Source organism: Pocillopora verrucosa, chromosome 4 (genome assembly GCF_036669915.1).
Source record: "Pocillopora verrucosa isolate sample1 chromosome 4, ASM3666991v2, whole genome shotgun sequence".
Lineage (NCBI taxonomy): Eukaryota > Metazoa > Cnidaria > Anthozoa > Scleractinia > Pocilloporidae > Pocillopora > Pocillopora verrucosa.
Window position 1 is genome coordinate 29,641,073 of NC_089315.1, and position 69,767 is coordinate 29,710,839.

At 37.1% G+C, this 69,767-nt stretch overlaps 5 protein-coding genes and 1 long non-coding RNA gene across 11 annotated transcripts in view; 4 read left to right on the forward strand and 2 right to left on the reverse strand.

Moving 5' to 3' along the window:
• Positions 1–4,521: 4,521 nt before the first annotated feature.
• On the forward strand, positions 4,522–7,284 carry LOC131779775 (repulsive guidance molecule B-like). The gene is made up of 3 exons (XM_059096372.2): positions 4,522–4,958; positions 5,096–5,649; positions 6,112–7,284. The coding sequence occupies exons 1-3, from the start codon at positions 4,883–4,885 to the stop codon at positions 6,808–6,810; spliced, it is 1,329 nt and encodes a 442-aa protein (XP_058952355.2). The 5' UTR covers positions 4,522–4,882; the 3' UTR covers positions 6,811–7,284.
• An 8,850-nt stretch (positions 7,285–16,134) lies between these two features.
• On the reverse strand, positions 16,135–26,138 carry LOC131779744 (protein disulfide-isomerase A3-like). Its single transcript, XM_059096336.2, has 12 exons — positions 25,916–26,138; positions 25,747–25,834; positions 24,667–24,787; positions 23,951–23,998; positions 23,404–23,466; positions 22,323–22,446; positions 20,851–21,065; positions 19,687–19,882; positions 18,675–18,777; positions 17,612–17,740; positions 17,437–17,516; positions 16,135–16,602 (listed from the first exon to the last, which is right to left on the reverse strand). Exons 1-12 carry the CDS (start codon positions 26,050–26,052, stop codon positions 16,425–16,427), a joined length of 1,482 nt encoding a protein of 493 aa, XP_058952319.2. The 5' UTR covers positions 26,053–26,138; the 3' UTR covers positions 16,135–16,424.
• A 1,441-nt stretch (positions 26,139–27,579) lies between these two features.
• Positions 27,580–39,530, forward strand: LOC131779747 (protein cycle-like). The gene is made up of 17 exons (XM_059096339.2): positions 27,580–27,974; positions 28,111–28,186; positions 28,323–28,373; positions 28,782–28,817; positions 29,869–30,032; positions 30,397–30,470; positions 30,622–30,714; positions 31,179–31,296; positions 32,191–32,220; positions 32,334–32,488; positions 33,202–33,392; positions 33,681–33,787; positions 33,902–34,055; positions 35,343–35,566; positions 35,693–35,733; positions 36,218–36,377; positions 37,215–39,530. Exons 1-17 carry the CDS (start codon positions 27,953–27,955, stop codon positions 37,814–37,816), a joined length of 2,298 nt encoding a protein of 765 aa, XP_058952322.1. The 5' UTR covers positions 27,580–27,952; the 3' UTR covers positions 37,817–39,530.
• Positions 39,531–39,907: 377 nt separating this feature from the next.
• On the reverse strand, positions 39,908–42,329 carry LOC131779768 (uncharacterized). The gene is made up of 3 exons (XR_009339807.2): positions 42,226–42,329; positions 41,982–42,081; positions 39,908–41,589 (listed from the first exon to the last, which is right to left on the reverse strand). It is a non-coding gene; the product is annotated as an uncharacterized lncRNA (long non-coding RNA).
• A 169-nt stretch (positions 42,330–42,498) lies between these two features.
• LOC131779758 (ubiquitin carboxyl-terminal hydrolase 3-like) lies at positions 42,499–51,011 on the forward strand. The gene is made up of 16 exons (XM_059096354.2): positions 42,499–42,710; positions 42,831–42,891; positions 43,054–43,137; positions 43,255–43,341; positions 44,346–44,406; positions 45,117–45,205; positions 45,513–45,626; positions 47,719–47,832; positions 48,093–48,234; positions 48,342–48,393; positions 48,689–48,766; positions 49,000–49,118; positions 49,432–49,551; positions 49,829–49,890; positions 49,982–50,022; positions 50,502–51,011. Exons 1-16 carry the CDS (start codon positions 42,617–42,619, stop codon positions 50,633–50,635), a joined length of 1,452 nt encoding a protein of 483 aa, XP_058952337.1. The 5' UTR covers positions 42,499–42,616; the 3' UTR covers positions 50,636–51,011.
• A 2,362-nt stretch (positions 51,012–53,373) lies between these two features.
• The window catches only part of LOC131779740 (sodium/potassium/calcium exchanger 2), a 16,625-nt gene continuing 231 nt past the window's right edge, over positions 53,374–69,767 (forward strand). Inside the window, exons 1-9 of one of the 6 annotated variants that reach the window (XM_059096330.2) lie at positions 53,374–53,483; positions 60,935–62,220; positions 64,563–64,671; positions 65,100–65,608; positions 65,927–66,052; positions 66,646–66,765; positions 67,359–67,495; positions 67,719–67,967; positions 68,948–69,767. The exon at positions 68,948–69,767 is cut by the window's right edge and continues 231 nt beyond it. In XM_059096330.2, the coding sequence (XP_058952313.2) occupies positions 61,396–62,220; positions 64,563–64,671; positions 65,100–65,608; positions 65,927–66,052; positions 66,646–66,765; positions 67,359–67,495; positions 67,719–67,965 (2,073 nt within the window). In that variant the 5' untranslated portion in view covers positions 53,374–53,483; positions 60,935–61,395 and the 3' untranslated portion in view covers positions 67,966–67,967; positions 68,948–69,767. Of the gene's footprint in view, positions 53,484–57,844; positions 57,887–58,498; positions 58,669–60,934; positions 62,221–64,562; positions 64,672–65,099; positions 65,609–65,926; positions 66,053–66,645; positions 66,766–67,358; positions 67,496–67,718; positions 67,968–68,947 lie in introns of those variants that run through there. The other 5 variants (XM_059096332.2, XM_059096331.2, XM_066164744.1 and 2 more) reach the window with 5 other exon arrangements.

Genomic DNA, 69,767 nt, shown 5'->3' on the forward strand with positions numbered 1-69,767 from the left:
GTCCTTTCGTCTCGTTGGTCACTGCACCGAAAACCCTATGTAGAAGCAAACTGGTAAAATCGAGCAGTTTTGAATTATACATCATGTATAATTTGCTTTATCGCTGGAATAATCAAACTTAGACTGGATATTGGATATGATCTTCCACCTAAAAACACCTTAAACCTGTTTGATAACTGCCATAAAGACAATTGGTTTTAAATTAATTTCTTCAGAGAACTTCACGGAAGGACAAAGGTTTGTTTTGTCTTGTTTTGCGTCTGTTTGCTTCGTTTGTATTACTAAGAGAAGTTCGATATTGAAACGAAAGAAGGTTGTGTTGATGATTAAAGACTTTGGAAGATTAATTTCCCAGAGCAATTAGTCATTTTTCTAAATGATTATCGTAATGAGTTCTTTGCTAAGTTGTTTTTTCGAGACAAGAAACATTATTCAATATAATAACCGTCTTTAAACTAGACAGGTGGAGGAGAATGATCTCAATTTGTGGAAAAGAGTTTGAGAAAACATAACAGTGAGGCAAAGGAAATAATAGCGAGATGATTCTAGATCAACAGCTTAGCAGAAAAAAGGTTTTAGCCGACATCAACCAGGGCAATTATGCAAAGGAAATAAGAACGGGTAACTCATTAGATGCAAAGACTGTTGTTGACACGTCGCTAAAAAGTTCATGTCTTTCGAATGGTGGGAAAGTTTATCATAATTTAAAAAGAGTAAAAAATAGCTTTTTTCCTAATAAGAAGATTAAAACCTGTTAGGAGAGTTCATTCTTAGAAGATCTTGATTTCACGGTGCAAGCATTTACATCAACAAAACTAAGTTTTATTAACACCGAATCGTTCCTCTCTTCTTTTTTTAAAGAGCTGAATAACAGCTACAAAAGTGCTTAAGTCATCGATATTTAGGCTGATATTCATGCAAGTTATTCATCGATATTTGTGCCGAATAAATGCCAGTTTTAATATTTGAGCCAGACACGATTTGTATTGCATAACAGCTTTCACTGAGATCCCATTCATGTGACTTTATCATCTGCCCTCTTCCGATGAACATGGACTCTTGTCATCAATCACTCCCCAAATATTTTTACGTTTAGTTGTGTTTATGTATCTATGATATTTTTAGTGTGTGTGAGAGTGCTCATCGAGCTTGCTGTCTGAGTTTTTATCTCAAGTCCTTGGAAAAGTTCCTGGATTTCCTATCGTACTCAAAACAATATAAAAGTTATACTGAAACACACGAAAATGAACTTCGAGTTAAATCTACCTCAAAAATTTTATAATTAAGTGTAAAGTGAACTTGATTAGAAAACTTCTGACCAAGTACGGTTTTCTGTTGTTACTGATATTGAATTCAGTTTTGAGCACAAAGTCGTGGTCTACATTTGTGTGAGCGAGCTTCTGGTCCAATCTTGCGTTTTAAGATGACTCTTAACAGAACTTAACACCTTTCCCGTCAATATTTCAGGTCGCTAAAGGCGTTTATTGATAAGACAGCTTAAAGTGGCAATCCGCACAGTCTGAAATTATCTCTTTTGTGATGCAGGCCGCAACAGAAGACTTGTTACACGTGGCTGAAAAAAATAACGAACCTTTGCTCTTGAGGGCAGAATTCTATGTAGTTTTGTATTCTAGTGGCATGTGTTTAAATCAGTTCTTAAACAGTCACCTTCAGTTGAAGCGTGCTTTAACAACCTTATTTTATATTCAAATACTATTTCCTCCATTTTGAATTTTTCAGTTACAACTAGAAGCCAAATTCATTTTAACTTATCTTAAGTTGATATAAATATAAGGAATGCGTGGTAAAGTTTACACCAAATTTCTTCGCTGTGCGACATCAAAATAAAGTTTGTGTTAAAGGAATCGGTGTCAAGACGAAACGAGGTGGCGTGGGTTTGGTGTGAAAACCGTAAAAAATTCAAAGTGTGTCTATATACAAACCACTAATTCAAAACTAATTGCTCGTAAAATCAAGCTAACAGAATGCAGATCAACCACGACACTAAATCTACCGTGTCCTGAATAAATTTCGGACCGCCCTATTCATTATTTAGTGTGGTTTCCGATTGTTTCGCTTGAAAAAAGTGACCACAACAATTCTGCCTTGTGACTGTCTTAATAAACCCTCTCTAAATTGATATGTCGCACACATCTCAAAGACACAATTTTCAGTTGAATCAATTTTTTTTTTTAATCTTAAGCCTCGCCGCTTTTTTAAAGGTGAGGGGCCGGATTAGTTGTAGTGAAGAACTAATTAATGGTTATACAAGGACCCCTACCGACCTCGAGGGGCTAATTTAACTGATTGTAAATGTGGCGAAGAGAACTATCAATATTAAGTTCGATTTTGCCGGACGATAAACGCTATAAACTGAAACAGTTCAAACCTCGCTTAAGAACAACATAGCATAAGGTATTTTACCGGCGGTTAGACTGAGAAGAATTTGATATTCCACTGATTCAAAGGAAATATTTCTTTTACGTTGCTGATATCTTTTCGTCGAACAAATCTTTCCTGGCGTGAATAACTTTTGTCTCACTTGAAAACTTGATAGTTCTGTCTGACAGCTTCTTAAGATCCCAACAACAGGTCAATGAATGAAACTCTTGATCAAATCCAAACGATATCTTCAAATCATCTTTGTGCATTTAGCACAGAAAGAACTTCATTGGAATTCAGTTCACGTCGCTTCACAGCAGTACTTCATGGGTTCCACAAATAGCCCTTGTTTCTCAGATCGCGGTGACTCGTCTTAATCCGACGATTCAAAAAGAAACTGTTGGTTTTCAACTGCTTGTAAACAAGACATTGTTACATCGTGCCGTGAATTCTGAGTTGGTCGAGAAAACTAATTTGTCCGTAATCAGCTCAGACCCAGTTGGAAATTGAAATGTGTTCATTTTTTGGACAAAAATGACCCACTGTGTCGGGGCCACCTTATCTGCATAACCTCTGTCTCCCACAGATTTTAATTTTCCTTTCTGGATTCCAAACAAACATCGCTGCTTGTCGTATGTTATTACAAACTTTCCTCCATGCCAGGGCTTAAATTGCGCCGGATAATTCCATTCTGTAACAACAGCGGGGCACGACCTTCAATTGAAGGATTGAAAACTCCTTTGAACAATCGTTGAATGTTGTTTAAGTTACCGCAATAACTTTGAGCTAACTGACGAAATTTACCTTAAAGCATCACAAGAAATTGCACAGTATACTTTTAGAGATTCACTTTTTGATAAACTGGTTAATTTTAATTTAAAGAGCTCAAACGTCAGGGGACGTCTTACAATTTTACCAAACAGCCTTTTAAGCTAAAAAGAGATGCAAGAAATGTTTAGCCACAGATAGCTGAAGTTAAGTTGAAGTAGTTAAAATTTAATAGACAATTTGTTGAGCAGTTAGAACTCGTTGCAAACTTGTTTTATTCAAACTCGTAAAACAACAGGAAATTGACTCAAAGAAAGGCTCAGTGGCTCGACTGCTGATTATCGAAAGACTGAAAATTACTTCTCTTTCCCTCGAAGCTTCTCGCTGTGTACCCAGAGATTCTAAACCATTGTGATTCAATTTCACACGCTGTGCGCTTGCTTATGAAATATGCGTTCTTGAGGGGCTCGGAAAACCTTTAATGACACCACCGGAAAAAGATTTTTGTGTCTTCGCGACGTGAAAGAAGACCAATATTCATTAGACGTGGGCGTCACAGCATATCATTGGGATAAGGACCTGGCAGCTTCGCAGCACGCTGTTCGCATTTCAAGACCGCTTCTTCACTCCTCGAATAACTTATTTATACCATGCTCTCAAGGTGGAAAAAAACCGCGTTTCGAAAGCATGTTGAATATATCCGAAAACGAAGAAAACAACAATTTACAGCCTTATTGTAGAGTTATAATTCTGTTATTTTGTTTTTTGAAAAGCTTTTTATGTTATCTTTGTCTCGAACCCTTCCCAAATATGACATTTGTAATTTTTGAAGTGTCGAACTACAAAAGTATAATTAAGCTAAATCAACAGAAGTGTGTCATTAATAGCTTGCGCGGTTTGGTCGGGCTATAGAAGGATTTAGGAAGCTTAAATACTGTCACATGCTGTCACCTGGGAAAGGATTTCTGCTTGGTTTCACCGCGAAGATTTTATTTGTAGCCGTATGTGGCAGTAAGCTCTAGCAAGCTTTTGTTATTTGAGGTTAGAAGCATAAGTCGGAATCCCCCGGTGGTACTGTCAACACTCCTTCCCCCTTTGTAATTTTTAACAAGTCTCCGCCAATAAGCGAGCGAGGGAACAAAAGGAAAAATGATGAATGACAACCCGCTCAATTATGTACGAGTTCCGAGCTGGATACGGACGGCCGATTGGTCTGTTATGCAAGGGTACTTTGAATAGCCGCGGGCGATAATTCTACCCAGCGCCAACCAATGACAACAAAGAAAAGAACTTGTTGTTAATTACAATGACAGCTGCTTCGGTGGTTCTACTGTGACGGGAAACCACACTAGGGGGCTACTCAAAAAACGACAGCCCCCTATAAGAACTCGGCTTCTTTACCCAAGCCCTTTATTTGAACGTGACTTGGCCAAAGTGAACGTTTGCTGTTAGAAATTTGCGACGGAATCGCGATCGTAACTTGTGAAAAGTTTTCAATCGCCTGTAAGGGTCACTTGGGGCGGCGACGGCCTTGTTAATCAGTATCTTTGTATTGGAGCTGTCAACTCTCTGATTGATAAGTGAATTGAGTCATTTGGTTTTCATTCCCATCAAGCAAATTGGCCTGGACTGGATCGAGCGATCGACTCGCGAGGAAGGACAGAATTGTGACAGTGTTACATGGTCTACATGCAGTTATGTGCGACAGTTCAGACGGCAGCCTAACAGGGACATGAGTTTTCGATTGAAACGACGAAAAACTGTCTTGTGCCGCGTGTTGCTCACGACTTGTTTATTTCCGCTTCTACGTGAGTAGACTCTTCAATCGAACGCTCGGATCGCGCGTTCGTTACTATTCGATACGATTCACCGAGTAATCCTTATGTTGTGATGGCTTTAAATGTAAATATACTCACATTACTCGTTCTCTCATTTGTGCTCGTAGTGCTGGTTGTCACAGCAGAGACACAAAAGTGTACGCAAATTATCAGCGACCGCTGCACTATGCCGTACATTATGACTAGAAAAGCGGTCGGTGAGAACAACCAAGAAATCTGCACCGCTTTGGCTGTTTATTTACGCTGCATAGAGGACGTAAAAAAGACAGTCAAAAGTTGTCGCTCAGATCTTCAATTTCTTACAATATCGACTTTGATACCGATGAAAATGAAAGCCCGAAATTGTGGGAATATTTCACTTCCTACAAACGAAACAGCTCTGATCGGTACAAAGTCTCCCACTAAGCCAACCACGAAACGACCTGGTTGTTTGAACTTTACATCTGAGGACCTCAAACCTTCTAAAGAACAAATTAGGCTAAACCCACACCATTTTCGATTGTGTGCATTATTCGGGGACCCACATTTAAAAACATTTACGGAGGAACGTCAAACTTGCGTCGTTCAGGGAGCGTGGCCGCTTATTGACAATAATTATTTCTCTGTGCAAGTTACCAACGTGCCGCTGGTAGCGGGTTCAAGCGCTACAGCCACGAACACCGTAAGTACTGGTAAATTATTTTGAATTTGCGCACTTCTCTACACGGAACGTGTCCAAACAACACAGGCTTTTGAATTATGCATACACGTCCTACAGCTTACGGCTTCCTTACACTATTCAAATATGGTCTCCAACTGCTTGACAGAAACACGGCATGTCTTCAGCGCTGTGCCGCTTGTCAATTTCACAAGCTTGTGTGTTTCCCAATGGGTTTGCTAAACGGCTGCGGTGTCAGTTTAGTGCCCAACCGCTGCATTCATTAACCGTTTACTGTTCTAATCGTTCGTTGCACTGACCGATCTCGTTCGCTTTTGTGATGAAACTAATCACATATCATCATGCAATTTGTTTCTGAAATAAAGCAATCCATCATCACAGCTCGCACAAGAGGCTGCCAAAATTGATGGATCGCGATTTGGTGACTGTGTATGTTAATCGCTGCACTCATATTTTCTCTTTTAGATCACAGTGCTGATAAAAGCGAATGGAAAGGGCTGCGTAGATCAGAAAATTTATCGAGCCGAAGCGAGTTCGCTTCCCGCTGAGTTCCATGATGGAACACAACGGACTGGACCTGCAGACTGCCCCGCTGAAATCTTCCAGAGGAAAAAAGGACGTCGATTTCATATCGAGATAAAAATCTGTTACATCAGCACCACGATCATTATCCGACAGGTCGGAGATTTTCTGACATTTCACGTTAAAATTCCCGAGCAGCTTCTGTCTTCTGTCCCGTCTACGGGACTCTGTGTAACGGGATGTCCTTCTCGCCAAAGAATTGACTACCGAGAGCTATTATCATTTACGGACAATCAACTCGCGAAAATGCGTCCACGGAGGAGCAAAATGTCTCGCGCAGAGGCCTATGCTAACTGCACTGAAACGAAAATCACGGGCTTCTATCTGGATTCATGTTTATTTGATCTTTTGACAACGGGAAACGTGAATTTTACAGCCGCTGCGTGGCACGCTTTAGACGATTCATTCCTGCTGGATGAAATTGGAACATTGAGAGACCTACAGTCGTACAATACGACGGAACCACGGACAGACAAGCCAACATGGCCAGTTAAAATACCAGTTTCAAGTTCACAGACACTGTCTCATTCATTCGCCATTCTCACGGTTCTACAGTTTTCCTTGTTCATTTTGGCAAGATAACTAGAGCCGAAATGCGCATAATGGCAGTTTCAAAGTACAGTAATTTATGATCTGTATCAGCGATTCTTATCTGTGGCCTGTCAAGAAATTCCAGTTGAAGTGAGATTATTTTCAATCTTTCAAAATCTACTTGTAGTTTTTAAAAGTGCGACGCATTTTTGAGACAGCGGGTCGAAACTGAATCGGTGCAGATATCCCGCGAAAATGAAAGATTGTTTATGAAATTGTCAGAAATGTACATACCGTTTGTAAGAAAAAAAATTCGTCACTTGAGTATTAGAGACATACATTTTTATATCTTTATGCCAATATTTTTCGTCGGGCACCGGATCAGAGGGCAAGTGCATAGAAATTTATTTGTTTTATACATTCTCAATTAATTTATGAAATCCACAGTACAAGCATTTTGACAATGCACACAAGAAACACACACACACACGCTGAAATGTTCGAATAAATCTGATCATCAATTGAGATCTGTGTTTTTGTGTTGCTAAAAGGTTCCTGTGTGATGTTTTTCATTTTCCGCGGCGTCCCATATCGATCTCGTATTCCATTTCCTTTCATGTATTTGTCCATGTTTGGTCTTTCATCAAGCTCCTCCTTGTTTCCTACCCCAGATTTTTCAGAATTATCGCGTTCTTATTGTCGCCATCGACGGTTTTCCACAAAAAAAAATTCATCTTACTGATGCGAGATCTTACACGATGACTCGAAACGGAAAATGCGGCTTGCTGATGTTATCTACGGCTAAATGTTTAAGATCGAGTGTTATTTAATTTCCTTATCTAATGACGATGGTAATTCGTGGAAATGTTAAAAACATACCTCAATCGAAGCATATATATTTATCTATAGAATAGTTTCTAATTGAATTAAATTTCGTTACAGTTCTAAAAATCCAAATTTAAAGAAGGAACAGGTCAAATTTTTCATTCGCCACTATCTAGTGTGTTTTCCGCCGCGTTTGTTTTTCTGTCATTGAAGCGTCAACTCGCTGGGGGGCAGTTGCAAAATTCCCAAGAAATTATACAGAGGTGATTTTGTCTGGTTACTAAAAGGAAATTATCTAGATAAAGGACAGCTAAGAAACGATAATTGCATGGCTTATGATAATTTCTGTAGAAAAAAAAAGAAAGAAAGAAAAAAAGGAACTAACAACATTTTTACAGAACGGCCTCTGTAAGAACGTTATAATCCAGCAACAAATATTTACTCCATTTCGAAGTCGTGCTTTTAATTATCGAGTCCTGTTTTATCGCATAGGAAGGATTCGCGTCGAGGCATTGTCACAGACGGGTTTATTGCACACTTCTAAACCTGTTCACGAAATTTAGGCGTTAACATTTCCAAGTCTCTGCTTTTTACACTTGATTCTATTTGATCCAAAACGACTACAAAACGAGAATTATTCCTGGTCGATGAAATTAAACCAGCGATCACTTGGGTCGACAAATTGCGGTGTTTACGTTTTGTGAGATAAAAGCAATTAGATAAGTGTTACAGCCTTCTTCGGTATCCATTCTTATGCTTATTAAAGCGAGCTTTGCAAAGCTTACACAATCTCCGAAATCTTGTATTATTTCCATAACCTTCACCTCTCTACCAGAGTTGATCCAAACGACGAAGCTGTGAAGATACTTTTTTAACTTTTCTTGTTGCCTCGCTTTACTCTTAGAAATGACCATATGGCGAAAAGATGGCCTGCGCTTTTGGTGGTTTATCATGTCTATAGGCGGTGTTTTATGTCCATAGAAAGCGTAAACATTGTTCTTAAAGAAGCATTGACTTCACTTGTCATTCATCAAAGTCTCTCTTGCCTAATTATGTCAATTTTCTTTGTTTCGCAGTTGTATCCTGAACTTACCTGTCGCGTGGTACAACGCCACCGCTTAATAAACGGACTGCAATTTTTCATCGTCAAACATCCAAAAATCTTTTATGCTTTAATGTCGTTAACTGCATGCTTCGTACTCAAAATGATTTTTACGTATGCTTGTAAATTAAAGTGCTCCAATTTAACTGCAATCCATCTTAATTTTTGGGGTGGAGTCTTTAAAGCTCAAAATCGACCCCACCGGAAGATAGATTAATTATGGCGCACTACTGATTTGTACTGTACAAAACAGCTCCAAATTGGATCTTGTCTCCAAATAAACTCAAACAGACTGTTATCCAGAAGGCTGGCTTTATCTGCCACGTTTCATTAGCCATCCCCCTATGCTGCTATTGTCGCCAGTGACATTCAATGACCCCGCGAGATCTCTTCAAAGACACACAATTATGAAGTTTATTGGAAAATTAGTACGAGAGTAAACACTTCGCTTAACATATGAAAGGCTCGTGACTACGTAAACAGAATCCGTCCCGCGGCTCTTAAAAGAAGCAAAATTTAGCGAAAATATTCAAATTGAAGTTATGAACTGCAAACTAACACTAGCGTATGAAAAGGCGTGCGGCAAAATAAACTAATATTTCTTTGCTTGGACCCCCTAGAGTCGTGTTGTAGTGCCTATTGAATTGTTTTGTGTCGATAAACAAAAGAAAGCTCCCTAAATGCTTTCAGTTCGCGGTACGATTTGCAATTCATTTTCACACGATATTATTTTCAGTTTCGAAACAAAAAAGAACCTCTATGAGCTTGAACTTAAGCACAAAAAATATGTGTTGTGGATTGCACAACGGGCAGGCACGCAAGAGGAAAAAGTGCTTTCACAAAAAGAAAAACATATGTTTTATAATTGGAGCATTTGTATCAGCCATGCTGGAAGACCATCTTGATTTCGGCAGCTGCAAAAACAGTGTTGTTACGATGGTACATGAAAAAAGAAAGCGCAGTTTAGAACCCCTTGCTCAACAGATGGGTATAATTTTCTTGTACTATTGGGTGGGAAGATTACGATGAAAGACAACAAGCTTTTGGACGTAAACAAAATTTTTCCTTTCGTTTTAGGGTAAACCTCGATAATGGTCCTATTCATGAGAAATAACAAGAACAATAGAAGTTAACCCCGCTTAATTCGACCACACGTGTTTTCAAAATGTTCAGAATTTTCCCGCTCAACTTCACTATGGTAGTTAGTTGGGCCCACAAAATTTCCGTCTGGTTTCCTAGACAATCTTTTCCACCCGTGGTGACAAGCATTCAACTTGAAAAGTTTCATGCAAATATTAATCGATAACGTACAGCTTTAAAATGGAATATGGTTTAAGCCAGTTTCAAATGCGCGCATCCTTGAGAAATAGAGTTAGACTGGCAGTGTTTGTCGGTAACTGACTGAAGCTTGTTGCATTCGGTAATGATCTCGAATTTGTGACCACTATCTCCATTTTATTTGAACGAGTGCTTACTTAGGGTAGTTTTTGGCTTGCTGGATCAACCACGGCAAAGAAGAAAAACTAAAAACAGAAGCTGTTGAGAAAAAAATCACGAAATAATTGCAGTATCGCTCACTTTTCTGTGTCCGCGGAGCGAACGCGTTAATACGGTGATTGTTCACGACCTCAAAAGCACTTTCGTCTTGCAGACGAGTTTCCTCAGATTAAATACAACTTATCATCTTACGAATTCCTATAAAACGGATACTAAGGCATGAATATTTTTTTGGATCAAAAATAACTTCACGGATCGAAACTTGACGATCCTAAGACAGGCTACCAGTGACGTGATCACGTTAAAATTTTGAAAATATTGTGATCACGGCTGGGAAAGTTGAAATTATCCACTGGAAACTGTATGACTCTAATACAATCAAGTTCAGTCACGTATATAGATATTGTATTTATTTTCGTTGTAAACAGAGCGCTTCTGTGTCAAAACAGAAAAAAAAATGAGTAATGAAAAAACTTTTAACACGATCGCTTGTGCGAGTTTATACCGGATAACTAACCACAAGGAAATACTTATTTCTTGATCAGTTGCCAAAAAAAAAAGGATCTCCAGAGATAGAATCGTAATAAAGAAACATACGATATCGCCACGATCCGAATTATCCTACCATTAATTTTAATTCTGTCAGGAATGATAACCATTTCACATGGGAAAAGCAACTTTTAAACTTGAATTTCCCACAACTGAACGCATGTCGTACCGAGTACATGTAGACTTTCATTTAGAGTTTCCTATATGTAAAATAGCATATTAAGATGAAAAACTGGTCTTTAAAGTCAAATATATACAACTGAAAAATAACTTCTTTAGTTTTTTTTTTCCTAAAGAAAACTGAGCAGCTCTTGACTTTGCTGACCTGCTAAATCAAATGAAAACACCCACCGACTAAAATCCCTCTTTGAAACTAAATGCACGGCAAACATTTGGTAAAAAACCCGTTTCGTTTTCTGTTCTCACGTTTGCAAAGATTTTGAATTCCTTGAGCAAAATCGGAGGCAAAGAGGAATTGGGCTCTGTTTAAGCCCGCTTTACATGCATCCCAGTAATTGGAATTCCTGGAGCAATTTAATTTCAAGCTTATTTAGGAGTAAAATAAACAAAAGGAGAAAAAAAATTGCGGTTTATAGTTAGCCCGATATCAAGCCTGCAAGTGTGAATAATCGTCCTTCCGGGTGTGTGCGATACCCGCTGGCCCGGAGGCTGTGATTATTGGTCAAGATGTTGAAAAGTGCTATTTCCCAATTGCTTAGCAATTGGCATCCTTAAGCTTTCGCTTTTAGCCACCTCGGCATTAAACCTCGGTCTTAGAGAGGCGGGACTGGTTGTAAAGGAGCTCTGTTCACTGCACTTTTTAATCTCTCAAGTGAAAGTTTTAACTCACGTTCATAGAAAGTAGAGGCTTTTCGATGGAATGCAGGCCTCCTTGAAAGAACAATTCAAAAGAATTTCAAGATTTCAAGTCAATAATTTTTCAGCCCAAAACGGTTTCAGATTTAGAACAAGAAGTACATTGTTTTTCAGCAGTGTGAAATAAAAAAAAGCCAAAGAATAATCTTAAGTAAGATAATAAGTCTTTTCAACGCGTATTAAGTTTATTGTTTGGGGCATGAACCCCGCCCAGAAGGTTAATCGTCAAAAATGTTGAACGCAATGTCCTCCAAGTTTTAAGCGGTTTAAAATCAGACTTCAAAATTTTGTTGACAGCGAGCGAGATTTAATGGTGTTAATTCTTGTTAAGTTGTTTACAAGTTTCTGCGGCACATTTTATCAGGATTAAAAAAAAATCTTTTAACGTTTCCGGATTAAACGTAGCACTGAAATCAATGAGCCTTAAGCTCTCCATACATCATCCAATTTTCACTTTGGCCACAGTTTTGGCAACTATTTGAATTCGTGACAGAAGAGCTTAGGGTTACTGTGGACATTCAAAAAAGTTTTGCACGGATTCTCAGTTTTTTCCTTCACAGTAGCCTTAGATTAGCAAATGTCTGAGCGTAAAATATGCGTATGTACGGGTGTGCTTGGTAAATTTTAATCTGCCGAAGGAATTGGTTCACTTGGCGCTTATTGACAATCGGATCCGTAGACATCGCGTGATGTTTATAAGTCGAATCACATTCGTTCAGTTACTGCTACAAGGGAAAAGCAAAAATTACTAAATGTGCCAGTAAAGATTTTGCCACTGTAAAAAAGAAATCACAAAAGAGATGAAATAAAATAAAAAACAAACAAAAACAATCATTTTTTTTTGGTTCGAAAACTCTCCCGAGTAACAAATACACAACATCTGACAGAAAGTCTTTTTTCCACAACGCGACCTTTAAAGACAAGAGGATTATAAAATCACGATTAAAAAGTATTTGCTGTTCTTTCAAGCTAAAACAGTTTATATTTTGTGGCTTCTGACACACGGGTACCTTATAAACCGCCATTGGAAGTGCTTCAGAGAAATGTGTTTGTAAGTGTTATTTTCAAACCCTGGCTATTCCACACGAAATTACAGGGTTATAAGCTATTTACCACTGCCGCATATTTCATGAAGTGTATTTCATAGCCAAAAAATTATCCTCGTATTTTTCATATTTTGGAAACTTTTTCCTCTTTCACCAAGCTGGGGGCCAACTCAAACACTTTAATCTGCATCTTGAGAGAAGGAAAAACTGAAATGTTTATTTTGACTTCCTCTGTAATGCAAAGCAATAAAAGTGCGACTCTTTGTTACAAGAAGGATCACGTACATTCCTTTTTAAAACGGGATTATACTATAGCCAAAAACAATCTTAAAATTCTAAAGATTAGCGTAACTATAACTGTAACTTTTGTCTTTCCTTGAACATTTATCCATTATCCGCATTTTAACCTTTAGAGGGCTGACTTGGCTAGCACGCTAATACGCTGAAATGCGTCATCGTTTTCTAAAGCCGGATTTACATCACAAAGATGTCTTATTAAAAACATTTTTACCTCTTCCTCTCTCTCAATATTGAGGGTGGCAAGGTCATGGTTTACAGATGAATATTGTTGACAGTTTCCTAAAGTTTAGATCACCTAAATATTTCATCTTTTCACAGAATATTCGAAAACTGAGTTTGATTCGGTTGAAAAAAAAGAGATTGGATAACCAAGAAATTCAGTTGCAAGAGAAAATCGAACAACTATTATTAAGATGTCAGTTTCATGTAGTCTTGTACGATTTTAAATAGGCCGCCTCCTCGATACTCCGTAAGATTGAATCACTCAAATCACTTCACTCTTTTACCTTAAATGAATGGTTTTTCTTGCACCTGGATTTCTTTGTGAATGAAGATTTCTCTATTCAACGAACGTTAATTATAAATACCCCGTAAATAGCTGAACTAAATAACATTCTTAATAAATCTAGAACATGTGTCTTTTGGGTTGGAGGTGTGCTCAATTTATTTATTTTCCGGTCGACTCCCGCGTGGCGTGAGTCAGAATTGGTAGTGGGCGGTAAAACACGCCACAACAGCACAATTTCTCAAAATAATGACCGGATGATAACTTAGAATATTTTGTGAGAGATTTTGGCTTTAGTGGGGGATTTTTTGATGGCAGTACAGAAGACGGGGAAGGGTTTCATTTCCCCCGGAACCCTACGGTGATTTGAACTTCGAGCTACTACGCGCGAAAACAAACTCGTTGGTGACAGTTCAAGCAATCGGTAATCACTCAAGTCTCTCATTAAAGCCAGTTAGCCAAAGAAACGAAAACAAGCTGACAAAACGACGACAAAAATCAGTAGTAACAACGACAACGACAACAACAACGAAAAAAGACAGGGAAATCTCTCGTCATGAACTAAGTTACACAATAGCGTTCAGCTAGTCTTTGAGAGGCAAGGGCTCCAATCCCGTCGAACATTGAATTTTTCAGGTCTATTTTCTGTAATTACCACAACTGCAGCACATAAGCAAGATGATATCCTCATGTGTTGTTAGGTAAGACTGAATAGTGGTGGAAGAGTTATTTTCACACATAATTACTGAGGTTAGATCACGTCACAACGTCATTTAATCACAATTAGGCTTCACACCCTGAGGGAAAGCTTGCTCAGAGGCTGCCCAATGCTTGTTGAACAAGACGCCTAATGGTGTTACCTTGGGATACGTTAACTACTGAGCTGTTACAGAAATCTACCATGATCAGTCAAATAGATCAGCCGAAGAAATCACTGTAGAAAATATTGGTGTTGAAGAAACCGTGACTGTTTTTGAAGCTGAAGCGAAGAGTGGCAGCTAAAAAAACCTTTGAATTTTTCTGAAAAAAAAAAACTGTAACACCACCTACTGGTCTCCACGTCTCGTCGCCTGTTTCATCCCCCCTAGGAGCAACAGCTCGGTAAAAACAATTTCCATCTCCGCTGTTGTTTATCAAAAACGTAAGTAAGTACGAAAACAGGCTGTATACACTTTAATACAAGTAAAAGACTTTACTGAGTTATTTCCTTGTGATTTGTGGTTAATTTTGTGATTTTTCTTACGTAAGGTGAGAAGTTAATCGGTAGATTTTATTACATATTTCATAGTTGATCATACAAAAACGTACGCTTCCCTCGAAAAAACAAACCTCAATCAATGAATATGGAATAAGGCATAACAACACACACAAAAAGAAATCGATTAAAGCACCACAACATGTCAAATAAATTCAGCTATCTCCTTTATCTAATAAGAGAATACCTATGGCCAACTCGAGCATAAAGTACAAATTCTGCAGGTGAAACATGGTTATGAACTTGTAATTGTTGGTCTTGCCGCAATGCAACGTTGCTCTTATTTCAAAAGCCAAGGTTCCGGAAAATCACGGAGAGATCCACAATTAAGGTGAACATCCAACTCCGCAGAATAATTTACGTATAAATAGAATACAAAAACCGCACAAAATAGTGTCCCGCGTTTATCGAATTTCCGTTTGCAAAATTCGTCAAATTTGGCCGCTGGAATTCAAATCTTACTTCGCCTGCACAAGCCAAATTTTCTCTTTTCGCCTCACAGTGGCTCAATATATATTTGCATTGTGACGCAATGATCTTTGTTTACACAGTTTTCTCCAGCTTTTATCTGATAAGTTTTCTGCCTCGGAACGAAAATACCTCACAACGCACTTAATGTGACCGCTGTTATTTCCATATGGAAGAGGGACTGCCTTACACGTGTAAATTTACACACTCGCTATTGTGCGATTGTAGCACGAGTCTCGACTGCTTCTCGGGCCTCTCAGGCTCAGTCGTTGTACAGTACTTGGTCTGTTGGCTTCCTAGACAGTTCGAGCACGCCATTAATACAGTGGTAATTCAGTGCGACTGCGGTTTCTCCGGTACGAATGATGAAATGACAAAGAGAACTACATGAACGCGGTCAAATTGCGTTCTTTTGTAGTTCCATTTTTTAGTCACATAGAACGCGGCTTTGAAACGCAAAAGTCACTGGTACTTTTCTCTTAGGTGTACTTCGACTGACGACGAGGATAGGGCTGAATTGAACGTGTGAGAACATTTGTAACTGTTTTTCGGGTTGGGAAGTAATTCAAAGAAGTGAGTAAGCAGTTTTTGATATACAATAGCCCCATGGAAACTTTTCGAACTGTTTCAAATTGACATTCCTTGTCTTAACCAAGTTAAAGCAACAGCTCTTCTCAGACTTCTGAAGAAAATCGTCGCTTACAGAGAGTTTTCATTTAACGTAAGCCTTGACACAACTTCCTTGAAGAATCGTTTTGAAGGAGCACTCAGATTTACGAGGGACATTTCTTCGCTACCGAAACCTGGTTTTAATTCAGGAAAACCGCAGACCTTATGAAGTTGCAGTTTCGCGACCATCGCGAGCTTTTCCAACGAACCTCAAGAATCATGAAATCGTAAACGTACCTGAGAGTCCAATTGTTAAAGAAAGATTCACCGAAAAAGGCACATCTCCAAAACAAACCATTTAATGTCACAGCCAAAATATACCCTCAATCCACATAAATCTTTTACAGAAGCAGGACATTTCAATAGTTCACGCATCAGCAATATTAGTAAATGAGATTTCAACGTTCAAACACTTTACCCCACAAGACATTGTTACAGAGACGTAGAAGAAGGAGTAAGACTGGGGGAATCAGGTACCAGGCCCCACGCCTTCGATTAAAAAAGGGTTCCAAAGTTAGTTTAGGCCTAAATTTGTTAAATCTAGTTTTACAAAATGTTCGAAGGAACCACAGTTCAAAGTTCATCTTTCTGTTTCTTGTCCTTCTTCTTCTTCTTTTTCTTCTCGGGAACTTTAAATGGTTTCGTGGCTTCTCGTTTTAAATAATCAATGAAAGAATCAACATCTCGGCCACCGTTGTATTTTTTGGGCGTTTTCTTACCGTACATTGGTGAAAAATAGATTGTTGGAAAACTGCAAGGAAAAGGCGAAAGGAAACATTTAACGTTGCTGAAATGTTTTGAACTTGTGCAAAGTGAGGCAAGTCTATTACGTTATACCAACTTTGATGATACATTTTGGCATAAAGTAGCTCTCCACCATAACAACAGCCTTTATAACAGAAATTACGATAGACTGCTGAGGGCTTCGGGAGGGGGAGGGCACACTTGTCCAAAACTTGCTAAGAAATACCCCCCCCCCCCTCATTTCTCCTATGGACCTATGGTTTAGTGGCTTCTCCTTTTAGTTAATTAATCAATGAAAGAATCAACATCTCTCCTATGGACCAAAACGTGTGTGCACTGTGCCGGGGACACTAAATCCAACAAGCGTTGGGACGTGTAACACGGTCAATTTAGCTTAACTATTTCAATTTTCCCCTTTTTTTCCGTTTATGTAACGCGGTGTCATGTTTGATGAAAGCCAATGTAATAGATCGGAATTTACCGACAGAGGCAACAGAATAACCCTCATACCGAGAAAACGAACGAGCGAGCGAACGAACGAAAGAACGAACAAAATGCGAGCCACCGAATGAGCAAACGAGAAGCGTGCGAGTCACTGAGTGAGCAAACGAGAGGCGAGCGAACAAGCGAATGAGCTAACAAGCAAACAGGCATACGAACGAACGAGTCACTTCCGTAACGAAGGAACGAACTAACGAACGAGCGACTGACAAAAGAAACGTAAAGACAAACCAACGGATCAAAAAGGATGCAAGAGACCAAAGCAAAAAAGAGACAAGAACGTAGACACTATTAAGTGTCAAATCGGTAAAATGGCATGTTGTCCCCGCGTTCGACTTACCCGCTAACTTCGTACGGTGAAGGAGCATCATTTGCCGTGGCATCCATCTTGGCTATAACTATGTCTTTCACGTCAGCCAGCTACAAAAGAAATTTAACGTCTTATTTTTTTTAACATTTTACTTTCCTAACAAAAAGAAAAATTGAAATTGAAAATTCCATGCCATGTAGCCGACCTTCTCTCCTAGTTCTTTGTAGACTGGTTCCAAACTCTTGCAATGGCCGCACCACGGAGCATAGAACTCGATCAACACATCTTTTGTTTCATCGTTCACAATCTCATTGAAAGTCTTGCCAACAACAACCTGCAGGAAAAATAAATTAACTAATAAGTATACAAAATAAATAACAACATAAACAAACATATATGCTTTATTACATGAAGGTTTGACGACGAATCAAAAGACAGAATTTAACGATTTTGCAGGCATTTCAGTAACCCTTTCTTTCTCCTTACTGTCTGCCATACAATTCTTGTGATTTTAGTTTGGAGAATTTGGTATTGGATCAACTAATAATCACACCTAACTGATATTTATCTAACCGCTAGTCTGCTGTGTTGTTAGGAGAGATTCTGTCTTGGTCAATTGTAGTGTATTGCGTTACCTAAGCGTTACTATAGTCACGCTATATCCTGTAAGACACGATCGGTACATGATTGTAAAAGTACATTCCTATGTAAAAGTAGTATTACTGATTCCTAGTATTGTATTGTGAATATAGCTTGTTGATTCTTTAATAAAATTCAGTTGAGCAATAGCAATGAAAGGAGTAACTTGACTGAGTCTAGACGACACAACATCAATCATGGGACGATAAATTTAGCGACTGTCGACTTTGGTGCATTTTAATGAACTATGAATGGGGTCATTACTTTTAATAACTTTGATAAAGAGAGACCCTATGTTTTTGAAGTTAGAGAAATATAAGGAACATTTCTAGCAGTGGTAATTAGCGCATCAGTAAAAAAAGCGCATAGCGGTGAAAGCAAGCTCTGATTGGCTACTCAAACTCGCACGGTTTGCGCCCGAAAATATTGTAATCGTAGCAGGAATAAATGAGTTAAAATCCTCTTTTTATGCTATATTATCTCACTGTTTTGGTGTTATCTAATACAAATATACACCTCGGTGTCGAGGACAAGCAGTGGATATCTACCAACACTAGTCATTTCCACTTCGGTGAATGGTTGTTAATTATCTGACAAGGGAATTGATATCAACAGTAACCACACCCTACCGTCACAGGGCCATCATTAGTCTCTGGTACTTCTTCAGATTTGATAAAAGGCTCAACGTTTCCCTCGAAGTAGTTTTTGAGGAAATCTCTGAAGGTGTCCACACTAAAAAGTAAACAGCGAAGCATTATGTCAGGCCAGAGAGAATGGCGGTGGAGTGAAACTTGATCATTCACCCTTAACACCCAAACATCAGTGTTCATATTCTCCATACTCTTTGTTATAAATTTCCCTTAGTACTGACAAGGAGAAATCGTTGAACAATCAGAGCTTCTTGCGTTAGCGATAATTTCTGATATTCTTATTATCTTAACGAATGGTTCAGTAGTATCACTGTCAGGAGAAGTTACATGCTGGTCTGGAAATTTGTGCATGTCGCTAAAAATATCACGACACAATCTACCCTCTTCTTTCCTCTCTCTCCCCACCGTCCGAGAAAAAAAATAACAGAATAGAACAGAATAGAACAGTGGATCAAGGAAGATGGCCAATGTGAAAAAATTCAGGATAACTTTTTAAAGATGCGATGCCCAAAGTGGTGACCTTGTCCCTTTGACCTGTTTCCTGGGTGTGGTGGGGGGGGGGGGGAAGAGGAGGTGCCATAGCTATCATTGGCACGTGGCATGCAGAGGATGAGGAGGAGGGAAGGCAAGGTTATGAAATCATTTTAAAGAATTAAAAGCATGTGTTCATCAACAAATTTTCAGGATCTTAATATTATATCCATTTCAACCATTGTGAGAAGCTATGGTTTGTACATTGCCGTTTCAAATAATGGTCAAGGACAAAGCTAATAAGGGAGCCCTGGGACTAATGTTACTTGTTATTGACTGATGTCTCTTTAGAGAATGAAGTCACAGCAGGGCACAGCACAGCACAAAACAAGCACAGTTAACAGCACTACATAGCACATAGCACGTAACACAGAAGTGTGGAGTAGAGTGTAGAGCAGGAGAGCAAGGTACTTTATTGAGGAACATAGCAGAGGACAACACAGCACAAAAATACACATACCTGAATTTTTCTTTCATGGGATATTTCATTCCATCATCACTTACTATAGCTACTACAACCTCATCATTATCAGAGGATAGACCAAATGTATCAAGTTTTCTGGAGAAGTCTTTCTTGGATGCAAAAGCAAAGGTCATCACTTTGTTCTTGAACTCAGTAGCAACTTTCAGAATTCGATTACGCCAATATCGCGTACCTAGTGATGGCAAGATTGCAAGTTGAATGTAAATATGTATGTAGCAAATCTAATGCATCATGGATACCCTCAAGCATCAATTTTACCTTAAAAGTCAATCTGATGTTATTATTTACTGGTAAATCTCAACCACTTGTTTACATTCATCACACATTGGCAAATAACAACTGGTTTCTCCAATACAAAACAAAGTGGGTAGAAGAACTGAGATAGGAGACAGACACATGTTCCCACAAGAAAATTAAAAATTTGTGTCTGCATTTTCTGCATTCTGGAGCAAGAAATTGGTTATTCTAATAGAATATAAAATTGTACAACTTTTGCACAGCCACTTTTTTGCCTATCTTCTCTAACTGAGAACCTATATCAGGCTATCAAAAGCCACTTCCATATCTGCATTGTTGGAAAGATGCTTATGCCAGGTCTTGGAAATCAAGGTGATCAAGAGAGGGAACTTAAAATTAAGACTGAAAAACAATAGCAGCTACCAAACTTTGATGCAAGGTTTAAGGAGGGTGCTAAAGGGTTTATATGCAATGCGTTAATGAGCACAAAATTAATGCATGATGCATGAATTTTACAGAAGGGCAAGGTATGATGAGATTCGTAGATTTCCCTTTTAATCGGTGACATGTGAAATATAGTCTCCTTTGCAGCCATTGCTTGGGGTGTCATGCAATGCTCTCCCAAAAGAAACTCAAGGGGAGAGTGTTGCATGACATCCCACAGAACAACTGCAAAGGAAACCATGTGAAATACAGATTAAAGTAAATGCAATGCATGAACATTTCTAAAGTTTGAGCAAGAAACAGAATTAGGATCCCACTTTCCTACCCTCTTTTAAAGAAACTCATCAGAGAGATGTTTGCTTAGTAAACATCTTATCATCTCATCCTTCAACTATCTAACTTTTCCCAATTGACTCAGCACAGATGGTTGCATTTTAGACAAGTTAAAGTGAACTGTACCTTTTGCATTACGTTCAAAATCAACATTGAAATAAACGGTACAAAGAGGTTTCTTAAATTGATCTTCGTTATCCTGAGTCAAGTGGCCAACAAGTCCATGAACTGAAGCTTTGAGAAACTTCTTGATATAAAAAGGGTCTGCCATTCCAGTAAAGACTTCTTTGTTTGGTTCAAGTTTTGAATGAAGATGGCTGGGACGGAAAATAACCACTTGACTGAAGGAAAAAAAAAGGCATGTATTCAGTAAAGAAAGAAATGTAATCCTAATAAAAGGTCCAATATTCCAGAATTAATGAGGTATTGCCAATGGCAATGTTAAGGGCCAGTCAATTTGAAGATTCAACATACCCCTCCCCCTCCCGTGAGCAACCCATGGGTGTTTGACTGTTGTCCCTGCCTATAGGTGGGGAATTTAAACCCTAACTGGGTGAGGTGGGAAATTAGAACCAGAACTGTCAAGTCTTTCTGGTGGAATAAATGTCTTTCATCTTTTAATATGGAGGTGTTTAAAGGTAAAAAGTTCACTTTCACAAGCAGAAGAAAAGGCCAACAAGAAAGTCATGGTGGTTTAACTTCCCTTTTACAAAAAATGATGATCTCATGCTGCATTTGGGTGCGGCATTTGAACACAAGCTAGAATTTGAGAGAACTAATCTTCAAAAGTTCATATTGATTGACAAATTAAGGAAAGCATTTTGATCAAAACTTCTCAATGTCTCTTGGTAAGCTTTGATGCGTTTCTTTCATGGATTTCTTTCTCTCTTTCTCTTTCTTCTTTCTTTCTTTATCATTTTTCCCCAATTCTTTTATAAGGAAGGGGCCTTATACTTTACATCATATGCAATAACCCATGACATATTTCTGCTTGTGCATGATTGTTCTGTGGGTGTCACATGATCAAATACACCCCAGCTAAAACTGAGGAGTGTCCAATGATTTACCCCAATTTTCAAACCTTACCTTCAATTTAATGAAAGTCTATATTTACATTGAATTCAAGATGAGAGAGCATTTTGATATATTTAGGGAAGAAGAGAAATATTTTTCTGTTTCATACATTCATACCAAAGAACACCTCAAAGTGAACATCCCATGCAGTAAACAGCAAGCTGTTGGCAAACATTTTGTACCGTGTGTTGCAGAAAACATTTGATGGGAGTAAACATAGTAACCTCCATTTGGGCAAAAATATACATAAAATTTGTCAGGAAACACTACCTGTTTCAAGAAGCAACAGTTTTCCAAGAGCTAAGCTTGATGAAAATGGTGAGCTTTGTCTATATATCATTCATAGGATTTCTTAACACTTCAGAACAGGGTTCTCCCAAACTACCCCCCTCTGCCAACAGTCCATGATTCAAGAACAGTCCTTCTACAGTTATAGATAATTGCAGACAGAGAAATAAATGCCCCAGGCTTCAGTGATCTCATGACCAAGCAAGAGGTAATCAGAACTAAAATGCCAAACTTACTCTTTATGGCCCAAATCTGCCAAAATCTGTTCACTTGTCGTGTGTGCAAAATAGTAATCATCCCTCATTTCATTAGCTGTCTTCATGAATTCAGTTTTAAGTTCATCATCCTTCTCAAAGAAACCTACAAAATTGGATATAAAAGCGAGTTACATGACAACGTTTGGTGCTACCATTATTGATAAACATGTAAAGTAAACCCCTAATTTTTTTGGGTTATTTTACAAGTTAAAAAAATCAACTTCATCTGGACAAACCAATTAGTATAGGTAATCACATGAGGCCAAGTACTATTAAGGATTAATTGCACAAGAGTTTTCAAAATTTTCCAAAATTGCCCGAGTCGCGAAGCCACGAGGGCAATTTGGAAAATTTTGAAAACTCAAGTGCAATTAATCCTTAATAGTACGAGGTCTCATGGGATTACTTGTTTATCAATAAAGGGCAAAATTTATACGAAGGAAAATCACGCGCGCAGTCTATTTTTATCTGGGAAGCAACGGATTAGCAATGCAACGGATTAGCCAATCATTAACAGGTAATCATGCCCTCTCTTGATTACTAAAAATGCCCTCGATTAAGAAAAAAATGCCCTCTCTCTCAACCAATCAGCGCTCAGTAATTTTGCCCTTTATTGATAAATGTTAATAGCATCAAGTTAAGATAGCCCAGCCTATGTGTTTCTACTGGCAAACAGAGGTTTTTAGAATGTTGCACCATCTATTGAAAATTCCAAAGTGAATGTCAACAGCTAAAGATGGTACCACATTTCTGGAAAATCTCATGAATTAGCAAACTCTTTTTTATCATGAAGCTTTTAGAGATTATTTGAATAGCAAAATGCAGCAGTGCAGACAGGTTTACATGTTAAACAGAAGAAAGCACACTTCAAAGTTAGCCCTTAAGCACACTTAATTTTTGCTGGTAGTGTTTTAAATTAGATACCTGTTAAAACATCAAATGTGACTGTTTGGGCAAACTTTCATTTTTAGCATATCATAAAATGCAAAAATTGGCCAGTTTTGGTAGCTTGACAATAGTGGATAGTTTACCTATAAGCAAGCTATCATTTAGCACTTACCAACAACAAGAGCAGATTCCATTGTATCAAGTTTCTTCTTCATCTTTTCCAGATCATTGATTTCTGCAAAAAGCATAAGCTAATAGTATCCACATTTCAAGGAAAAAGAAAAAAAAAACCCAAAAAACATTTTGTGAGAAAATCAAAGAATGGCATCTAGCACCTTAACCTTTTCACTTCCAATATCTCATCAATTTTCTTTATGATCTGACATACAATTCTTATGATTTTAGTTTGAAGAATTTGTTATTGGATCAACAAAAAAAAAAAATCCCCTAATTAATATTTTTCTACATTTACATCACTTGGGGCTAATATACTGATATTGTGAGGAGAGGCAACATCCCTTTGCATTCTGTTTCAACCCTTACACCCTAACATCAGTATGCATATTCCCCATACTTGTCTCTATTTACATTTCTTAAGATACTGGTGAGGAGAATTTGTTTAACAATCAAAAGCTTTTTTCAGTTGGTGATCACTTCCTTCCTTGTAGGGAGAAATTAGATGCTAATCACTCTTCATGACCAAAGGGTTAAATACTAACCTTGGGAGGAGGGTGCAGACTGTTTCTTCATGTATTGAATGATACCCGCTGCAAAAAAGAAATTGCGGCTTTGTAAACATGACTGCAATTTGGGGTAATAACTAGACAAAAACAAATTGAGGAAATGACTCGTGTTTTTACAAAATGTTGATTGAGTTGCAATGTTGTGGGAAAAATTAGGCATCTTCTTAAAGCAAACAGGTGGTAGTCAGATTTTTAAGAAACAGGAATCCCTAATCTATAAATTCTAAATCATTTTAGTCCGGAAGGTGTCTTTTAACCAACACCATGTGCTCTTGGATAATAATTAATAACAATTCAATATAATTTTAAGATCAAGCACAATTCGCTATTTGTAATTTCTCAACTATTGCAGCTAAAATTATGGATAAGGACTCAAAGCATTATCAGTTTTTAAGTGTTACTGACTTCACATGGGTTTACTTTTCATGAAGCAACCAATTTAAACAACTTTCTCAGGATTCCACTTGTGATTTCTTTTTATTCCTTTTCAAAAGCTTTTTTCCAAAATATGAGTTGCCAAACTGGTGATGAAGCTTTTCTGCTGGTATTTCTAGTACTCTTTACTACGGAGGGCCAAATAGTTTCTTATAAATCACTCTTATTTAAAATATAATTGTTGAAAAATGATTACTACTTCCAAAGTCAAAAATAAATCATATCAATAATTCATTTTTATGGTCACCAAATCTCACCAGCATTACGAGGGCCATCATAATCCTTTGACAATTCTCCATTGCGAAAAATCTTGAGTGTTGGATAACCACTAACACCATATTTACCACAAGACTCTTTCCCTGCTTCAGTGCAGTCAACCTAAAACAGGTTTAAATTAAAAAGAAAGTTGTAATAATATTCTGAGGAAAATTGCAGCATTCATCTGAAAAACACTGTCAAAAAATTTGAACTCTTGTTACGCAGAAATTTTTTTTTTTTTTTTTTTTGCTCCTTGACTACTTGACAAGAATAGTTACTGTTGAACATTGCCACAAGTGGCCTTTGGTAATTTATAGGTCACATGACACTAACATGCACTCTCCCACAACTAGAGGAGTGTGTTGCCAGACAATTCCAAGAATGACTGGGAGGGAAAGTAGTATCATGACAGTTGCTCTATGATTTTATTATCATGAATCTCTAGTCAACCATCATGATGCACTCTGGTTGGTCAATGCTGATGCAATTTGATTGGTTGATGATTGTCAAATATTTTCCTATCATCAACCTGCACAATTTAGTTACATTACCAAGCTTAAATTCTTAATAGAAAACGCAGCTCTTCTGACAATCGAATGAGAATTGTTTAAGAATCATGATATTCTAACCATTCTCAAAGAATTTGGATGAATAATCGATCCAGGTTCATCTTTATTGTCATGCGATTATATTTACTTAACCGTATTTGCAATGCAATTACACTTCAGAATTTACAACTCCTGTTCGTTTTTTTTTTTCTTTTTTCTTTTTTTTTTTTTTTTGCGGGTGGAAAATGGTATTTCAAGGTCATAATTATATTTCCTGTCTTTCCACACTCAACGACATCAACAATTCTCAGCTGTTTTGGTCTCGATCTCCAGGTATTCTGGTGATTAAAACGATATTCACTAACATGGAACAAACAAACCATGTACAAACAAAGCAAACAATAATTATATTACCCGCAAGTATAAAATTTATTCAATAAAATCAATGAGTGAGGTTGATTTGGATACAAAGGGAGAAGGAAAGGAAGTAATGCATGGAAAGATGGAAATTAAGTAACAATGAAGACGTACCTTAGCAAGTGGTATTGGTGGGTCTTCCTTAATAAGCTTTGAGGCCGCAGTCTCGTACTCGGGAGCAAGTTTTTTGCAGTGTCCACACCTATTTGTGGGAGAAAAATTGAAATGTTCACAAGCTGTGCGTATCAGCTGAATAATGATCAACAACTGTACAAATTCTTACCACGGGGCGAAGAATTCTACAAGCATAATTTCCTTGTCTTTCACACCAGATGCAAAAGTGCTATCGGTGAGCTCAATGACATCTGAACAGACAGCCACCGATGCAAAGAGAGCAATCAAAATTGTGGAAATAATCATCGTGGCAAAGAATTACCAACAAGGTACACTCATAACATGGAAGAAATGTACAGTTGGTTCACGAGACACGTTGAATTTGACAACCCTCAATGGACCGCGTTGGCGGGCTATGATTGGTTTTCAGCGTGCACGTGTTTCATGGTTCCTCAAGTTTTGTCGAATTGTGATTGGTGCATGATTTCTCTTAGAAACGGGACAATCACGTTAAAGCATTTCTGCCCGCAAAATACGAAATAAATTCCCTACGCGAAGAAGAAAAATAGGGTGCCGAAGCCTGCTTAAGTTCATGTAATAATCCTAGTTCTTCCGAGGCTAGATCTGCTAAAAAAACATCCGAAACAGGGTGTTGTCTGATGTGGCTTAGAATGGAAACAGTTTTGTTTTTGTGTTTTCTAGCGTGAATTTTTCCCGGCTACCTCCCGCACCTCGTGAGTAGAGGAGAGGAGGGAGTATCGGGGTAGAGACGGATTACAAAAAGTTCTGTGAGTAAGGGACTGGTGAGAAGAGATCTCGTGAAGCGGTAAGGCTCAGGAGAAGGCTTAATTTGGCCAAGATACACTGGTACTGACATTAGTGATTTGAAGTTTTTCGGATCACGTACATTTCTAGACACATTTTGCTCTCTCAAACGAGTTACGTTAGGTGTAGAGGCTATCGACCTTTTCACTTGATCAATTTGGCAATAAGATCAAACCCTTCCTTCTCCTTAAGCCAGCACGAGATTTTATAACCTGTGGTGATAAGAAAAAGAGAGGTGTTAAACAAGGTGATCTTTTATCCTTTGTATTGTGATCGTATTGTTGTAAATCAGCCACCGTAAGGAGTTTCCAAAGCTTATGTGACGTTCCGAGCGTTAGCCCTTCCGCCGTCTACCATTCTGCTTTCTGAATTCAAAGACTTAATATCAACTCGTTCCAAATCTAATGTGCCAATATGCAGAACACTGAGGGCATAACGTGTGAAATTTATTCGAGAAAATATGTTCCGCTAGCTCCTTCTGTTGGCTAGCTGTGACGCAGTTTCCCGCAATTACCGTGTTAGGAATCACGTCTTCTCAGAACCCAGTCTCCTACGTTGGCCACGTAGGCGTGACCCTTGAACGGATAGTACTGTCACATTATAAATATAGATCTTTACTGAGCCGTTCTTGCAGCATATTAAGCTATTTTTTAATCATTATCAATATGCAAAGTTCTCTTTTTTTTCAACTATCTCGCTTGACTCTTCTTTTCCGCTCCAAACACAGGAAGTCGAATCTGTGTTGTTTACGCTTGATCGAGCAAACAAAATAACCGTTGAAAAACTACAGTGTCTATAATTTTTTTTTTTAAATAAGAGCTGCTGATGTTAGCTAGTTGACGAAATAATCATCAAGGTCTTGTTATTATCATTTTTCCAACGGCTTTGTGTTGTTGTGTTCTTATCTCACCGGTGTGTAAATTCTAACACGTCTTGCCATTGGTTATTTAAGGCAAGTAGGTGTCAGAGCGAACAAAACACATTTAAAATATTTTGTGATTGGCTATCGAGAGAGCCGCGCTGGAGTCTGGCTTAGTACCGAATCGATTGTCTGGTCGTTGCTGCGTTGCATAGAGAATTTTCAACCTGGAATTGTGTTCTTTTACCGACAGACTTCTGTCACAGGGTATCATTTCGCTCCAGCTGTTACTTTAGTGGAATTTTTACAGGTTTGTGTCGCATCTGGAGGTAATTTGGTCAGGCTGTTATCCAAAGGAGGCTTGCAGGAACTATTTGCTGGGATGCCGCCATGATACTAAGCTAGACTCTTTTCATGGTTCTCTGCTGATTCACTCGCTTGGAACACCAACTTATTGCTAATGTGTAAGTGCGACTAACAGCATCCAAACTGGATCCACTTGACGATTTCGACCCGTCCAAAATGGACGATTATAACGACGATGGTGAGTAAATCTGATAGCGATTATTCTGCAAATGTAAACTGGGCTAACAAACTTGTTGTGAAACCTGCACACACAAGCAGGCGTATGGCGTTGATTCTTATGCAGAATGCAATCAATATGTGTGTTTGTTGCTTAGATGACGGCATACAGGACAAGTCTTCCCATGGTAGACTTCGAAAAAGAAAGGCAAATCAGACCTTCATGATCAAAGAGTGAGTTTTTCTTGAAGGCTTTTACCGAAACGTGTTTTGAGTTGCGAGGTATTTTATGTCTGGCCAGCGTTGGTTATGATGTGGTGTGCGTTATTTCAATGCCTTCTCAAACTTTCCTACTTTTTCTGCTGTATAGGGAAGACTCGGATGATGATGATATCGAAAAGGGTGACCAAAAAATGCCCAGGTAAAGGAAAACTGACCATTTTCTCCGCAGGACGTGTCTGAACTTTGTTGTGTAGTGAAATAGTTATAATAATTAGATTGTAAGTTCGGTAGGAGGGACATTGAAAACAAAGGACCCAACTACCGAATGCTTGTTTTGACATTGAATTATCCAAGCTTATTTATTTCCTGTAGTTGTTTGCTTTTCGATCGAGACTTGCACTTTCGGTTAATTTAGTTTGTGATATTCTGACCAAAGTCGGGCAGGGTCGTGATTTCAACGTTACAGAACATGTCGTTTGTTTGATAGCAAATGTCTTGTTTGTAGCGAAAGTTATGCCCGATCCGTGGGCAAAGATATTTCTCAAGCTTCAAGTGCAAAATGCTTAATAGTATTTTACTTTAACAAGCTCTCTTTTAATGTTTACAGAACGTCGGACGAGTCTAATAAAGAGAAGTTTGCAAGGTATTCTGTGTCTGTTTTCAGTCACGTACATGGTTTTGCTAGCTACTATCTACATGGTTTTTTATTTCAGCAAACATTTTCGAAGCTATCAAAACCATTTTTATTGTAAACGACTCGTTACTCTCTCTATTTACATCATTTATGTTATGGCAATCGAACACACGTTCACCATTAACGTTTGCATTGTCAGCTGTAATTTTAAAAGCCGGTGTTAAGATTTTCTTTTTTTCCGTTTACCCTCGCAGATGTTTTTTTGCTTTTTCGTTCAAAAATTTGCAATGCAATTTCTGTTATTGTTAAACAGTCTCTGCGAAGAGTTAGGAAGTTGACGAAAGTACTATTAAATTATTTTTGAAAACGTATCGGTATATGATCGAGAGCCCTTTAAACTTTCGTTGAGAATGTGCTCGTGAAACAATCCGGTGGGAATTTAGTTTGCTTGTTAAGTAGGTAAGGGTATACGTAACATAAAATTATTTACCAATATTCTTTAAAATCTGCCATATTAACTAAACATGCTGTTTGGTTTTAAGATTTTTTCATAGATAATTGTAGTTGGCTTTGTGAAAGGAATACAGGGTACAGAATCACTCACTTTGATTGCAAATAATTCTAAAACAGACAAACCTACAAATTCCTTTCCTCTTAAAAAAAATTAGCCAGATTAGTGAGGCATGACTTGTATTATATTTTGGGAATTAACTTAAATATATGCTCAACTTATCAATGTAACTAGGAGTTAGATTGTTCTAATGAAAATTATTGGTCTTTTGAGCCTCAGACATGGTCTGACAATGAGCAGGGTAAATTTTAAATGGAAACTGTTGGTCAAAGGGGAGGAGGAAGGGAGTTAAGATACAGGTAGTGCTAGTGCTCTCTGTCTGCCTCTCACCACCCCCCTTCAGTTTATGAAATTTACCACTCCCCCTCCTTTTATTTCCATCCATACTTTGGCTTGTGTGGGTGTGGTGAGAGCTGTACATTGTATCATGTGGTAGCTTTTGTTTTTGTTACCTGGCCATTAACCTCCCTATAACTTTTCTTTATACAGGGAGAACCATAGTGAGATTGAGAGGCGAAGAAGAAATAAAATGAATGCTTATATAAACGAGTTATCTGATATGGTACCATCCTGTAATGGATTGGCTCGGAAACCAGATAAACTCACTGTGCTTCGAATGGCTGTGAACTACATGAAATCTCTCAGAGGACCAGGTATGTCAACAACAAAGTCACTTTTCAAGTCTAGTTTGTGGTTTTTCAGTGTCTGGGTGGTTTAGGAAGATAAGAGTGTCCCCTGATTGGCTTCTCTTTAACATGGAAGGAATAATCACGAGCCTAACAATTAATTGGTTTCCAGAACAAGACACAAAAAGCTACCCCTTCCAGTGTGTTGAGATAGACTGGACGTTAAAGAAGCAATGATATTTGGATCATAACAACTTTGAATCCTGGTCTCTACCTTCAATCTTGCTGCTAGTTTCTGCAAGTTTTTTTTTTTTTTTTAATTAGACTGGTTAATGTTTTGGTTGTCTTCTGATCATATTTAATTTTTTTTTTCTTTGTTCCTTGTATAAAGGCCAGGGTCCTAGTGATGTATCATACAAGCCTTCATTTCTCTCTGATCAAGAACTTAAGCACCTTATATTGGAGGTAGGCCTGATATTTTATTCTTAGGGCAAATTTTTTTCAATATTAAATTTAATGTTACTTAAGAGAAGGAAGTATAATCTCTTGCATCTTCTGAAGATGGAATTACCTTTTGGGCTAAATTATAGATAAACAAACTTGTTAATGTTCACAGGCAGCAGATGGTTTCTTGTTTGTTGTGAATTGCCGCACTGGAACTGTGGTGTATGTTTCAGACTCTATAACTCCAGTCCTCAACCAACCTCAGGTAACCTTCAGATTCTGTTCTCAGCTTTGTAAATAGATAAAAACTCATGAGGTAAACAGTGTAAACAGTAATAGAGTAGACAACAAAAACTCAATTGAATGTAGTACCATTTATTAGGGGAATGAAACCATGTTTTTCACTTTCTTGCACTCTCTGTGACCTAAATTGATCAACTAGTCAGAGTTTAAAGCCTTGTTGGGTCATTAGGTTGTGTTCTTTGGCAAAGACACATTACTTTCACACTGCTCCTTGTCAAGCAGGGGTTATGAATAAATAACCTGACAAACTGTGGAGATTCACCCGCACTTTTTCCAAAATATCCTAGTAGTTAAGTGCTACAGTGGCTGAGAAAAATTGTAAGGATGGACATTTATGGTCCCCAAAGTATCCAAAAATATTTTCTTTCTTCCTTTCTTTTTCTGAGATAAACTCTCTATTTTTTGTTTGTTTGTTCTGTTTTGCAGAGTGCTTGGATGAATCAGGAAATTTTTGACTTAGTTCATCCTGATGATGCAGAGAAAATTAGAGACCAGTTATCTGCTACTGAGTCCCCAGATGCAGGAAGGGTCCTTGACTTAAAGAGTAAGTGATGTACAGCAGATTAGTTACTAAGTTAACCTTGCACACCTTGACATCAGATTGTATATTCTTGATACTGTTCTCTATACATTCCTCAAGGTGTTGACAAGGAGAATTTGTGTAATGACTATGAGCTTCTGCAGTTGGTGTTCATCTCCTTTATTCTCCTAACCTTATTTGATTTACAGGGTGATTTTGTTAGGAGAAACTACTGTAATTTTTGGCCAATAACCTGTGGGTAATCTGTTAATTTTTTCACAAACAGTTGTTGGTGCGGGTTATAGGAAGGTGTGGGTAATACTATAACTTTTAAAGCTTCCAGTGTAGTTAAAAACAATAAACAGGAAAAAAGCAGGTGATAAGATCCACTACAGATACTCTTCAAAAAAATTGTGCAATAACTAATTTATTTCATGCAGACTGCTCCTTATAATAAGAGAATATATTGCTCTCGATGAAAGCTGATGCAAATCGAAAACATACAAAACTTGACAACATAACTTTTATCTTGTTCATACTCTTACTTTCTTACCTTGTCAATGTCACAGCTCAAAAACAATGAAGGAACTTTGTGTGAGTTGACAATTTTATTTTGTTTTTGGGTGCTGGTTATCTGCCAGTGCAGGTAATCTGTTGAAATTTTTTTCTCGTTATTGTAAAAATTGACCGATGTGGGTGATCTGCCATGTGGGTAAATGGACGGAAATTAGGGTAATGTTAATCACTCTTAAGGGTCAAGGGGTTACTACAACGGTATTACTAAAGTTGTTTAAGGAGTAACAGTGAAATAAATTTGGTGAAATCTTTGCTAGTTGAATTTTCAAACATTCTCTGTCGTGATTTATTTTCTCATTAACAACTTTAAGCCTTCATTTCTTTTTTTCTTCCTCTGTATAGCTGGAAGTGTGAAAAAAGACAGCCATGGAGGTAGGGGGACTGTTTTTTTTATAGAAATGTTGACAGGAGATATTAATTAATTTTTTTTTCTTTTTAAGTGTTTTGACCAAAAACTAATTTCCATTTCCCTTTCCTTTATTCAGCTCTGTCAAGAATGTATTCCAACTCAAGGAGAAATTTCATTTGCCGCATGAGATGTGGAAAGGAAGAGAGTGATAATGCTGCAAGGGGAAAAGATAATCGTTTAAAACTTCTTGATGATGAATATGCCATTGTGCACTGTACTGGCTATATTAAGGTATAGGGGTATGAATTAAAATTGGATTTAAATAACTTCACATCTTCAAGTGATCTCTTATATCCTCCTAATTTCATAAACCTCCTGCCAGACATTTCTCAAGGTGCTCATAAGGAGAATTTTTTAACAATCAAAAGGTTCTCTAGGTGGTGATCAGGTTCTATTGTCTCATGACCTTATTGTGTGATTTGGAGTTGATATGGTAAGGAGAAATTAGATACCAGTCACTCCAAGGAGTGTGAGGATTACTAAATCCTTGAGAGTGGATGACAGGACAAAGTGTGGGCTCCCAACTTGCATTTGGACATTGTACTTTCTCTTGTCACTCATGTGAAAGCTAAGTGCTTGGTAGTTCTAATACCACCTAAAATTAACGGACAAAGCCTCAGATATCATATAGGAAAGTTAACCATATGAGCTCTTTGTTTGGTGGAATTGTTTTCTCCCAGTGCTGGAATGGTTTCTAGAAGTCTTTTGGTAGACTTATTATTTTCTTTTTTTTGTAGTTATAGTTGATGTTCAGGACCACTTTTTAATTATAACACATGTGACATTTGAGACAAAAATAGAAAGCTCCACTCATAGTAACACAAATTTTTATGCTTTCACACCAAACTAACCCCCCCCCCCTCCTGCTATTTCCCCCCCTTCCCATTTACTCAAGGGATACATGTCAGACAGGAAAATAATGTTTTATGTTCCATTACCAACAGTCCTTTGGAGGCAGCACAGCTGTATGTACATCAGGAGATGCAGATACCTCAGAGAACAGCTGTTTGGTGACTATTGGAAAACTTCAGCCAACAAGTATACCCCAGAGCTCTGACTTGTTGGATTCTCCTCCTGTGACAGAGTTTATCTCTAGGCACAGCTTGGATGGTAAATTTACATTTGTTGACCAGAGGTAGGTGTACATCAAGTACATATCCCTAATATGTCTTTGCTGAAATGTGCAAAATATTGACAGTGGAAGAATAAATGAATCTCGCATTGATTAAATCATTGCTCAAGGTACACTTGACCTGCAATAACTCAAACATTTAAGCTATCGGGAGTTTGATCAGTTATGAATGCTTGCGAGTCAATTGTAAATTGAAGTGCAGCACCTGTCTTAGCTTCGTAAACTCATCTTTAAGTTATGACAAATATTTCATCACAGCAAAAAATTGTTTCTTGTTATTGTGTCTTTTAGAGTGTCAGATGTTCTAGGATACAAACCCCAAGAACTTCTTAATGAAGTGTGTTATGACTTTTTCCATCCTGATGACTTGGAACATATGATGGAAAGTTATCAACAAGGTACTTCTTCCTTGACTCCAAGGTCATAATTTAACAAGAAGTCACTCATTGGTTTCATACAACTTGTGCCAAGTGTAGTCCTTTTTTTTAACTAGCATTATTTCATGTTTGCAGTAATGAAACTGAAGGGCCAAACACTTTCTGTGAGATATAGATTCCGTGCTAAGGAGGGTAGCTGGGTGTGGCTTCGAACAAGCTGTCATAGTTTTCAAAATCCTTACACTGATGAAGCAGAATACATTGTTTGCACCAACTGCCGTGGTCAACCGTGAGTACATACAATCCACATACATTGTAGGACCTTGAGTTAGATTCCATACTTGTATCTTTGTATTATCGGTATATCATATGGAGAACTCTTGTAGTACTATTAACCCATTGACACCTGAACCGCCCGTAACCGCCCGTGCCGCGTGGGGGACTTGCGCGAGAGACGCTTTCCCCCCTATCTCCCCTACTAAGCAGAATTTTGTCTCCAAACTTCCTCTGTTGTTAGAGGATCTATAAACCAATCAGAATCCGTTTTTTGCGCAGTTATTTTGATAACTTTAGGGGGTAGTACAGAGGCGTCATTTTATGCGTTCACAAGAAATGATCAACTACAAAGAAATGGCGTACGCGCGGCCGACTTTCAATATTTTCAAGTCGGATTTTCTGTTCCTTTCCCACCATTTAAGACCTTCTGGAACACAAAATGAAAAGGAAAAATGCTATAGAATAATCTGCCCGAAAAATAATGGACATCACGGTCTTAAAGGCGACAAAATAAGCTTTCGAGTCGACAACGCTACAATTCTCTAAAGCGATGCGAATTAGGGCCGTAAAGCGAAAACCAAACTATCGGACTTCAAGCGAGGCCTAGAGACATTATGAAAATTCAAAGGCACGGTAAATATCACGTTTGAGTAATGAGATTTCCATAAAGTATTGTTTAATAGAAGATTTTGTGTTAAAACGTAGAACTTTCAGTATTTTCAACACAACGCTGCGCAATATTCTAGCCGTGAAGTCAAGTAAACATCGATCTAAGCATGATGAATTCTACTTCGTGGGTTTCGCACACGTAAGAAATTCGTACGTTTTTCGGTTCTAACAGAAAATAAAGAACTGTTTTGAATAAAGCTTTCTTCCCGAAACGTTCCTTGATCAGTTTTGTCTTTCTCCTCATTCATAATTTCCATGTAACATGAGATCTCTCCACACACTGATGAATTTGCATATTCACTTTGAAATCCGATCCGCATACTTTTTTTGCACACGTGCGCAAAAATTTACTGATTTTTATCTTTTATCTTGATTTTAGAGTAAAAACTTAATATGCATCTATTGCTTTCCTCGTTAATAGTAAGTTATTTAAATGGTCTTCTTTCACATGAGCTTGTTTTTGGGAAAAAAAGATTTGTTAAACTTTACTGCGCATTGTGTTTACTTTTCCGGTTTCTCCAAAATTTTAACTTTTGGGTAGGCACGTGTTACACGTAGGTGTCAATGGGTTAAGACTGAATATTAATCATAGTAACCTTTACTAACCTACTTTTTCTTTTTCACTGTCCAGTAGTGGCAATATGCAGCCTGTAACTCTAAACCTGTCCAGTCCAACTGTAAACTCCTCTCTCAGTGGGCCACTGACAGGCAGTACAGATTATTCTGATATATCTCCTCGCACAGACCTAACAAGCCCCGACTCTGCAGTGTCTATGTATCAGAGACACCCCCAGCTTGCTCCAGTACGAGATGAAGCCATTCATCGTTATACACAAGGAGGTGCAGTCCCAAAAGGTGACACTCTAAGGTTGATTAATTCTTGGATAATATTATTGCAGCATGACAGTAGGGTATAGAAAATGGTCAAATTTTTAATTTAAACAATCTTGTCTTTTTTTTTCTTTTTTTCTTTTTTTTCAGTATCCCCACGTTTGGAAGGTGGCTTGGAAGCTCTTTCCAAGGTTTGTAATCTTTAATCTTGCTTTACTCCTTTAAATACATCTTTTACTGAACTGTGCAAAAGAAAAGGTGGTGTAGGAATCTGAATTTTGCTGACATTCTCACTGGTTGTGCCAGAAAACATAGCTTGAGAGGTTCTCCTCTGTCTTCAGCTGAATTTTCTTCCTGATCTCCAAGTGAGGTGTAGGGTCCTCACTGTCTCAGAGTAACTCCTCGTGCAGAAGTAGTAACAGTTACCAGCAAGCCATAGGTTAGTGTAGGCACAAGGGGTAACTTGCAGGTAATGTGCAATGGATCACCATCCACCAAGGAGGAGAAGCAACATTCAAGGTCACTTCAAGCTACAAAAAAACAGCTTAAGTTTTGATCGCTGAGAGAGGAAGTCTCCTTATTGACACGACTACTCCTTTTTACCTACTACCCTCCTTCCACATGGCTAACACCATAATGTACCCAGGAGAGTTAATTGAAGGGTTATATTTCCAGGCTAGTGAGCTTACTGACAAGCGAAGTAATGTTTCGCCCAACACTCCTGCCGCTCAAGTACCTAAGAAATCTGAAGGTACAATGGGTATTCCAGTGTCTAGTGCAACAGCACAGAGACTTCCACCAGGAATGATACAACATGCCATAGAACATGGCACTGGTAAGACACTAGATGTCTATTTGAGAGTCAATTTTTGTTCCTATTATTTTGTTTCTAGCACTGTATAGAGATAGGCATACAGTCAAATATATTAAACTGACACCTTAAAAGAATAAATAAATTAATTTTTCAATCTGAAAGATTCATTAAAAATTAAATGTGAATGCTATTATTATTTGTTACATCTGTAAACTTGTTTCTAAGGAATGAAATTTGATGGAATAGTAAAGCAATGCAAAGTTTTGGCAAAGTTTATCTAAGTTGAGAGAAATCTAAAATAATATCCTTTACATTTAACGAACTAGTATCATTGTACATTGTACATTGCCATCAGGGCCCAATTGTTCAACAGCTGATTAGCGCTGACCCAAGGTTAAATTTTATTCTCGGTTTCGTTGATTCCTTTATTCAAAAGCCAGTTTGGGATAATTTTCTTGATTCTCTTTAGAAAAAAATTCCGCTAAATCTTTTTTTAAGCTTTCAGATCTGAAATAAAATTTTACACTAATCCTGGGTTATCATAACCCAGCTTTGGACAACCTGGCCCAGAAGTTTTTTTTTTTTTTTTTTCCCCAGGGATTTTAGAAGTAATGAAAGATTGTGTGAAAGGAAGTTAAGAACATTTTACTAGCATACATATATAATTCACCCAAAAGAGGAATTAACAAGCATTTTCTTGTTTCTAACCAATGAGGGTAGGAGATGAATTTGAAGTGTTTTTTGTGAAAGCAATGAATGGAATCTCATTTACCTGGAAATTGTACTTATGACACTGCTTCTGGTAAAACAAAAAGAACAGTTGGTAAATATTGTGTTGTATCATGTATTATTTTCTAGTTGACTTGGACAGTGCTGAGTTTTCTGCTGGCCAAGCTGGCAGTCTGCTTGCAGCCATGGTTCAGCGGAGAAATGCCATGGCCGCTGCTGCAGTTTCTCAAGCTCAAACACAGCAGGGTGGGTACCCTCTCATTTCTCAGATGAATGGTAACATGGCCACAATGATGAGACCTGGAAACATGGGAGGACAACAAAGAGCAATGGGTCCAATGTCACCAATGGAGATTATGAGAGCACAAATTCCACGTAACATGCCTGACATGAACTCCCCTGGAATGATGGGTTACGGCAGTGCTACAACAACCCGAAATGGTCAAACCCCTGGGAAGAACACAGTGGACACTGGCCAAAAGAGTGGGTACCCACAGGTCATGAATGATGGTGTAAGTGGAAGAGATATGATTTCTGGAGCATGGGCACACCAGAATGTTATGGCAAGACCTATTAGAGAAGGTGAGATGAAGCCAACAGCACCTGGAGGAATGCCTCTTGCATCACAGATGGATGCTGCCACACAACAAGGGATGTACAGTGGAATGAGACCACCTGGAGACCCATCCAATGTGCGAGGACCCACACCAGGATATCATTACTACCAGTAACAGTAGAGAGCCCAGAAGTAGAAAATATACTCACTGAAATGCATGAATCAGGACTTACTTAACTTTTTATGTGCAGTAAAGTCAAATCTGCCGAAATGGTTTTCCACTGACATCTCCCATGGTAGGTCAAAATGCATGAGGCTCAATGTATCTTGCAATCTTCACAGAAAAGATCAATAATTTTCACTGGTGTTATGTAACCAATATGGTAATTGGCAAGAGGCAAATATTATTTGCAAAAGAGCTTTGAGAAAAAAGTCACCACAGAGAATGCTTCAATATGGAGACACTAGCTATGACCAGGCTTATTATATTTAACAAAGCTAGTTAGTAACTATGACATTGGAAAGATCTGCATAAGAATCCATGAAACATGTTTCTTAACTGTAGGGTGAAACTTTAGAAGTGTGTTAGCAAGTAGTTTTTTTAAAAAAGAGGATTACTATAATTATGAAAGATTTTTATCTTGTTCCTTTTTGCTCGTCTTCATTTTGTTATTTGATTATCTGACTTTCCTTCTTGAGAGAACTGGAAAGCTATAGCAAAGTATTTTTTGAACACATGGTATCTATAGTTAATATTGTTTGTGATAAGAATTATAGCTTTGAGTGTCACTGCAACCATGGAACTTGCAAGTGAAATATACTTACTCCCATACACATAAGGCTTTAAACTGTGCATTGTTGTGGAAACCTTTCCACTATTGTGGTTAGTTCTGTTTATTACAACTTTTTCTCTTTTGATACTCATTCTTGCAGGAACTTGTTAACTTGTACTCTTTAACATGATTATTTTTTACCATGGAAACAATATAATCAAACAAAATGGTTATTGTTAATGATCTCCTAGCTGAAAGGAAACTTGTATCATAGGCTTAACATGGAATTATTATGGACTGTTCACAAGAAAATCTTCACATTCCATTGAAAGTGCACATTTTTGTATTGTCCAATTACATATACCAGAGAGATTTTTATCATTCGTATTCTCTTTAAGGAACAATCTCCTCTGTGGGTTTCCTGTTGTATTAGTGACTTTCATCATAAATGTTGTTGTTATCATGCCTCTAAAAATGATAGTGAAGCAGCTTGTATAGCTGGTGGTATTGTGTTTTGTGTGTGAGGCTAAAAGACATATCTCCTGCATCTTAATAAAGGGTCATGTTCATTATGTGCAACCTGTTTTAATCTCCCCTTTCCTGAGCTATCCCTTCTCCTTCTTGGTTTGGTATCACCTCTTGCATTCTTCCTTACCAAACTAACTTTTTGGATTCATTGGCAATCCATTTTAATCTTCTTGACCCCTAGCCATCCTTGCTCTTTCTCAGTTAATTATTGATCCTTTTGGCATTCTCTGTCCCACTAAACTAATATCTCGAAGTATCCTTGAAGTTTTAGGGGGGGGTTTCATCACCATCTGACCTTTCCTTGGTGGAATTGGCTGCTATGGCAAATTTAACCTTGATGCAAACAATCCTACTTGCCATGTAGATGGTGACAAAAGGTGCACACTTGTTATCAAAAAAGAGGTATCTAAGACCTCAAGACAGATTGTAGTATATTTGTGGACAAAAGTATTGGGTACATAATAACTGATGCACAGAAAGGCGTTTGAGAAAAAAAAATTTCAAGAGACACTTTGTTTTATTAAAAGTAGGTATAGCCTTAGATATTGTTGTGTTAGTGTTGTAATTAATAATAAATCTTTATTCTGAGGTTTCTGTGTTTTGTGGTTTTTATTTCGGTATCAGCACATCAATAAGTGGCAGGAAAAGAAAAAAATTGTTATAGTTGTCATTTTTGATAGTCTCAATTAATTACTAACAGTGATCCACAGGGATGGTTCTGGTGGTCCAGACCTACCTTCCCCTTGTGGTTACTACCATTCTAATACCAATATTCTCACATGAACAAGATCACATGTTAGTACTTACCGGTAACTGGCTGACTTTTTGTCATCACTCAGTGGTTTGCTGGTCCCCAACCTCTGCACTGTGTCACCATATTTAAATTGTTTTCGCACCAATTAATCAGGAGTCAGCATTTTTTCCTCAAGTGTCCTTTTCTACTAGTATCCTAACTGTCAAGCATGTTCTTGCAACTCTTTCTATGTTCAATTTTTATTTAACTTGTTTGTCATTGTGAATTACTGTTACTTACATCCTTTTTACATGTATTTCAGATTCCGCTAGTTATGTAAATAAAATTTGAGATTTTTATCATTACATTCACTACACCCCCTTTAGATGTCTTTCATTTACCAGCAAGTTGGTTTTGGTACTGAAATAACACCCTCCAGCAAATCACTTCATGCAGTTTCCTCCCCACTTTCCCATGTTATGTACTGAAATTGTGAAAAGAACTCACATGCAGGTTACCCCTGAGAATTTCTGAGTGAATATTAAACTTAATTCACTGCCACCAAGGTAACAGAAATTAAGAGTTCTTTTCTGGACTTCCCTCCATTAGAGAAGAACAGAAACTAATTTGAAGAAAGTCTCTGTTACCAAAATAGATTTAATCTGTTGAATCATTAATGCATTCTGTTGTAATTTCAATCCTTTTGAAAGAGTTTGGGTAATCCAAAGAAACTCTTCTTCTCTATACTCCCATTTTTTTTGTCCTAGAAGAGTTGACATGTTGCTCCTAGTTGATTTCTCTGCAACTGCCACCACTCCACAAAAGCAAGGGCCATTAAATTGATACTATTTAATATACCACAAAACTACTTCAAACATAGAGTGTACAAGCAACAGTACTAGTGGGTGAAACAAATTAGGATGCATTGTTAACATGCAAAACAAATGCTCTTGAATCTTCATCGTTGAATCAATGTTACCACAACTTAACTAACATTGCTATCACATGATTCACTTGGAAATTATGGCTTTAACTGTTTAACTCCCATAGTTGGCCACGACAGACATTCTCCTTAAATATCAAGCAAACAAGTGATGAGAGTAAGAAAAATCTCAATTACAACTACCATCATTAGAATTGTATGGCAGGCAAAATTACTAGTTGAGATCTTGGGAATAAATGGCTCATGAAAATTTTTCAACTTTGAGTCAGAGCCTGAAGTGAGAACTTTGACTTAAAAATAGCATCTTCTCTCAAAGGGTAAGTTGTCTGGTTGACAAGTACTTAAATACTACATTTGTAAGTGCTTGGTGCTTACCACAAGTCTGAGCTGTGCATAAAAAATACAATTATTAAAATATCCAATTTCTAAAACAAACAAATTATAGCATATCTTAAAATTTGAATAAGCTTCTAGCAGGTTACCACAGAAACTACAGCACAAGCATGGAAGCTTTTAAAGAAGAACAGGCAAGCAAACTGTGCTGACATGTTGTTAGTGCCTCACTAATTACTACTTAATTTAAAGCTTCAATACTTGTGCTCCGCACAGCTCTTGAAGGAGCCTGCTCACAGCTCAAGTATAACTTCAACACTTGTGCTCAGCACAGGACTTGATAGAATCCCTTTTTACACTGGTCTGAACAGCCCTTGTTTTCATCTTCTTTTCTCATCCTTTGTTGCATCAAAGGCACAAAAACATTCCAACCATGAAAATGTGTTGTCCAATTTAGGAGAACCAACTTGTACAAACTAAGATTTCCAAACACCAATCTTTTTTCCTTGATCCAAAAGTCCAGTCGCAGAATCAACATTCCTGTACATTCTCTGCTGTGTATCCTCTCAATGACCCTTTTGACCTTTTAAAGTTTGTTCTTTATCTGGAGTAGTAAATACTTTGAAAACCCAAAATCCCTGAATTTAGCATTAAGGAAAGACACCTCATTTTTTATTTGACCCTGTCTGTACTGCTTTTTATTTCACAATTAACTAAAAAAACAGAAAATATGAAGTTTTTTAATTACCTCATGTGTATAAATACTTCTTAAGTTTATCCGGGAAATTAGGTGAACACATAATGAAGCTTGGTGTAAAACTTTCAGTGGTAGTTTTGGTGAGTTAAATACTTAAGAGGAAAGTTTTGACGGCACAATTCTTCGTGTAATTTTCTCTTTAAGTACAACTTCCAAATCAGGCATATCGTTAGGTTACTATCAGAAAGTCTATTTTAAATCGTTTTCTACATCATGACCTCATCTAGAATTTAAATACAATGAACCATTTATTTTATCAAAAATACAGGATACAAGAGCTGCCACATGCAGGCAGACCATAAAGCAAACTCCATAAATGATCAGAGTTGGGTAATTTTCTTGCACTGCAGTTGCCATCGAACAATCTAGTAGTCTACAGACATGAAAACCTTTGCATTAGATTATTGCAAGTTGTTCAGTGTCAAAACGTGTAAGTACAGAATTGTGTAGGTTTCGTTTATACGCAAAAAGAGCAACATAATAAAACAGTTAATTGCGTAAAACACGTAGGACTCACGTTTAAAACGAGGCCGCAGTCCGAGATCGCCCGATTTATGCTTGCACTCCGATATAAGATATCACTTAGCAGGTATTTTTAGAGTCAGCTGAAAGCCGAGGGACAATATCACAAACTTTCTGATTGGTTATTCTTTCCCAACGTCAAATGTAAGATGTTGAGATAGATCAATAAATTTGATTGGTTTAATTGAATAGCCGGTTATTCGACTTCACCCGAACAAAACTTTCCTCTGATTGGCTGGAAAATTAGTAACCGTTCAGGCCGCGCAGAATGCTCCGACGGCGCATGACGAATGGCTTTCGTTAGCGCCTGGGAGAGGAGGGATCCATAGAAAATTTGACCCTTTCGTTGTGATTTTCGTGAGAATTTTGTCTTTTTTTTGTGTTATATGGAGTGTACACACGTTGGCCAAGCCGTAAAAGTTGGCTCACAGCTTATTCAAAAGATACGTCGGGAAAAAACGGCGCAGTGGTCTTGCTCAAGTACGGTTTCATTCGAAGAGGGTCGATTAGTTACCCATTTCTCAATTTCTGGTCTTTTGGTTTCACCTTTACCGGTGTTTCTAAAGAGCTCAGAATTCTGACTTAATTTCTGTGTTCTAGTTTGTAGATCAACAAAAAGTCCATGGATATGTCTGCGTTGTGGTGTCATCAGCTGCGGAAGGTACGTCACCGATAAAGTATCACCGTGTTGTTTGAGTTGTTTTGCCGATCAGGGGGTGTCGAAACGTAGGAATGTCGCCGCGCTGTTTAGCTCTCCCATGAATTTGATATAAATTATTCACCCGTAGATGGTTTTATTAATCTAGTGGCCATTTTACCCCAGGTACGTGAATGGTCATGCCAAAGCTCACCATGAAGAAAATCAACAGCATTCGGTGTGTTTGGATCCAAGTTTGTCTGCGTTTTGGTGAGCATCAAGATTTGTACTTTGCTAGGAAATTCGATGATGTCATTGGAGCTTCGTTTCCGATTTTTTGCTCGACGTTTTTGCTTACCCCTCGATACATTTTGTATTTTTCTACAGCTATGCTTGCGACGAATTTGTTATCAACGATACAAAGTCGGGAGATATTCAGAGAGTACGCGAAATTATGTTAGAGAGAGAAAATAGGTAATGTTATGTTTACTCGTTTATTTAAGGAGAACGGTTGAAAAAGGAAACTAGGAAATCATTAAAAAATTTATTTTCATGTACAATCAATTTGTTTTACTGGCAGTGAGGTGTTCTCGATTCGACTTTTGTCCGTAGTTGTTTCCATTGTTTGGGTTATAAACTTCATATGAAGATTGCGTTATTCGTTTCCCCAGTGGCCGCCATGTTGTTTTCAAGCCCATGAATCACTGCACGGCACGTGTTTACGTGACGTATGTTTGTCAGAGTATTATGGGGTACCAAGCAATTGAGACAATTTCGGCGAAAAATTATACAATGAAATTAGTGGCCAGTAGTTTTGGAGAAGATTTTTGTACAATCTCATACTATTCTAAAACAAGGGATGAGTCATTACAGCAATACTTCATTACTTAATAGGGAAATAAAATAAATAAATTAAAGAGAAATTATTTACTTGTCAAATATTATATTTACATTTTAAAATGACTATTTACAAGTTTTAATCTACACTAAAATTCTGAATTAGATACAGTGAATTAAAATAAGAATACTTATCACAACTTAATCTTGGATCTAATGGTGGGCATTACACCACTATTTGAAGGGAAAAATATATGTAGTTACAGGTAGCTGATTCCAGGCTACTATGGACCTGTTGAACGAATATTTGTAAACATTGCAACTGGCCTGAATATTAGGAATAGGAAAGGGGATGCACAAGAGACTCAAGAAGCCCTTTTTAGAGAACATACTTATTACACAAATACAAATGGAAGGGAGATACCAATTAGGCCTTGTTGGATTATATAAAACATGGATAATTGTCATGAAAGTCTAATGAAAGTTCAAGAGTGTTCCAATCTATCATCATACCCATTGTTTTTGTTACTAAAGAAATAAAAGAACAACATATAATTTGAATGTGATTTAAATGAGGGTCTTTATGGAATGAGATGGTTAGGAATTGTTGTTAATGATTAACAGAACTTAATTTTTGTTAGGAAACGTCGTCTGCAGGATTCAACTTCGCCTGAAAGACAAAAGAAAGCTTCAAAAGCAAATGTAAGTTCAACCATGAAGAATGGAAAAAAAACAGAATGTGCAGGGTTTGCATGGGTCTTGCAGGGGGGGGGGGGGGCATTTTCCAGGACTAGGGAAAAAAATGTATGTCCAGTAAAGTCTTAGAAATCTGCTTAGCACAAGCAATAAAGTTTTCAGAATTTATGTTACAAGTATTGTTTGTAGATGGTAAAGTAAACTGAATTTGAAATCTTGGGAATGAAAGGTTTTGAGGTGAAATTTTGAGTCCTGGAAAATTAAATCTGAGTCTTGGAAAAGTCTTTGAAATTTGTCTCAGAAAAACAGTGCAAACCCTGAATGCATGCTTGGAAAATACAGATTTCACAAGGCATTTAGATTTAATCAAATTTTTCATGCAAACAGATACTCACAGAATAGTGATTAGTCCTTTTCAATGGAATTTTTTGATGAATAGAAACTAATATTTGGAGAATTCTTAAAATTTTACTGCTTTTGAAAACAACTTCCCCCAAAACCTGAGACCCAACTTTGTAAAAAATATTTTACAGCTGAAACAAAAGGAAGGTATTTTAGAAATTAGAGTTGAAAAGGCAAATTAAAATATCTCCTAGAAAAAAATTGAGTGAAAATAGACAGACATAAACCATTTTGTGACTTCATATGCAAGTTCATGAACCTTGTAATGATTACAAACAATTGATCACTGATATATTTTTTTATGTCATATCCAGCAAGAAAACATAGGACGGGTCAAATATCTACCAGGTCTTCGAAATCTTGGGAACACATGTTTCATGAATGCAGTGTTGCAATCGTTAAGGTGGGTATTGAACATTTGTTACGCTGGTTATGTTCTATATTGTTTGAGAATTAGTACATGTTGCTAACCCCTAGCCCCTAGGGGTGATTAGCATCTAATTTCTCCTTGCTATATCATCTGTTAGACAAACATTAGGGTCACAAGAATAAAGGAATTGTTCAATAACTAAAGAAGCTCATGATTGTCCAACAAATTCTCCTTATTGGTGGTGCCTTAGGAAATGTATAGAGAACAGTATGGAGAGTAGGCATACTGACACAAGACGGTAAAATTTGAAATTTTTGTATTTCTTGTTTCCTTGATGCAGTAACATTCAATCATTCAGCTGTTATTTCAAAGACCTTCCTGCATTTGAGCTCAGAACAGATAACTCGTGTGGAAAACAGCCCTACTTTACAAGAAGCAGGAAAACAGATGAAGGGTAAGAAAACTGTTTTTACTGCTTTCACTGCCCATAGTGACAAAGATATACTTTCTTCTTACAACATCATTACAGTTCCAAGCAAAAAAGTGATGAGAATAAAGAAAAATATCAATTAGGGGATTTACTTTCATTCCAATTTAAAATGCTTTGAACTAAGATTCTAAGCAGACAGTATGGAGACATAATAAAGAGATCTTGGTGTTGCAGGATCAAAAGCTATTTATTGGTAATAGTCTATCTTTTGATCTTTACAAGGTAAATCTTGCAAATTCAAATTTTGTGGTTTTAAATATTTTCAAACCATGTTAATTGTTCTTTTCCATTTTCTTGTATTCAGATTCATAATCTGAAGTGATGGAAAGCTGCCCCCTAAAATTGATGAAATAGATGCTAGTTTAAAAATTCAGACCAAGGATTAATTTAATGTGTAGTTCCAGAAAATATCCATACCCCCACCTCGGAGGGAATTGGAAATTCCAGAGGGGTGGGGGGGTCAAAGTCCTAGGAAATTCCAGAGGGGATGGGGGGTAAGAGGCGAAATTTTCGTCCAGAGGGTAGGAAGTCGATTGACTTTCTTCGTATGTCAATTGGCGCCTCTTACCTACTTTAGTGGGACCTTCTGAAGTTTAAGTTGTTAAATTACGATGCTTCTAACAGTTCTGCAGCCAAAGAAAGTTTTCTTTTATCCTTGTAGCGCTTTGGAACATAAATAACATCAAATAAAGAAGAGAATCGCTTTGTTTTTCGAACGGAGCCGCCATTACTCGTTACCAGTCTCCAAAGATCACAACCAACAGGAGTGGTTACCTAGGGATTTTCCTCGGTCATAACATGTTTCGCGTTCGTAAAATTTACAAATAACTGTCTGATGCTGTTTTTTTTAAAATTTAAGTTAAATCTCACAGATCGATCCTGCAGTCTCGTTTTTTGAGCGGTTCAAAAGACTCAAAACGTCTCACAGTCTCGAATTGTTTGCAAAGCTGTTTTGGGGTCTTAACATTGGTCTTGCAATTAAAACACTCAAAAAGTTTCGGTCTCGCAAAAAAAAAAAAAAAAAAAAAATTGCTGGTCTCGCCGTCTCGCAAAGTTTCGCATAAATTTACCATTCACTACCCCTTATTGACTCCAGCCATCTATTAATTTTGATCTGCACTGAGCTTAATTCTGTTGCATCATAATGTGTAGGAGACTTGACGATTTCTTTATGGCTTACTTGCTTGAGATGTTACAATGAATGATAAGTACAGTCGTACCGTAGTCGAAAACAGTTGATAGTAACATTGAGAAACATTAGGATCCAGGGCTTTGTATATATGCGCGTGGGACTGGTAACTAGCCAATGTTTGTTTATGCACAATCAGACGAAATTATCGACCCGCTGTTAACAAGAATCAATGCTTGTGTGAAGAAATTTTACATTAGAGGCTGGAATTTGGAAAGATGAGTTCAAAATAACTTACTGCTGACTCGGTTTTCTCTTTTGCTCTCTTATTTATGACACAATTTTGTACAAATTTACGTTGCTTAATGTGATTTCGAACGTTTCCAATTCAAGTGCACGCAATTTTCTCAGTACATTGTACAAACTTAACAGTTCAAAAGTGTTTTGTTGCGACTTGTACAGTTTTTTTCTCCTTTCGTGTACTGAAAATACTTTGTTAAATGTTTAAGGATAAGTATTGTATTTAAAAATAAAGCAAACATTAAGTTTAAGCTAGTTAGCGACGTTTACCTTGCGCGTGTACGCCATCTCTCGAATATACACGCGACAAAATCACACGTCCCTCTTGTTTGTTGTTTGCTACGAGAAAAAAATATATTTCCAGGGGGTATAGGGGGTGGTAGAAAATTCTTTGGAAATTCCAGAGGGGTGGGGGGGCTACCACTGCTACCCCAAAATGGAAAATCCGAAGGGGTGGGGGGGTCCTATATGAGATTCCCTCCACGGTGGGTGTATGGATATTTTCTGGAACTACACAATACACAACTCGCACAAACTTTGAGTTGGCATGCTGCAGTTATGATTGTCAAAAAATCCCTTTGTAATTGGAAACTTACCATATTTATTACTTTGTCTTGACCTGTACAGATCTGTTGTGGAAGAATTACGAAAAGTATTGTGTGCACTTTGGCAGGGTGGAGGGGTCACACACTCTCCTGATGCACTTTTCTCTGTTGTGTGGAAAGTAGTCCCAAGATTCAGGCAAGTTACTTGTCTGTTACCTATGATAGTGATGAGATAATGAGGAAATTTACCCAGCAGTTCCATTAAGGTTTGAATCTCGGGGATTTCTGGATTTTGTACCTGGGTGTATACAAGCGGTGGAGAATATGGAATTTTTCTGCCTTGAATATGGCACGTATTTGAGAGAAGTGTCTCTTTGAGTAAATGTGATATTTTTCTGCCACTACATTTGTTAGTGAAAGTTGTGATTCTAATTTGAGTCAACTCTTTTAACACAGAGGCTACCAACAACAAGATGCCCATGAATTCATGCACTATCTTTTGGACAGAGTACACACTGAACTTCTTCTGTCTCCAAAAAGTTTTGGAACAACAGAAACCATCATTACAGGGATCTTTGGTGGTCTATTACATAGTGAGGTATGTTGGAAATGGAGTTGTTACAATAATTTAGAAAGCCATGCTTTGATGATGTATTTCCTATTAAGGTTTTCATTTCATATTTATTTTACCTTCTCTTTTTCAAGGTCAAATGTTTAGTTTGTGGAACACATTCAAGGAAGTATGATCCATTTTTAGGTTAGTAGTTTATTTTGCATTAACTCAACATTGACTTTAGATCAACTAGTATCTAATTTCTCATTATAATATCACCCCTGAATCACACTTAAAGGTCACAAACACAAAGGAAATTATCACCAGCTAAAGAACCTCTTGATTGTTCACCAGATTCTCCTTGTCAGCATCTTAAGAAATGGATAGAGAGCAGTGAGGAAAATATGCATACTGATGTTAGTGTGTAAAGGGTTAATGAATTACCAGTGAGATGCAAATGTGGGGATTCTTACTAATTCTTTCTTTTTATGAATAACAGATTTATCACTGGAAATTCCAGCAGAATTTCAAGTACGAAAATCAAAGACCAGAGATCCTCAAGTTTGTCAACTACAAGGTAAGGATCAAATACTTTCTAGTAAAGTTACATCCACAAGACTAACCCCCATGAGTTATATACAGCAAGTTTTGTTTCCTTGGGCATGCTCTTGCATCCACTCGAAAAGATTTATCAAGGACCCTCATTGTATTCTATGTTATTATTCTTGGTGCAGATGATGTGTTATTTCATAGAGAAAGCAAACTTTTTTTAATTTAATAAAATGTTCTTTTGTCAATTTGCTTACACAGATTGCTTGTATCACTTTATATCACTTGAAGAACTAGCGGAGTCTGAACTATACATTTGTCCGAATTGTAAAAAGAGGCAGAAGTCTACAAAGAAATTTTGGATCAAAAGACTACCAAATGTGAGACAATTTCCCTTTTTTTACTCAATCACTCTGCTTTTTTATTGCTGGCACACAAATCCTATCATCATAAGTGTAGACGTAACACAGTAAACTTCTGAACCCATTTTAGAAGCCCTTGACACATCACAATTACTGGTCCCTCAGAGAGTTGGTTTAAATATGTTTCTGTGTTGAGCTGTTTGTTTTGAACCCAATACCAACAACTTGCCACAATGTTAATTTTTCCTTTTTCTTTTTTCCAAGCCTTTTCTTTTTTTGCTGTTATTCTTACAATTTAGCCTTGTATAATAGATTCTTGATGATTTTGTAGGTGTTGTGTTTGCATCTCAAGCGTTTCAAATTCCAAGCATTCCATCGGAGCAAAGTTGATACATATGTACAGTTCCCCATGAAGGGACTGGATATGAGTCCTTATTGTTTACAAGACCAGGTAAGAACCAATAATCTTGTGAATAGAAAATTGGTCATAGGGTATTGGCAATGTCTTATTATTAAAGAGATCAGCTTATCTACATTGAAGAAATTTTATTTTTCTGGTGAAGTCCTGTAATGGTTTTTATGTACAGTTCTTTTGAACTGATTGAAGTCCTAGTGTGTCTTTTTTTTTAGTAAAAGTTTCACACTGCTGTTACACAAAAGGCTGAGAGAAAAAGTGCTGTCAAGTAATTCTTTCTGCCCAGTTTAATAATACGCATTTCTCTCATCAGGATGAGAACCCAAAAGCATTTCTGTTTGATCTTGCGGCTGTTGTTGTTCATCATGGCAGTGGGTAAGAATTTAACTGTGATTTAAAACTGTAGGAGTGTCAGTTTTACAGCAAAATGAATATTTTCATAATTATTTTTGTTATTTGTTTGCAGAGTTAGTGCAGGACACTACACAACGTTTGCTTTTCACGATGGTAAGTAAGATAGGTCTTGTAGTGTTATGTGTCTTTGTTACATGGCTAGGGAAAATTGTGAGAAAGCAATTTTGAATCTTAAGAGAATGGCAGTTTCTTTTGAAGGAAAGACTTTGGGATCCTTACCTCTTTGAAATTATTTTTTAATGATGGAGGCATTTGTCATATTGGTCAGATACAAAGGAAGGTTAAGCAAAAATCTCCACAACTCTTGTGTATTTTTTTGTTTTTTTTTTTGGTTTGTTTTTTTTTTTTTGACAATTTAAGCAATAATATTGTAAAAACCTGAAAACATCAATATGCCAAGAGGACTCAAGATGCTTCCAAAGTTTGACTATTTATGATAAGTTTCTAATGGGGAAAACACACTTAATGTTATGATATTATTAATCATCATTTTTGTGCTATGTCATGGTAGAGTGGTGTGTCTGTGGTTCTTAGATAGCAGTGGACTCATGACTGGAAATTTTTCTCCTCAGGATTATGGTATAATTTCAATGACAGCAATGTAACACAAACAGAAGAAGGCCATGTAAGTGGAAGCAAGGGCTATATCTTCTTTTACACGCGAAGGCACCCGAACATGGCTATCTTGGACAAGATTAGGAAATAAATACAATTATTTTCTGTTGACTGTGATCTTTTCAAATGACTTTGCTATTTTTTTACTGTTCTTTTAAGTACTGCTGCTAATCCTAAGCTCGATACAGAAGGAGAAACACAAATGCTAAATTCTGTAAAATCTCCTCACAATTAGTTTTATTCTTCTGTTAATCTTCCATTTGTTTGGACATCTCCTGTATTATTAGCCTCAGTAAAAGTGATCTGTGAGAAAAAGTTGGAGAGTTTGACTCCTGTATATAGTCAAATTTAAATCAATCGTGTACAAGCCAGTGTAATAAGTATAAAGGAGAGGAAGAGAGAGAGACAGGGAGAAAAGCTTTACTAGAGATCTCGTGTAAATAAGAATAAAGTGCACTTTGAAATTTTGTGGTGTAACCTGATATACGTAGAGTGCTTTCTAAGAAATTATTATCTCTAGATCAAAGCCCAGGGTTATCCTAACGGCCATTCAGGTCTAAGTGATTATTGCAGGGAGCTAATAACAACACAAATGGGAAAGGAGCGAATCTTCGTGAGCGGTTGAAAGTGGTTGACTGGTTGAAAAGGGTTGACTGCGTGTTTTAATACATCCCGTGCGCTACAGTAAATCAGCGTCCAGTACGAAATTGCATCACCTCGAAGTTATAGAGTCGTGCTGATCCTGGCAGGTTGCACGTCACTAGGTTACTGGTAATGGTTTGGATCATCATATCGTTCTCTGTAGCACGATAGTAAATCATCGGAATGTAAAATTCTCTTTGATTCGCTCTCGACGAGATCAATTACCGCTCGTAATTTGATGATATCAACCACGGTCCCTCTTTTTATTTGGAAAATCTGGTTGAAAAGTAAACCTTTGAGCAACAAGCAGAGAAAAAGTAAGCAATTAATCTAACGAAAAATTCTCTGTCAGATGATAGAACGTGTTATTCAAATTCAATGATTTGTAAAAACGCATGCGCGGGGTCCGTACAGAGTGAAAAGTATGAGCGCCAATGTTTAGGAACGGTGATTCCAAAAACTATCGAAAGTAGGTGCAAAATGCTCATTGAAAAGATGAACTTCATTGTTAAACATAGCCATTTTTGCCATGTAACGTGGATTTTCACAAATCCTATGTTAGCGCGTGAGAGCTCTTGGCTCGAAGTTGAGCGTCAGTGCTATCACGCCCTCGGACGTACACTTATTAGGAGCACGTCAAGAGACGTAACTTATCGATCGTTTGTTTACCAGGGCAACTAGAGGGTAACTATTTTCCCGGTAAAAACGATAGGGAGCTCCGTCAGCAAGAGGGCTGGGCAGGAGATCAAAGCGATAGATGTGGATAAGGTATTCTTTGGCAAAAATGGAAAATTTCTCAGTAAGGGGCTTTTAGGTACATTTTATTGTAATAGCTGGGGAGGGAAGGGGAGGATTAATACGAATAAACAATTTAGGCAAGCACGTGTAAAACGTGATTATATTAACTGAAAACGTTTGATATCTTGTAATACTTCAAGTGGACCCTAACAGCAATGTCTAGTAAAACAATTCCAGAAGATTCAGAGATTCAGAGACGTCATTTTAGCGGTAATTTTGCTGCTTGTTTATTCTCTTGGGAATATTTATTTGACAACAGTGGGTTGATATTTGTATTCTTGTTCGCTCTTCTAAACTCTTTCAAGCACACAACAATTTTAAATCAACAATACTCATTGACTCTTTTAAGTGATTTTGAATCTTAAGCTGACTTCGACCCGTTGCATTTCGCGCTCTCCAAGAATGAAATTTATTTTTATCTTCACCATCGCGTTACGAATAGCTTAGTTCACTTCGACTAAATTTTTCCTTTTAGCGTTGTTTTAGTGTCGGGGCAGCTGTGATTTTGAGACTTTTTCACATCATCAACAGATGTCTGGTTTACAGTATTTAGAGAGCCCTGTAAAAATCATCAGCCACTCTGTTTTCTACACATTGTGCTGTGAATAACGTTATCATTGGACTGCTACGAGAGTGGTTAAGATTTTTATACCACCCAAGTGAAAAATATCTCCGGTTGTTTTTCGTGCTTCTCTATTGTTTTCCCGTTACCATACCAACTTTTATTCTTGCATTACAAGAGACGAACACAAGATTTTACGTCCCCCTTAAAGTTTCCATTGTTCACCTGAATAAGAATCTTGTCTTATCTATCTTCTCTAAATTTGCAATATTTACATAAATGCGTACTCCGCAACTTGCTCATCTCAAAGCACATTGCAGGTGTTGTGCTTGTTTAACGTGCATGCTTGAAAAAAAACGGTGATTTTGCAAGTACACAGACAGAAACTTGATAGAAAATGCTTTACTTTACTTCACAAGAGAAAATTAAGTCAGTGCTATGGATAGAAGATTTATTTTTACCAATTTCGGTGACAAAACTTTATTCTAATTGCGTATTTTGAGATAATTGAAACTCCCCAATTTTATAATGTTATAATTTACAAGCTGAAAATATTCATAATCAAGCGATTTTAAACCGGCAACTATTTAGCATTATGACTTCTTTTTTAAGGAAATTTGCCATATCAACTTAAATAACAACAGTTCGGTGTTTTTGTCCGCACTCAAGAACTCTAAACGAAGTAAGCGACAGCTCCAAGTGTCTGAGGATTAATGGTGTTTTCTATAATGTAGTCACTCTGGATTTCAATTATGAATTCGCTCTCGATATTGTATGCCATAATGTATACATGCCGACTAATATCAATTATTTATCAATCGCTGTATTTGTGTTTCGCCAGGTTTTTGCACGATTTCTCTGGTCGGAAAGGTGAATGTACTGTGGCAACCGAAAGCTGAAAACGTTGAAATACGCAAGCGAAATATCGAAAGACTTAGTGAGTATTTCTTTTGTATTTTTATCAAGCTCCTCCTGAACGTAAAGGAGTATTCTCCAATACATTTCAAACAGATATTCAGACCATATTTTCAGCCAATGTCCTTGGGAAATACTCTTATTTACCAAAAATGCGAGATATTTATCGAAATGCGGGTATTAAAACAGGCGCGTTAAATTCACTCGTGCCCCGAACATTAAACAGCCAGGGGAAATGAAACGGTTTTGTGACCATAAAAATTGGAGTTTCTCCTAATTTTACACTCAGAGTAAACCTTCAAAGATTGAGAAGGTAGGGTGATATGGATGTGAAACCGCGAAATTTAACTTTTTTTTTGTCTCGGCCTTTTCTATTAAAATATACTGCAAAGCTCTCTACAATTTCGCTAAGCCTCGAGGCGTTGTGGACAGGTCCAGAAATATGAATGTAAAAGCTTTTCTTTTCCACAGCGTTTATATCAACACGACGTTGTTATCTTCTTGTGTAAATAACATCGCTTTTGTCGGTTTATTGGAAATTTTGAGCATTCACTCCTCCTTAGATAAATTCAACTTTTAAAATATTTTACGGCATTAATGGAAACCTTGTTTATTATTTGAATTATAAAATTTGCACCTCGATAAACAATTCAGCACTGATTACAAGAGGTCTTAGCGAGGTATTTCGTTCAGTATAGCGGTTTTTTTCGTTGCGCCATTTAATCATTTTCGTTTTTGAGAACTTTGCCATTCATAAAAGTTCATGTTAACTGAGATATCTTGTTGGATACTAATTCAAAAGTATTAGTATTTTTTTTGTCTGTTCTGCTGATTGATTAAAACTATCAAGATACAGAATCGTTGCTTAGAATTTTCGAGACATCCGGTTAATACCGATTACTTTGGCTACGCTTATTTAACCGGCGTGAAATAATTCTCTCTCTAAATGAGCTCTTTTTCCTTCCTGTGTCAATGCTTGTCAGGCTCTTTCGAAATAAATGATGTTTATAGTTGTACAGGGAGATTGATCGTCATCAGTCGCATGGCCAATAAATGGCTCAGAAACGAAGGAAAACCGTTGGCGCGCAACAGATATAAATACTGCTTCGTGTATCTCTCCATGTTATATCTTTACAAGCAATATACCTTCTAATTTAGCCAATTTTTTATCATTTCGGATAAACCAGTAAGCCTTGAATAATAAGCCTTTTGGAGATGTCAAAAAAGCCACAAAACATTACGGTATTTGTTTTAATTGATTTTTCCTGAGTGGCATTTTAACCCGTTCGCGTCATAAATGTTTTCCTCCAATTAAATGTCAACCGCCCGTTAGAGAAAAGCGACACTTCATGTCCGATTTTTATGCCATCAGTGCACAAATCTTTGGACCTTCCAAACACTAATTTACTTCAAATTCATATAGCTCGGACTGACTCGACTGGCAACTAAGCGCAAATATATGCGGTTGACGGAAAAATGTCTTGTCATGAAACATCTTTATAGCCTCTATAACCTATAGCCTTTAAACAGGCTTGCTTTTTTTTTTCTAAACCGTGAAACCCTTAATGCGATATTTTTTTTTTCAGCTTTAGGAATATGTCACAGTGCAACGACGGGGCGCTGAATTTTCGAATTAACTTTTCTATGTCGCGTAGTAACGTATTATTGTTAACCTTTTCACCAACTAGGGCAACCCTTGTCCCTTTCAAAACAACTTCAAAGTAACAAATATTGCAAATACTCTTAATCGCCTGATGCTATCTACCTTAGTGGATTAACATCTTTATGATTTTGTTTAGTAAGGTACGTATGTGGTGCAATATGAACGCGGTCATGCCACCTGTCCGATCATAGTAAGAATTCTCAAATTCTTGAGCAAAAACACTGAAGAAGTGGCATATATTGGGATAGGCGTGGTGCGGAAAACACATTCTAAATTATTGCGACAGAATCCTCGAGATATCATTTAATCAATGTCATGTACTGACAGGTAAAAACAATTTGCAGGTTTATGTTTAGTGATAGCCTGCAACCCATGCGTACTTTTGGAAAAGTTGGATTTAATTTAATTCTTGAACGGCAAATTTTCGACAGTATGAAACATACTTCTTCTTTAAAGCTTTCAGTTTAGACAAAACAGCTGAATATTAAATCTTGAATTAACAAATTGTCCCACATCTCAATTTGTTTCATTTAATGGACCTTAAGTTATTTTTTGAACGTGCAAAAGTAAGGTGCAAAAATCGAGGACCCTTAGAAATGTCAGTTTACACCTCCAAATGCAAGAGCCCCTCACTTGAGCCAATTATAAGTATACAACACTGGCGTATTTTAGCACAAAGACACAAACTCAGATTACTTGTCAGAACATCCTTTCAATTGAAGGATAGAATTGGAGACGGATAAATTTTCTTTTTCTCAGGGTAACATGTGGCCAGAAAATTCTTAAAATCACCCCCTACTGGCGTTTATGCGTCATGGAGGAATAGTAACGATAAAAATAATAAACATGACAATTAAAAATTGTGTTGATGATGACCGGAAATTGAGTGAGCCAGCTCGCAGTACGCTGTGCATATTTAGCAAAAATGTTTGTTAAGTTCACTATCATCCATATTTCTAAATCTTTTCCATCCATGTTTGACCATTATTTAATATTGTCCCGTTCGTGTTCCTGTTTCGTTATGTAGGGCATTATCCTTTAATGCTTCTCATATCTTTAGAGAACTGCAAATACACTTCAAGGTAAAGACATCTCGTCCAATCGTCATTTTTCTACCTTGCCGATAAAAACACTTTATAGCCTCTTTTTTACTTGGAAGGTACATACCATGATGTACTGCACCAAAGCAATACGTTTTAGTCAAGCTGAATTTCTCTATTTACCAATCGTTAAGTGATCAAAGCCAATTTTTCCACGAGTCTTACACAAAGACAGATAGCGAGTGTCAAAATTCACTACTATTGTGTTCTGTTAAAACACAGAAATACTTAAACAATGTTTCATGAACACCATGAAGTTGTTCAAAATGGAAACAATAAGAGAGAGAGTTATCTATTTGTCTCTCAGCAACACCTGACTTTAAAATCTAAAAATAGCCTTGTGAAATGAAAGGCTGTTTTCAGTACTTGTTCTATGATATAAAAGTGAGTAATACGCTCACTGCAACGATGTCACCACTAGTGTCTTGTAATTTAAACTTCAGGGAAGATGAAACCATCATTGCGCATCTTTCGCAATCAACAATGTCAAATATTCTTATTTTCTTATTCAACTCTCATAGAGGATTTTCAAAATTAAAATTTAAACGGAATAATAAACAAACAACCCGTTGACTTTTTCGCTTGAGCCCACGTATTTAAGTTTTGGGCAGTTTTTTTCCCATAACTTCTAACTGCAGAGGAGACGAAAATTGTGGTCTTCAGACTTTTGTTTTTACAAGAAAGTGTTTCTTAATTTCATCACCAGAGATATTTGTTACTAGGGGGGTGGCATATGTTTTTGACTTGGTCGCCATGGCAATACTACGATGGAAGTACTTCAATAATTGAATCCTTCTTCACAACGACTGGTTTATAATTTGACGCAGCACTTCTGTTTGGATCAACTTCGAAATTATAACTATCACAACAACGACACAGCATGCTGAGCGACTGTAGTTCTCTATATGCCGATAACCTGCTGAAACTGTTAAAAAATTAAATTTAGGAATTGGAACACCTGCTGTATTCATTGATAGCATTCCCAACATAAAGGAGTTGACACAACCCCCGATTCATGCGTGAATCTTCTCTAAGATTAACAAGATTTAATGTGCTACTTCTTCTTTCTGCCTACAGCTGCCTCTTAAGGTGATTGTGTTCAGATTTCTAAGGCCCTTTTCATTTTCTGTTTCTGACAAAACAGCCCACGTTTCTGTTGTCAAGAGGAGACCTTAGGTCAACACATCATCTCAAAAAGGCTTTGTGAGGTATTGTGTGAATGACATCAGCAAAATTGGAATGAAATATATAAGTTTGGGGCGGAAATATGGTGAAAAAATATTTTTCGCCCCTAAGGCAAAACTAGTTTTTTATTTATCCGTGTACATCTTACTGCATAGAAATTCCCTTGCGAAATTTTGCTTTTGAACGCTTTAAAGAAAAGAAGAAACACAGAGTTGTTAGGGACAGAAGGCCGACAGGTGTTTGGAGATATTTGAGCCCAGGTTAGTTTCCAGTTATGCTTCCTGAGCTGAAGGTTAAGTTAGAGATGATGCATTGACAGTAAACGTCAGTTAATTTTGAATAATTAGACCGAGCCATATAAAAATTTGTGCAGCACTGTTTTGCCATGAACTAGCTTCAACCATCTCGATGAAAGTCAACAGTTAAATGGTGAATTTGGACTTCCTTTAGAGCTCTTTAGTGAATTCCAAAATCCTGGTAAGTATTTGTTACGCCGGTGTAGTTTCATTATTATTAACTACTGTACATCGACTCTGAGACGCCAAAACCGCAGAATATTTACAGGATGATTAAGTTTCTCGAGGAGACGTGGCAGTGACAACTGAGATGTTCGGTGTACTATTTCGAACGACACTTCGAGACACTGAGGAATATGTTTATCAAAATTTAAATTTTCGCTTAGAAGATTCATCCATTACGATTCAGCGTAACTCCTGATTTCAGTCTTGAAATTTTCATTCTTATAGTGTCTCATGAAAAACCTAGTTCGATTTCTAACGAGCACGAAACGGTAACGTACAACGGGAAATAACGCTCTAATAAGTAAGTTTGTGACGTTACGATCCATTGTGACTTTTAATGAAGATCTAAAGGTGGTTTTCATGTCCCTGTCATGAACGTCGTGATGTCCAATGAAAAAGAATATTAAAATGAACACAACACGCACGTGAAATACATGAGCGTGAATATGCGGAAATACAGGTGAACGTTATGTTGAACTGGATACTACGTGCTCTGTGATTGGTTGTTGCACGTGATCAATTATAAAGCAGGCGCAGTGGCGGAAGTCATTAAAAAATTGTTCACAATAACGTACATTTTCAAACAGCATTTGCGGAATTTTTCAGACTTAGTTACTGAAAATCATGAAACAATTAATTTGAGCTGTTTGCTACGGCTCAAAGTGAAATTGGAAAACTATGATTGGAAGTGTTCCTGTTGATTGGAACAAGTCTTCGAGCGATTGACAGTCACGTAAGGCAAGTTGTTAAGTCTACTTATTTAATTGCAATTGTATAAAGCAAATATGTTCTTTTCTCCAAGTGTTTCTTCAGTTAGGATCAAAAAAGGAGTCGAAATGTGTTTAAAGCAGTATCACTTTCGCCTGAGGCTCGTGAGCAACTTTTTGGTTCTAACGAACTGATACACGTAACCAGAAAGACTGTTTATAATTTGGAACATGCTACAGCAAGTATTACGTTGAGCACAGACACTCATGAAGAACCTCCAGTATACTGAACTCTATCATTCTACTATTGCGCCATTTTTACCATATTAGGGCATCGGATCGCGCAAAATATACCACGCTATTATACTGCAGAATAGGGCAAAAATACGAAGGAGAACGGAGCAACAAAATGACTTCAGTGAACGATCTAAATTTTTCCCCGTTTTTTCCTGTTTGAGTAACGAAGTTTTAAGCGCATTTATTGGTTCGGTTTGTTTTCTTGTCGTCTTTTACCCAAAGCCTATGTGATCGATGCAGAGCTCATTCTGGCAAGGCCGTGGGAAGTATTTCGAAAAGTAGGAAGCCAAAGTTCAAGACAGCGAAATTATGATGAATTGATAAATCCCTCATTCGATTGTTTAACCTATAATACGAGCCGAAATGTTGCTCATTGCTCGTAAAATACAAAGCAACTCGTAAAACATTCGCGCTTATTAAGAGAATATTTTTAATACGTTTAACCATCGAATAAGGTGTATATCGATTATTTTGGCATTACCGATGGACTGATGTGGACAGAAACCTTTACAAACAACAATCGAGTTACTGAGTTAATCTTCAAGCTGTTTACGAGTAACTCCAGCGAAATCTCAAAATCCGGCGGGACTCTTACAACTGCAAGTACCTGTTAATTTAGCAAAGAAACGCTACTTCAGTTATGATTTGACATACCACTTGTGTTCCTAAGTATAGTTTCAAAGACTGCGGCGGTGTTATGAACTAGAGTTTGCCTGTTCGTGCACTCCCTATGCGGAAGTAAATATTCGCTGTTCATATAGATACATTTGACTGTTCAGAGAGCGGCCTTTTTGCTTTCTTTTTCGGTAAGGAAATCTCTCACACAAACTTGCCTTTTGTTAGCTTAAATATTTTATCATTGTAATGGGTATGACTGAAGTAAAACTTAATTTGGGGTCGAAACACGAGACTGAAGTTTCAGCTTAGGAAGAATATTTGCAAATTCCGCGACAAATGTAATACATGGGACGGACAGTTGTGAAAAGTTTTAAAGCAAAGATGTCACGCAGAGAAGGCGTTGCTGAGAAAACGATAGAGCTATTACTGGGGTGAAAGAGGTTAAACTATATCATTTGTTTTAATATTTTTTTGCGCTGATAGTCTTTGTATTGTTGAAACAATTATTTCATTTCTATTTACTCAGATGGTATAACGAGTGTAAAGAAAGTTAGACAGATGGGGAGTATTTTGAAGGGCAAGGGAGAAAAAAAATATGAAAATTATCCGCTGAAAGTTTCCAATAAGTGTCAGCAATAAATCAGCAGCTGCCTATAGCAAGACCGACGAACAACGAATCCGACGAACGATGAACAACGAATATATGCCAACGAGTTCATTGGGAAATAAATGTATTGTGAATTGTTAAGCTTTAAGAGAAAGTGAAAGGACGGGTTTTTCTTTTTTTTCTTTTTCCTTTAGAATAAACAAACTGCACGATTTTAGAATAATTTAATTTCTGACAAGCCATATATTTGATGAACCCACGCTCCAATGCCTTTGCATTTTATAATGTGGTATCACTCCTACTCTACTAATTTGCGTCTAAAATTACTTTTTTGAATAATTGCCGTCAGAGGCAGGAACAATCTCTACCCAACTGGATAAACGAATTCAATATCAATGATTTGATACAAGGAAAAAAGCCGGAAATAGAACAGCAGGCGGTTCTTTCGAGAGTTTTATTCTGTTTGTAATTAAGAACATAACGTGTTTTGATTAAATATATTTTCATAATTAAATTTAGATGCACAGAAAATTGTACTGGGAAAATACAGTACAAAAAAATATTTATCCCCAAGAGATGGCTGGCCTTTCTGTGCTATTTTCAGCTAGTGAAGTGTAAGTAATTAGCGGTGCACCAGTAATCAGTGTTTACGATAAAAACATTAAGGTCCTGTGACAGTGTTGAACACAATGGCCCCCTACCGCATTGCTTCTTGGGGGAAGTTTATAAAGTTGCTAAGGGTTTCTAACTGCTTTTATTTTCCTCGGTGAATCAGGAATGACGTCCCGCAACATGCTTTGGAAAAAGAACCAATCGAAAGAGTAACCGAGGTTTTCTTCCTCGGTAATTCAATTCTCACAGGTTTGATTTTCCTCCCAGAATTTCCGTGGCGGGGAGAGAGGATTCCTTGAAGAGTGTTACTGTTGTAGCGGTTGACGACATCTCGTCGAGTGGATTGGAAATATTATCGGCTTTTACTCACACCATGATCTGTCCGCTTCAAGTACATCCCGTTTGTGGATTGTCGTCGCGTACTCTCGCATTTTTGGCGGCGGAATAATGGTTATTTTAGCACTGTATTAATATCGTCAACTGCCGACCATTTAGCGTCGAGGGAACAACTCGGTCTCCTGAGAAATAAACGGCGACTAGGATACCTTATCATTATAGGAACGGAGATCAGAACGAATAATCCTGGTGGCTTTATCCTGTGTTTACATTCTACAAAACAGAAATATGGCATTAAGACTTCAACGATCGTTTATATTGCAACGGTTTCAGAGACCGCGAACGCTGTGCCCTCATGTTTTTTTAGTGACCTCCGTGTTGCTGTGCGGAGCTGTGAACTTCCTAGCCGAGTTCGACGGCAAGACATCGTCTTTAGTGGCTGGCGGCGCCAGAACTATTCGCAAGCAGCGATTACTGTTAAGTGTCAATGAAAGCAGTTCGAACGAAAAAGGAGAATATCCTCCTGATATTTTCACTCTGGAAGAGAAACGAAAAGGAGCTGTAATTTTGCACATAATCGGTATGTGTTACATGTTCTTGGCGTTGTCAATCGCTTGCGACGAATTCTTCATCCCTGCGTTAGCTGTTATCACCGAAAAATTAAGCATTTCAGAGGATGTTGCGGGTGCTACGTTTATGGCAGCCGGCGGCAGTATGCCCGAACTTTGTACGTCGTTTATTGGGGTTTTCGTCGCACCTAATTCTAATGTTGGTTTTGGAACTATAGTTGGATCTGCAGTTTTCAACGTCTTGTTTGTTATAGGCATGTGTGCGGTGTTCTCAAAGGAGCTTTTAAAATTAACATGGTGGCCTCTGTTTCGCGACTGTATGTTCTACAGTGTGGCTCTGATCATATTAATAGCATTTTTCTCGAACGGAGAGATCGAATGGTGGGAATCATTGGTGATGATTACAGTTTATTTATTATACGTGACATTTATGAAATTCAACCACAAAATAGAGAAATTAGTGAAAAGTAAGCTTAAATCGAACAAAGTGAGCTCTTTGCACTCTAAAGGAGCCAAAGTCGGTGAACAAGATGCTTCTCTTGAGGTAGGTGAATTCATTTATAACCTTAATTTTCAAGGAATGAATACTTTTACCGCATTTTAAATCCTGTTATATGTCAATGGGGGTTTTAATTGAAACTCTTTGATGCTAAGTTAATTTCAGGAAGCCCAAAGAAAGAGGAGCTGTCTGCGATAATTTTCAGATGGAATCAGCGCTTCAAAATAAACATGAAACGGAAATTTAAACAATATGAGAAACTCTTTCGACAGGTCATTTTGAAAGCAATTTTTTTGCAACTTTTTATTTTGTACAGCATTCATTTGACTTTATAAAGCTTCGCTTAGTTCGCACCTTGGATCATTATGCTTAATGTACAAAATGGGAGGTTTTGAGAAGCAAATTGTTTCTCGTCTGGACGAAGTAATTTTAAAATTGGACAGTTTTACGCGTTACGTAAGAAAACTCAATCGAGCGAAAATGTTTTGTTCATTGACACTTATGTTTTTCCTACCCCTTGCCTATTTCAGGTGTTTTTAATATTAAACAAAAATATTCATTGTATAGAAATCAATATGGTTAAGTTAATGACGTGATGATTGCCATCTCAGAGAGTTTTTAAATTTAACAGACGCTGCCGCTTTTTATCAAAGTTATTCTATAGTTTACACGGAAAGTCTTTTATGGAAAAATTGCATAACTGCAGGTAGTGACTATATTTTTGATGAATTGATCAATACTTTCGTGCAGTCTCTATAGTTACAAAAAATACTGAGCTTTATGGTATCACTTCCAGCATGTAAACAAAGATTTTTTATATTTAATCTTTAGATTATCCATTTGTAAACACTTACGGGTCTCGAAATACTTATTATAGGAGATTGTAGATGAGATTTTAGAATATAGATAGGGTTTAGAAGATTCACACATCTCTCCAGTGAGCTTATTACGATTTCATCTTGAACTTTTGGCATTTTCTTGTGTAGCAAGTCTCGCTGATCCTTTTAATATCTTGCAATCCCCTTTGACTTAATCAGCTAAGAATTTAAAACATAAGTAAATACTGAGGCAAAAGTTATTAAATGGCAACCTCCCCAGGTTTGTAAAAATCCATTTTAGAGGCAAAGTGCTCATTGTAATTTGGTTTGAGATGTGATTGTGTTAAAATAATACGAACCTCTCTTGTCTGAGAAACACTTTCTCCTATAATAACGGGGTAGAAAGCAATTCTCTTTTGTTCTTGCATGAGTATGTTTAGTGGAAAACAATAAGGTTTGTATGGTCATTCATCCAGCATGGAGTGTACTCCTTTACCCTTTGTCTTGTAAACTGAGGTAGAAACCATAAATCCCTTGTGAGAAAAGACATGTTACAAATTAAACCTAGGTTATCTCCCTTCCTTCCACTTAATTGTGCTACTTGGTCTTTCTCTGTTTACTTTTCTGCTTTGGCTCTCCATTTGAATTTCAAATGAAAGCATTTGCTAATTAGATTTAGGAGTCAGGGACATGTCACTGAAATGGGATCTGTTTTGGCATATTTTAAAATGTGTAGCACATTTTTCAACAGCATTATATCTGAAGGACTACAAGCTTTTTTTTTGTTGTATGTTCACAAATATTGTCTGATAATTTTAGATTTAGACAGAATTTGCTGGCACATTTGTCTTCTACCCTTCCTAAAATTGTTAGGTTTTTTTTTTTAAATAGCTGATGAAAGTTTCTCTGTGATGAGAGATTTTGACTTTGAAGCTTCAACTTGGATTGGCTTTTTTTTTGTTTTGTTTTTCTTTTTTTAACCAACCTAGTTAATGAAAACAATACTGCACCATAAAAAAATTTCAGGTGTTAAGTCAAATTCATGAAGTACTTATATTATCTGATTTTACCAAAAAATTAACAGGAAATAAAGATATGAACTTTCTTGTTTAATAGACTTGAGCTATTGAATGTTGTTTTTAAGGCTTTTGGTGTTAATTTGTGTGAAGGAGTGCTAAGTTTTAGATGATCATTATCAAGTCAGATAATGAAATTATGTTCTTAAAAAAATTATAACTTTCCATGCGGTCATCATCTGCTTTAAATGTCTGTTTTGTTGGGAGGGTTCCCTCTACAATCAGATGTTGTAATCTTTGACCGAGATGAAAAGTAGCAACCTTACTCATGATAAGAGTGCCACTTGGCACGAAATTTCATAACTTCAAAATTTGTGAGATTTCCAAGTTTGAATTTTGAAACAATCACTGTCTGCACAAAGATCAACTGAAGACATTTCAGACCAATTCTTAATGATTGAAAAAAATCTTGGTGGTGATTTTTTAATTAGCTTCAAATTCATTAAATTATTGTTAGAATGATTCTCACAAATTTTCTTTTCCAACTCAATAGAAGGCAGTGGAAAACCTTTGCACAACATCCAAGGAGAGCAATGGTCTTCCCTGTTTCCGCTATGGAGCTCTTCAGCTTGTGATTCATACTATAGATCCTCTTGGAGAAGGTAACTTTTTTATCATTTCTTTTCTATGCCAAAAGAGGGTAATTTTTCATCTTGTATTTTTCAATCAGAGGAGTGAGCTGAAAAAACTGCAAAGGGAGTTACATTGCAACATCTACTTCTCCCTCTCACTCTGTTTCTATATATCTCTTCCATTTCAGTTAACTCTTTAAACCCTAATATCAGTATGCACATTCTCTATACTGTTCTCTATTCATTTCATAAGATGTTGACAAGGAGAATGTGTTTTACAATCAAGAGCTTTGTTTCCTTTACTCTAGTGATCTTAATGTTTGATTCAGGGGTGTTATGGTAAGGAGAAGTTAGATTTTAGTCACCTGTAGGTGTCAAGGGGTTGATATAATATTATCAAATTGATTGATTTTTTTATTGAATTTACAATGATTTGTTTCCTCTTCTGTTCTTAATAGCATCTGTTGCAGTGAAAGTCAACAAACTCAAGAAACTCAAATGTGTTAAAGTCAAAGTTGGCATAGAGAGAGACTCATCTGCTATATCTTCAACTCAAGATGTGAATAAATTCTCTTCTTTGGAAAATCAAAGACAACTTAATTTTCCAGCTGTAAATAGTTCCATGAATGTTCAAGTAGACTCAGCTCAGGCATCATCATTTGGCAATCACACAGTTAATCTTGATGGCTATAGTGCTTTTGATGGACAGAGAAGAGACTCGTTATATCAGATTAAAAATGGAGATGTAACATCCAGGGATTCTAGTTTAGCTAATGGGGATTCCAGTCTTCCTCTTGTAAATATTGTCCCTGATGAAAATCATGTACCTGGTAGAGTACTTGACATGAGTGAACATAGTAGTCATGTTTATAGAACTTCAACAGAGTCACCAAGCTCACAAACAACAGGGTTACAGCTTTCTTCTCATCAACAATTAGTAGACGTTGAGAGTGCCAGAGAGGCTGCTGTGAGTATCCTAACATTTTCTTTGTTCACGTTCTACATATCTTTCGAAAGAAAAGAAAACTGAATCAGGGTGTTTTACTTTATGAAGATTATGGCCAAGCAATGGCATACCTTAAATTTATCGCTTTTGTATGGATAAGAAAAATCAAATCAAGGATTAATTAATTGTTAACTATTCATTTAATGCATTTATCAATTAAGGTAGGTTAGGACAAGACTGCAATAGTTTCACTGATTTGCAAATATTAATCTATGGTGTAATACCTTTTACAATGCCTTGTGTGTTTGTTGCCTAACAAATGATTTCTTCTCTTTAAAGCTGGACGATGAGAGTGAACCTATAGATTTAAGCTGGCCTTCAGGCTGGAAAGATAGAATAGTTTATGTCATCAGAGCACCTGTTGTGTTCTGTATGTATTACACAGCTCAGGATATCAAAAGACCAGTAAGTTACATGCAGTGTATGGTTTGTCCATTGCTTATTATACAGAATTATGCTTGAGGAGTTAAGAAACTGCACCACACATATACACTGACTTGTATTTAAAGTAAATTTTCAATTGAGTGTTGTGAATAATTAGAGATTGCTTTTGCTTTGCTCTTCTTTGCTGGTTGATTAGTCCAGGTCTCATAGCAATCAGATTCTAAACTAAAACCAATTGCAACTTGATTACCTGCATTTTCCCACGCTTCACATTGGCTCCAAGTTATATTTTCCTTTGTTATGATTTGCTGTTTTGATTATTTTTGTTTTTGTTTTGCAACACTCTGTCAAAATATTCTCTATTCTGCAAAGAGGGAGAGGAAAAAATTGTTGTCCATGGTGTGTCTTTTTTCTGAAAGCTTGGCCTTGCTCTTCTTCTAGTATTGTTGTGAAGCCATGACTAGGTCAATTCTGCATGTGCTGATAAAAAGTCGCACAATGATAAATTTTATAAATCAACTAACCAGGCATGACCCCATTAGGCCAGCAATACAACATTAATTTTGATTCCTCATGCATGGTATGAAAGATTAAGGTTTTGATTTTATTTTTAGGGAAAAAGGTACTTGTATCTTTGGTGTTTTGTCTGGTCCATGCTTTGGATTGTTGGGTTTTCTTATTTAATGGTTTGGTGGGCAACTGAAGTTGGAAATACTCTTGGGATTGAAACAGAGGTAAGAGAATAATATTTTAACTTTTCACTCTGAGGATCTCATTTTTAATTCTCCTGCTGGGTCTGCCTCTTCCTTCTCTTTCACACCCTCCCCTCCCTTATCAGCATCCTTTTGTCTTCCTCTAGCAATTATCCAATGAAAAGAAACAAAAGCTCCCAAAAGTTCAGGATGGGAAGGGCTGATGTAATTAGTAAATCTCCTTACTGTCTGCCATACAATTCTTATGATGTTAGTTTTGAGAACTTTTTATTGGATCAACTAATAATCCCCTGATTGGTATTTCCCTGTATTCTTGTCACTCATCTGTTTGATATGGTATTGATATGGTATGGAGAAATTCTCTCTTAGTCACACGCATGGGAGTTAAAGGGTTAATTTCCAACGGGATAAAGTATGGTGTTTGGCACTGTACTTTCACTGACCTGTTAACAAAAGAGCAGGGAATTCAATTCATGTGAACACGCTTTGCCATTAATTGTAGGTTTCAACTATTTTTTATAGCTGAGGTACAATTTTTCTTAGTGGCTCGAGTTACTCAATGAACTCATTTTCTTGGAATTTAGATGAGACAGTCATGTTCTTTCCTTTTCCAGATCATGGGATTAACATTCTTAGCAGCAGGAACCAGTATACCTGATCTGATTACTAGTGTTTTAGTGGCAAGGAAAGGCTTTGGTGACATGGCTGTGTCTAGTTCTATTGGTAGCAACTTGTTTGATGTCACAATAGGGTAAGAGGAACATATAAGCTTGATTTAAATGGTATTGTGTACCAAAAATAGCAGTGCAGTTTTCAAAGGTAATAAAGAATGATAGGAACTCCTTGGTACATGTAGCTACCTTACGGACAACTCTTTTAGCTATATGAAGATCTTTAATGCCTTAGACAAACTTTTTTTTCAACCTTACATGTATTGACATATTTAACATTAAGAATCCAATTTTTCTGCCCAGGCTGCCTCTACCATGGTTGATTTACAGTGCTGCAAATGTTGGCAAGGCTATGGTTGTCAACAGCACAGGTCTCTTCTGTTCGGTGTTTTTGCTCTTCATCATGTTGATAGCTGTAGTTATTGCAATTGCTGTCAGTAAATGGAGATTGTCCAAACTGCTTGGTGGTGCCATGTTCCAGCTCTATGTTGTTTTCCTTGTCATATCATTGTTGTTGTTGAAGGATGTCATTAAATGCCCAGAAATCTAAAGGTAATTAGGTCTGATTTTTGCTATTAATAATGCATAAATAATATTTATTTCCCAGTAATGCAAGCCAGGACTGGTTATTCTTCTGACATCATGCAATATATATTTTTTTATCTTTCATATCTACACCAGTAATGGAACAGGGCGGGAAATACTTTTTTGTTCAATAGACATATCTATAGCTTTGTAGTGTTCTTTGCATCCTGGTGAAAACATTATGGGAATTGTTGAGTCAAGCCCAGTTCAAAGGGTCATGATAGTTTCAACCATCATTAAAACACAAACTATCATGTGCTATCATCGACTATGCTCAAATTCATCATGATAGTTGATGATAGTTTTTGCGGTTTGAATGAGCAGATGATAGTGAGTGATAGTTTTTGGGTAAACAGTTTAGCCAAAACCAGGCTCAAACTGAAATGGCAAATGGTAAAATGACTAAAATAGCTGTAAAATTTTGCAGAATGTCTCATGATTTATTCTCATCATATCATGATAGGCTTCAGTATCTTCAACTTGCAACTTCTTGAGTAAAATTTCAAATGCCACAGAAATAGCCTGACTTCAGTGCACATTGTATTTGTTTACAATAATGCAATCTCATTGCATGATCTAGTCATCTAGCATCAACTTTCATGATCGTCTGAATGGGGCTTTTGTGTTATTATTCCTTTCACACCAGGATCTCAATATCAATTCTCCTTTTTGTCTGGCATACATTTCTTACAATCCAGGTTCTGAGAATATGAGGTTAAATCATACTTTAAGTTTATTTTTTGCTCTCTTCTCATAACCTATTTCTTGGCTGTATATAGATATGTTTTAGGGAGAAATTATTCATTGGTTACTCTTGATTGAAAGGGTTAACCCTCTAGAAGAGGGCAGGAATTCTTTAGCCTCTTCAGCTTTGGGAATATCTCTAAGTAACATGGTCAAAATAGATTCGACATTGTTGCTGACTATCTTGTTTGTATTTGTTGCAGAATAAATTTTTTCAAGAGGGATTCTACATTTCCATTTTCTCCACATCTCTGGCAGGCTTTCATAAGCAGTCTTTCAAATCAATGCACCATGCAGATATCTGCACTCAAATCTTGTTGTACCTTTGTCACTCTCACCAACATAGAACAAATAAATCTGGTATCCCTGTAGATGTATTTATATTTTAGAATATTTAGTGGTGCTTCATGGATTAGCATTTAATATGTTTTGTACAAAAAAATTTGTATCTCTCTGTACAGAATGATATGCATACATTTTTTCACTTTGCACTCTGTTTGGTGCATTTATTTTCTTATTTATTTATTGAAATGGTGGCCACCCAAGTTGTTTTTGTCGTTCATTTTGTAGGCAACCTATGATTTTTGTGTTTTCAACAACTTTGAAGAATGTCACTCCAAGTGATAGCCAAACCTTACCACTCATTCTAGTATTTTCCATATGCTTCAAGATGACACCAACTCCAGATGTAAAAGATGAAGCAAGTTGCAATTTGTAATTTGTTAGAAAAACTTTAAGGTAGTGATATGAAATCACTGTATACAAGCATAAGATTTGACCTTTTCAGCCTGTAGGGATTCAACTGTAAATGCATTCAGAGAGTGTAAATCACCAACTGGTATTTTGGATTTTTTAAAAAATGCAGTCATTTCTTCTCCATTTTGACTTCACAACTTGTTCACTTGAACTCATGCAGAGAGAAAGGCTGAGTTAGCACCCTCCTCTGTAGAAGATCGACAAATTCTCAGTTAAGAATGAATAACTTATTTATTGATCACCTTTTAAGATGGAGAAAAAACGTTT

What these genes read in the sequence shown, in the direction of transcription:
- LOC131779775 (XM_059096372.2), top strand. Translation starts at nt 4,883, where the DNA reads ATGAGTTTTCGATTGAAACGACGAAAAACTGTCTTGTGCCGCGTGTTG. An exon ending in TTGTTTATTTCCGCTTCTAC is followed by an intron (nt 4,959 to 5,095) that starts GTGAGTAGACTC and finishes TTGTGCTCGTAG; the next exon opens with TGCTGGTTGTCACAGCAGAG. An exon ending in GCGCTACAGCCACGAACACC is followed by an intron (nt 5,650 to 6,111) that starts GTAAGTACTGGT and finishes TTTCTCTTTTAG; the next exon opens with ATCACAGTGCTGATAAAAGC.
- LOC131779744 (XM_059096336.2), bottom strand. Translation starts at nt 26,052, where the DNA reads ATGATTATTTCCACAATTTTGATTGCTCTCTTTGCATCGGTGGCTGTC. An exon ending in TGATGGCCCTCGTAATGCTG is followed by an intron (nt 23,999 to 24,666) that starts GTGAGATTTGGT and finishes TCTTTTTTGCAG; the next exon opens with CGGGTATCATTCAATACATG. An exon ending in CCCATGAAAGAAAAATTCAG is followed by an intron (nt 18,778 to 19,686) that starts GTATGTGTATTT and finishes TTTACTTTTTAG; the next exon opens with TGTGGACACCTTCAGAGATT.
- LOC131779747 (XM_059096339.2), top strand. Translation starts at nt 27,953, where the DNA reads ATGGACGATTATAACGACGATG. An exon ending in GGACGATTATAACGACGATG is followed by an intron (nt 27,975 to 28,110) that starts GTGAGTAAATCT and finishes TTTGTTGCTTAG; the next exon opens with ATGACGGCATACAGGACAAG. An exon ending in TGCCATAGAACATGGCACTG is followed by an intron (nt 36,378 to 37,214) that starts GTAAGACACTAG and finishes ATTATTTTCTAG; the next exon opens with TTGACTTGGACAGTGCTGAG.
- LOC131779758 (XM_059096354.2), top strand. Translation starts at nt 42,617, where the DNA reads ATGGAGTGTACACACGTTGGCCAAGCCGTAAAAGTTGGCTCACAGCTT. An exon ending in GGTGTCATCAGCTGCGGAAG is followed by an intron (nt 42,892 to 43,053) that starts GTACGTCACCGA and finishes ATTTTACCCCAG; the next exon opens with GTACGTGAATGGTCATGCCA. An exon ending in GAAGTATGATCCATTTTTAG is followed by an intron (nt 48,394 to 48,688) that starts GTTAGTAGTTTA and finishes TATGAATAACAG; the next exon opens with ATTTATCACTGGAAATTCCA.